This window comes from Salvelinus alpinus, chromosome 11 (genome assembly GCF_045679555.1).
Source record: "Salvelinus alpinus chromosome 11, SLU_Salpinus.1, whole genome shotgun sequence".
Taxonomy (NCBI): domain Eukaryota; kingdom Metazoa; phylum Chordata; class Actinopteri; order Salmoniformes; family Salmonidae; genus Salvelinus; species Salvelinus alpinus.
The window spans coordinates 36,169,001-36,241,089 of NC_092096.1; the positions used below are offsets into that span (position 1 = coordinate 36,169,001).

The 72,089-nt window shown below is 43.3% G+C and overlaps 3 protein-coding genes across 3 annotated transcripts in view; 1 reads left to right on the forward strand and 2 right to left on the reverse strand.

Moving 5' to 3' along the window:
- Nucleotides 1-8,906: 8,906 nt before the first annotated feature.
- Nucleotides 8,907-22,687, reverse strand: LOC139534083 (patatin-like phospholipase domain-containing protein 2). Its single transcript, XM_071332811.1, has 10 exons — nucleotides 22,587-22,687; nucleotides 21,838-22,051; nucleotides 20,220-20,452; nucleotides 19,896-19,961; nucleotides 14,742-14,951; nucleotides 13,313-13,373; nucleotides 12,921-13,109; nucleotides 12,586-12,718; nucleotides 12,027-12,146; nucleotides 8,907-11,903 (listed from the first exon to the last, which is right to left on the reverse strand). Exons 1-10 carry the CDS (start codon nucleotides 22,623-22,625, stop codon nucleotides 11,672-11,674), a joined length of 1,497 nt encoding a protein of 498 aa, XP_071188912.1. The 5' UTR covers nucleotides 22,626-22,687; the 3' UTR covers nucleotides 8,907-11,671.
- Nucleotides 22,688-30,206: 7,519 nt separating this feature from the next.
- LOC139534084 (patatin-like phospholipase domain-containing protein 2) lies at nucleotides 30,207-53,256 on the reverse strand. Its single transcript, XM_071332812.1, has 9 exons — nucleotides 52,826-53,256; nucleotides 47,686-47,918; nucleotides 47,319-47,384; nucleotides 42,313-42,522; nucleotides 38,634-38,694; nucleotides 37,828-38,010; nucleotides 35,969-36,101; nucleotides 32,840-32,959; nucleotides 30,207-32,711 (listed from the first exon to the last, which is right to left on the reverse strand). Exons 1-9 carry the CDS (start codon nucleotides 53,010-53,012, stop codon nucleotides 32,483-32,485), a joined length of 1,422 nt encoding a protein of 473 aa, XP_071188913.1. The 5' UTR covers nucleotides 53,013-53,256; the 3' UTR covers nucleotides 30,207-32,482.
- A 5,399-nt stretch (nucleotides 53,257-58,655) lies between these two features.
- The window catches only part of LOC139534085 (sulfotransferase 4A1-like), a 23,549-nt gene continuing 10,115 nt past the window's right edge, over nucleotides 58,656-72,089 (forward strand). The window contains exons 1-5 of the mRNA XM_071332813.1: nucleotides 58,656-59,445; nucleotides 67,999-68,129; nucleotides 69,903-69,983; nucleotides 70,081-70,207; nucleotides 70,482-70,576. Coding sequence (XP_071188914.1) covers nucleotides 59,277-59,445; nucleotides 67,999-68,129; nucleotides 69,903-69,983; nucleotides 70,081-70,207; nucleotides 70,482-70,576 — 603 coding nt within the window. The 5' untranslated portion in view covers nucleotides 58,656-59,276. The remainder of the gene's footprint in view (nucleotides 59,446-67,998; nucleotides 68,130-69,902; nucleotides 69,984-70,080; nucleotides 70,208-70,481; nucleotides 70,577-72,089) is intronic.

Here is a 72,089-nt window from a genome sequence, read left to right on the forward strand (position 1 = left end):
TCTTTGATGTCGATGTGCAGTTTCTGTAGAGATAAATCAGATGAAGCCTGAAATGTGCGATGTAACAGGGAGTTGTCCATTCCAACACACCAATCTTTTACATAGTTTAGCACAGAAAACGTGGGAATTAACTACAATGACGAATAATCCCGTGCGCGCCCACTTAAACTTGTCCGTCTGTATGGAACAGCATTCAACCCACATAATGCATAGTTCAAAATAAAACTTGAAATTGAAAAACAGTGATTATTCTTTAAATAATCGAACCGAAACCAAACTGACCTCAAAAAGCACTAATCACCCAGCACTAGTTTCCGTTGCAATACGTAATGAATACACCCCTGGAGTTCTCCTCTCGCCTTCTTATAGGTGAATTTGTTATTTAACTTCAGGATCGGTGTCGTCGTCCCCCGTCCCCTCCGGCGGGACGGTTGATCTAATGTAGGCTAATGTGATTAGAATGAGGTTGTAAGTAACAAAAACATTTCCCAGGACATAGACATATCTGATATGGGCAGAAATATTACATTCTTGTTAATCTAACTGCACTGTCAAATTTACAGTAGCTATTACGGTGAAAGAATACCATGCTATTGTTTGAGGAGAGTGCACAATTATGAACTTGAAAATGTATTCATAAACCAATTAGGCACATTTGGGCAGTCTTGATACAACATTTTGAACAGATATGGATGGATCAGTTTAAAACTTTGCACATACACTTGCACATACACAAAATCTAAATTTCGCCTGAACTGGAATAATACATTATGACATTTCTCTTGCATTTCAAAGATGATGGTACAATCTTTTACCAGATCTAATGTGTTATATTCTCCAACATTAATTTCACATTTCCACAAACTTCAAAGTGTTTCCTTTCAAATGGTATCAAGAATATGCATATACAGTGGGGCAAAAAAGTATTTAGTCAGCCACCAATTGTGCAAGTTCTCCCACTTAAAAAGATGAGAGGCCTGAGAAAATGAGAAAAAAAAATTCCAGAAAATCACATTGTAGGATTTTTAATGAATTTATTTGCAAATTATGGTGGAAAATAAGTATTTGGTCAATAACAAAAGTTTATCTCAATACTTTGTTATATACCCTTTGTTGGCAATGACAGAGGTCAAACGTTTTCTGTAAGTCTTCACAAGGTTTTCACACACTGTTGCTGGTATTTTGGCCCATTCCTCCATGCAGATCTCCTCTAGAGCAGTGATGTTTTGGGGCTGTTGCTGGGCAACACGGACTTTCAACTCCCTCCAAAGATTTTCTATGGGGTTGAGACCTGGAGAGTGGGTTATGCCACTCCAGAACCTTGAAATGCTTCTTACGAAGCCACTCCTTCGTTGCCCGGGCGGTGTGTTTGGGATCATTGTCATGCTGAAAGACCCTAATGGGGATCCATGATAAATACAAATACCCTTGGCTCAGATGTTCGTCCGCCTCTGTCAGCATACCTGGAGAAGAGCCCGGGCGGCGCTTCTCAAGACCAACTCCAGGTATCGTCGACAAGCGGACTGCCGCCGGACTCCAGCTCCTCGCTATCTCATTGGGCAGAGGGTATGGCTATCCACACGGGACATGCCTCTTCGGGTGGAGTCCCACAAACTTTCCCCCCATTTCATTGGCCCTTTCCCCATCTCTAGAGTCCTTATTTCCACTTCTGTTCATCTTTTGTTACCCCGTACCCTCTGTATTCACCCTACGTTCCATGTGTCTAGGATTAAGCTCATGTCTCACAGCCCTTTGTCTTCTGTTTCCGGGCCACGCCTCCGCCCCATGTCATCGATGGCCACCCGGCATACACGGTGAGATGCCTCCCGAGTGTTCGACCGTGGGGCAGGGGTTTCCAATACCTGGTTGACTGGGAGGGTTATGGCCCGGAGGAGAGGTGCTGGGTCCCCGCTAGAGATCCTGGACCCAGCCCTCATCGTCGACTTCCACCGCCGGCACCCCGGTCAACCAGGTATGCACCCAGGTAGGACGCCAGGTGGCGCCCCTAGAGGGGGGGGGGGGGGTACTGTCACACCCTGATCTGTTTCACCTGTCCTTGTGCTTGTCTCCACCCCCCTCCAGGTGTCGCCCATCTTCCCTACTTATCCCCTGGGTATTTATACCTGTGTAATCTGTCTGTCTGTGCCAGTTGGTCTTGTTTGCCAAGTCAACCAGCGTTTTTCTCTCAGCTCCTGTTTTCCCCAGTCTCTCTTTTTCTCGTCCTCCTTATTTTGACCCTTGCCTGTCCTGACTCTGAGCCCGCCTGCCTGCCCCTGACCTCGAGGGGTACCATTATGAACGCTTGCCTGTCCCCGACCTGCCTTTTGTCTATACCTTGGATTATAATAAATACCAGAGCTCAAACCATCTGCCTGCTGTGTCTGCATCTGGGTCTCGCCTTGTGTTGTGATAACATTATAGATGTCTATGTTTGGGCCACATTAGAATGTCACATTAGTATGTCAAATTTGTCATTTGACATAGCTTGATTAGACTATAATTTCATGAAAACATAGATTATATAAACTCAATCATGATTGGCTTGATTAAATGACCAATTTTAGATGTGGACACTCTATTAAGACACGTTTTTATTAATGGATTACATTAATTGGAAATGAAAGTAAGTAAAGCAACACAAGCTTTACGTTCATAACATGTGTAGAGTAAACTGCCACAGGATATTCTGTGTTAAACGAGGAAATACCTCATTTCAATTTGTTAGGTTCTTATTTTCTCAGAGTAAATAACTCACGGACACTAGAGAAGCTTAACCAAGTTTAATTCTTCCCAGAGGTTCGTTGCGGCTGTAAATCAGACAAACACATTTTCTCACCATCACAAGTATATATACCCCACTTCGGACACTCCTTCTCTCCAATCTGTACATTTTATGGTTCGACAGGAAGAGGATACTAGATACTAGCTTCCCTATAGCAATCCTGTGATCTCCTCCCGTCCACCCAACATATTCCAAGGCCATCTGTCTTTCTACAGAAAACCATTAACTTCTGACATAAAACCCAGTCTCTTTCACTCCTTATATTCTAGGCTTCTGATCTATCATGTATTTAATATCTCAATGTTCAAAGTTTAGCCCGAATCCAACAAATTCTACGGAAAGATTTTAAAATGGTTAAATCTGTGCTTAGTCTGCTCAATTATAAGGTTAAATTTATACCAAAGATAATACTCACCAGAGGGCCAAATAGTCTTTAAAAATGTTGTCAGCAAAAAGGAGTTGAAGTAAACACAGCTTAGGGAGTGGTAGTATGGTGGCCAATAGTGGTTGTAATTAAGATCAGTGTGGGGGTGATCTTAGTGCATATTGATGGTTTAACGAGAGATCACCTCATGTTGAGACGGTGCTCAATGTTGGTTGCAATTGACCCAATGTTTTCAGTTTTCACTTCTACAGAGAGAGTACAACAATATACAGTACATACTGTGGCAACACTGAAAACACTTATTATACACAGTGTGGCAGACGCAGGGGAAGGTGAGGGGAGTGGTTATTGAAGGGAGATATCTGGCAGCTCGCTGGTTCCACCCCCGAGCATTATATGGACTTCCTGCCCCAACGAGGCGAAGCTGTAGGTCGTTAAGCCAGGGAGTGCATGGGGATAAAGGAGGGAGCAGCCGGCACAATGGGGCAGAGGAGGAGTGAATCAATAGAGTTATGAAGAGCGAGAGCTGCAGCGAGATTACCCATTGTGACCTGGACGGTCGGACTACCCCCCTTGTGTACCGGACTGGATTGGCTGAGGACCCGAGTGTGAGGATTACCCCTGGAAAACGGAACGGACAACGAGAACGGCTTGTAGACTGTGAGGTGATTGGTGCATTTCCCCCTCTTCCCCAGTGTACCAAAACCCTTAATAAACTTCCCATTTGCGTTCTATTTGTGCTACTGGTGCCTGTTTTCTTATTGAACTTGGTGACGTGGAAACCCCACACCATTGAGCCTGCTACAACAGTTTCCATAATGAGGAGGCATCACAATAGGATTTTAACAGTTACAGTGTATCTAAACACAGAAGGTCACTGTTATGCTGATGAATGAGGACCCAAAAGCGACGTAATAGTAACAGAGTCTTTATTCCAGTATTAAACAAATAATGATTCTCCTGGATATTATCAATGGTCAATCCAAAACAGGAACTGAAATCCTCTCGTCAATAGAGAGGAACGACTGGAGACGCGACCACAGACTGCAGGTCGCTTCAGGAAGGCACTGGCCATAGCTGACATAGACACCTGCTCACACGCAGCATCTGAAGAAGGCAAAGAACACGACAGGGCGGAACAAGGACACAGGAACAGCAAACATCAAACAAGAATCCGACCAGGCAGAAGCGGAAAACAGAGGGAGAAATAGGGACTCTAATCAGAGGGCAAAATAGGGGACAGGTGTGAAAGAGTAAATGAGGTCGTTAGGAGAATGAGAAACAGCTGGGAGCAGGAACGGAACGATAGAGAGAGAGAGCGGGAGAGGGAGAGAGGGAGGAGGAGAGAGAGAGAGAGAAAGAGGGAAAGAACCTAATAAGACCAGCAGAGGGAAGCACAGGGACAAGACATGAAGATCAAAGACAAAACATGACAGTACCCCCCCACTCACCGAGCGCCTCCTGGCGCACTCGAGGAGGAACCCTGGCGGCAACGAAGGAAATCATCAATCAACGAACGGTCCAGCACGTCCCGAGATGGAACCCAACTCCTCTCCTCAGTACCGTAACCCTCCCAATCCACTAAGTACTGGTGACCACGTCCCCGAGAACGCATGTCCATGATCTTTCGTACCTTGTAAATAGGAGCGCCCTCGACAAGGACGGGGGGGGGGGGAGGGAAGACGAACGGGGGCGCGAAGAAAAGGCTTGACACAAGAGACATGGAAGACAGGGTGGACGCGACGAAGATGTCGCGGAAGAAGCAGTCGCACAGCGACAGGATTGACGACCTGAGAGACACGGAACGGACCAATGAACCGCGGAGTCAACTTGCGAGAAGCTGTCGTAAGGGGAAGGTTACGAGTGGAAAGCCACACTCTCTGACCGCGACAATACCTAGGACTCCTAATCCTACGTTTATTGGCGGCTCTCACAGTCTGCGCCCTGTAACGGCAAAGTGCAGACCTGACCCTCCTCCAGGTGCGCTCACAACGTTGGACAAAAGCCTGAGCGGAGGGAACGCTGGACTCGGCGAGCTGGGACGAGAACAGAGGAGGCTGGTACCCAAGACTACTCTGAAACGGAGATAGCCCGGTAGCAGACGAAGGAAGCGAGTTGTGAGCGTACTCAGCCCAGGGGAGCTGTTCTGCCCAAGACGCAGGGTTTCGAAACGAAAGGCTGCGTAATATGCGACCAATCGACTGATTGGCCCTTTCTGCTTGACCGTTAGACTGGGGATGAAACCCGGAAGAGAGACTGACAGAAGCACCAATCAAACGACAGAACTCCCTCCAAAACTGTGACGTGAATTGCGGACCTCTGTCTGAAACGGCGTCTAACGGGAGGCCATGAATTCTGAACACATTCTCAATGATGATTTGTGCCGTCTCCTTAGCGGAAGGAAGCTTAGCGAGGGGAATGAAATGTGCCGCCTTAGAGAACCTATCGATAACCGTAAGAATCACAGTCTTCCCCGCAGACGAAGGCAGACCGGTAATAAAGTCTAAGGCGATGTGAGACCATGGTCGAGAAGGAATGGGAAGCGGTCTGAGACGACCGGCAGGAGGAGAGTTACCTGACTTAGTCTGCGCGCAGTCCGAACAAGCAGCCACGAAACGGCGCGTGTCCCGCTCCTGAGTAGGCCACCAAAACCGCTGGCGAATAGAAGCAAGCGTACCCCGAACGCCGGGATGGCCAGCTAACTTGGCAGAGTGAGCCCACTGAAGAACAGCCAGACGAGTAGAGACAGGAACGAACAGAAGGTTACTAGGACAAGCGCGCGGCGACGCAGTGTGAGTGAGTGCTTGCTTTACCTGTCTCTCAATTCCCCAGACAGTCAACCCGACAACACGCCCTTCAGGGAGAATCCCCTCGGGGTCGGTAGAAGCCACAGAAGAACTAAAGAGACGGGATAAGGCATCAGGCTTGGTGTTCTTATTTCCCGGACGATAGGAAATCACGAACTCGAAACGAGCGAAAAACAACGCCCAACGAGCCTGACGTGCATTAAGTCGTTTGGCAGAACGGATGTACTCAAGGTTCTTATGGTCAGTCCAAACGACAAAAGGAACGGTCGCCCCCTCCAACCACTGTCGCCATTCGCCTATGGCTAAGCGGATGGCGAGCAGTTCGCGGTTACCCACATCATAGTTGCGTTCCGATGGCGACAGGCGATGAGAAAAGTAAGCGCAAGGATGGACCTTATCGTCAGACTGGAAGCGCTGAGACAGAATGGCTCCCACGCCCACCTCTGAAGCGTCAACCTCGACAATGAATTGTTTAGTGACGTCAGGAGTAACAAGGATAGGGGCGGATGTAAAACGCTTCTTGAGGAGATCAAAAGCTCCCTGGGCGGAACCGGACCACTTAAAGCAAGTCTTGACAGAAGTCAGAGCTGTGAGAGGGGCAGCCACTTGACCGAAATTACGAATGAAACGCCGATAGAAATTAGCGAAACCGAGAAAGCGCTGCAACTCGACACGTGACTTAGGAACGGGCCAATCGCTGACAGCCTGGACCTTAGCGGGATCCATCTGAATGCCTTCAGCGGAAATAACAGAACCGAGAAATGTGACAGAGGAGACATGAAAGGCGCACTTCTCAGCCTTCACGTAGAGACAATTCTCTAAAAGGCGCTGGAGTACACGTCGAACGTGCTGAACATGAATCTCGAGTGACGGTGAAAAAATCAGGATATCGTCAAGGTAAACGAAAACAAAAATGTTCAGCATGTCTCTCAGTACATCATTAACTAATGCCTGAAAGACAGCTGGAGCATTAGCGAGACCGAACGGCAGAACCCGGTATTCAAAATGCCCTAACGGAGTGTTAAACGCCGTTTTCCACTCGTCCCCCTCTCTGATGCGTACGAGATGGTAAGCGTTACGAAGGTCCAACTTAGTAAAGAACCTGGCTCCCTGCAAAATCTCGAAGGCTGACGACATAAGGGGAAGTGGATAACGATTCTTAACCGTTATGTCATTCAGCCCTCGATAATCCACGCAGGGGCGCAGAGTACCGTCCTTCTTCTTAACAAAGAAAAATCCCGCTCCGGCGGGAGAGGAAGAAGGCACCACGGTACCGGCGTTGAGAGAAACAGACAGATAATCCTCGAGAGCCTTACGTTCGGGAGCCGACAGAGAGTATAGTCTACCCCGAGGGGGAGTGGTCCCCGGAAGGAGATCAATACAACAATCATACGACCGGTGAGGAGGAAGGGAGCTGGCTCTGGACCGACTGAAGACCGTGCGCAGATCATGATATTCCTCCGGCACTCCTGTCAAATCACCAGGTTCCTCCTGAGTAGAGGGGACAGAAGACACAGGAGGGATAGCAGACATTAAACACTTCACATGACAAGAAACGTTCCAGGATAGGATAGAATTACTAGACCAATCAATAGAAGGATTATGACATACTAGCCAGGGATGACCCAAAACAACAGGTGTAAAAGGTGAACGAAAAATCAAAAAGGAAATGGTCTCACTGTGGTTACCAGATACTGTGAGGGTTAAAGGTAGTGTCTCACATCTGATACTGGGGAGAAGACTACCATCTAAGGCGAACATGGGCGTGGGCTTCCCTAACTGTCTGAGAGGAATGTCATGTTTCCGAGCCCATGCTTCGTCCATAAAACAACCCTCAGCCCCAGAGTCTATCAAGGCACTGCAGGAAGCAGCTGAACCGGTCCAGCGTAGATGGACCGACAAGGTAGTACAGGATCTTGATGGAGAGACCTGAGTAGTAGCGCTCACCAGTAGCCCTCCGCTTACTGATGAGCTCTGGCTTTTACTGGACATGACATGACAAAATGTCCAGCAGAACCGCAATAGAGGCAAAGGCGGTTGGTGATTCTCCGTTCCCTCTCCTTAGTCGAGATGCGAATACCTCCCAGCTGCATGGGCTCAGTCTCTGAGCCGGTGGGAGGAGATGGTTGAGATGCGGAGAGGGGAAACACCGTTAACGCGAGCTCTCTTCCACGAGCTCGGTGACGAAGATCTACCCGTCGTTCTATGCGGATGGCGAGTGCAATCAAAGAGTCCACGCTGGAAGGAACCTCCCGGGAGAGAATCTCATCCTTAACCTCAGCGTGAAGTCCCTCCAGAAAACGAGCGAGCAACGCCGGCTCGTTCCAGTCACTGGAGGCAGCAAGAGTGCGAAACTCTATAGAGTAATCCGTTATGGATCGATCACCTTGACATAGGGAAGCCAGGGCCCTGGAAGCCTCCTTCCCAAAAACTGAACGATCAAAAACCCGTATCATCTCCTCTTTAAAGTTCTGATAATCGTTAGAACACTCAGCCCTTGCCTCCCAGATAGCTGTGCCCCACTCCCGAGCCCGACCAGTAAGGAGTGATATGACGTAAGCGATCCGAGCTCTCTCTCTTGAGTACGTGTTGGGCTGGAGAGAGAACACAATATCACACTGGGTGAGAAAGGAGCGACACTCAGTGGGCTGCCCAGAGTAACATGGTGGGTTATTAACCCTAGGTTCCGGAGACTCGGAAGACCAGGAAGTAGCTGGTGGCACGAGATGAAGACTCTGAAACTGTCCAGAGAGATCGGAGACCTGAGCGGCCAGGGTCTCAACGGCATGACGAGCAGCAAACAATTCCTGCTCGTGTCTGCCGAGCATTGCTCCCTGGAACTCGACGGCAGTGTTGAGAGAATCCATAGTCGCTGGGTCCATCTTGGTCGGATTCTTCTGTTATGCTGATGAATGAGGACCCAAAAGCGACGTAATAGTAACAGAGTCTTTATTCCAGTATTAAACAAATAATGATTCTCCTGGATATTATCAATGGTCAATCCAAAACAGGAACTGAAATCCTCTCGTCAATAGAGAGGAACGACTGGAGACGCGACCACAGACTGCAGGTCGCTTCAGGAAGGCACTGGCCATAGCTGACATAGACACCTGCTCACACGCAGCATCTGAAGAAGGCAAAGAACACGACAGGGCGGAACAAGGACACAGGAACAGCAAACATCAAACAAGAATCCGACCAGGCAGAAGCGGAAAACAGAGGGAGAAATAGGGACTCTAATCAGAGGGCAAAATAGGGGACAGGTGTGAAAGAGTAAATGAGGTCGTTAGGAGAATGAGAAACAGCTGGGAGCAGGAACGGAACGATAGAGAGAGAGAGCGGGAGAGGGAGAGAGGGAGGAGGAGAGAGAGAGAGAGAAAGAGGGAAAGAACCTAATAAGACCAGCAGAGGGAAGCACAGGGACAAGACATGAAGATCAAAGACAAAACATGACAGTCACATCATAAAAACCATTGTTGTGCTTTGTTATTAAAACAAGGACCAACTGAGCAGTAACAACAGTAAAGGAACAAGTAGTCTGAGGTTTTCAGTATTACACATATAGTACCAGTCAAAAGTTTGGACACACCTACTTATTCAGGGTTTTTTCTTTATTTTTACTCTTTTCTACATTGTAGAATAATAGTGAAGACATCAAAACTATGAAATAACACATGGAATCATGTAGTAAGCAAAAAAAAGTGTTAAACAAATCTAAATATTTTAGATTCTTCAAAGTAGCCAACCTTTGCCTTGACAGCTTTGCAAACTCTTGGCATTCTCTCAACCAGCTTCATGAGGTAGTCACCTGGAATGCTTTTCCAACAGTCTTGAAGGAGTTCCCACATATGCTGAGCACTTGGCTGCTTTTCCTTCAATCTGCGGTCCATCTCATCCCAAACTATCTCAATTGAGTTGAGGTCGTGTGATTGTGGAGGCCAGGTCATCTGATGCAGCACTCCATCCCTATCCTTCCTGGTCAAATAGCCCTTACACAGCCTGGAGGTGTGTTTTGGGTCATTGTCCTGTTGAAAAACAAATGATAGTCCCACTAAGCGCAAACCAGATGGGATGGCATATCACTGCTGAATGCTGTGGTAGCAATGCTGGTTAAGTGTGCCTTGAATTCTAAATAAAACACTGACAGTGTCACCAGCAAAGCACCATCACACCTCCTCCTCCATGCTTCATGGTGGGAACCACATATGCAGAGATTATCTGTTCACCTACTCTGCGTCTCACAAAGACACAGCGGTTGGAACCAAAAATCTCAAATTTGGACTCATCCGATCAAAGGACAGGTTTCCACCAGTCTAATGTCCATTGCTCGTGTTTCTTGGCCCAAGCAAGTTTCTTCTTATTGGTGTCCTTTAGTAGTGGTTTCTTTCCCGCAATTCGACCATGAAGGCCTGACTCATGCAGTCTCCTCTGAACAGTTGATGTTGAGATGTGTCTGTCACTTGAATTATAAATAGTATAGTTTAATGTAAACCTCAACTAGTATACAACTTTTATGATGTATGGACAAACTACAGCAACATATTTTGTGTTTTATTTATAAAAATCAGTTTTTCTAAAGATTTTTTTTTTTTAAATGACCCGAGAATTTAATCCGAATGGATTTTCGTAAAGAGAATTTGCTCTAAAAATTTACAAAATTCTGGCAAAAATGTCAAATGTATTTAAAATAAGACACTTCCCCAAAAACTAGACATCTTAGACCTCAGAATGATTTTTGCAGATGCATCATGGTTTTGTAACTCAATTTTCTTGACAGAACAGCTCATCAAAATAGTTCATAGTTAGTTCAAGGGCCCTGTCTAATAGTAGTCAGGAAAACACACAGCTCATAGTCAAGGAAGTCAACGTCAACTCAAGTCAACAGTCCGTTAGGAATGAGGAATGAATTCTACATTTAACTGAACATAGGTAGGTAGGTACTGTAGCAAAGGAGGCTGCTGAGGGAAGGACAGCTCATAATAATGGAACGGCACCAAATACATGGAAACCATGTGTTTGATGTATTTCATACCATTCCACTAATTCCGCTCCAGCCATTACCACGAGCCCGTCCCCCCAATTAAGGTGCCACCAACCTCCTGTGTGCTGTCGGTAGGTAGGTAGCAAAGGAGGCTGGTGGGAGGAGCTATATGACGACAGGCTCATTATATTGGCTGGAATGGAAGTAATGGAACGAAATCAACCATGGTTTCCATATGTTTGATGTGTTTGATATCGTTCCATACATTCTATTACAGCCATTACAATGAGCCGGTCATCCTATAGCTCCTCCCACCAGCCTCCTCTGGTAGGTAGGAAGGTAGGTAGAGTTGTAGTGACAACAAGTTATCTGGAAAAACTAGACATAGTTAGTTATAAAATGTGTAAATCCAAAAAAAGAATGAACTTGCAGAGGTCTTTGGTGGTGAGCTGGTAAATTGTTTCCCAATGTGTACAATAGAATAAAATATGATTGGTGGAGTGATCAAAAGACATGATTGAGTCATTAGTGTGTCGATAGAAACAGTTCTGGATCTTAAAGCTATTCGATCACATTACCATCTTTTGTCCATCCCAAACCACCCTTCACAGTTCCTTTAGCCTATAGACAGGCCCTGTGGGAGGGATCTTGAGCTGGACTGTCCTATCATCTTTTAAAACAAAGTCACAGTGTCCTCTCATTGGTGGATGGGACTGTCAGTCAGTCTCGTCCTGCGAGCCAACAAAGAAGCAGATCTGTTGTGGGGAGGGGCTGGGCATGTGGGGGCTGGTGGGGCGGCGGGAAGAGGGGACGGTGGGGATGTTCCAGTATTGGCTTTGGAGGTCAAGAGCAGAGCGAGCGAACCCGGCGAGGTGACCGTTTCTCTCCCTGTGTCTGTCACTATCTAGGGGTGGGGGCAGGCTCAGGCAATTCCTCAGGGAACCATCACTGCAAAAATAAAAACACACAGGGCCATTAGACTTTATTCATACTGTATGACAGACCCAAATCTACAAGTAGACTCCATCCATCCATAATATAACCCAGTAGTAGTAACTCCATGTCTCTCACCTGGTTATGTCTGCTGGTGCTCCTCTCCAGGTCTGTCTGTACACGCTCCCAGCCACATCCCCAGCCACCCCAGCTAGCCAACGCATGTCTGCAGGCACCTCTGGGATCCACTCCACAAACCTGGAGTACAGGAGAGGGACAACAGAGAGTCAATGTACTGTGATGTACCAGTTCTCAAGCATTCCTGTGGTGGATTGACTTGTCCACTAGGTGGCGTGTGCAGCACATTCAAATTGATTGTGTTTAGTAGGAAACCTGTTTTGTATTCCTAGTTTGTTTGCGTTCACAGTGTTATTTTTGGTAATGTGGTGGGCTAAATACTGCTTTAAAGACTACTCTGTTGTCAGTGGTTGCTGTCAGGGCTAGTTTGAAGGTATTGGCTGCTGTATGTTAAAGGCTAGTTATGCTAAGGGCTAGTTCAGGGTTTAGTAGCTGATTTGTTTGCATTAGTGTTGTCATCCTTGGTTGCTGTTTGAGCTACTGTGACCATATTGAGTTCATTGAGGGCTTGTTAGTTTGTGGTAGGTAGCACTAGTAGTGGTATACGATGTAGTCTTACCTCTTGCCCACTGAGTAGGCTGACACCACAGGTAGTGTGCAGGGCAGGAGCATGTAGGAGGCCACTCTGACCGGTAGCATATCGGACACCTTAGCATACAGACCAGGCTTCTGTTGGCACGCCTCACAGAACACTACAGTCATAGAGACACAATATGTCACACTTTGCTGATACAGGCACAGCCTCAGAAGACTTTCAGAGACACACAACAACCACACATCACTGACAACAGCGCAGCGACAACACAACATTAATGTCAGTGTTATAACTAGATAACAACAGTTTCTAACAGCTTTGAGCGAAAAGATCCGAGTCTAGGTTAACCTCCTATCTACCTTTTTTGATTTGGGTAGGCAGGTTGTCAACAATCTGCTCGTCCAGCCACCAGTGCCGCTTCCTCAGGAGGCGGAGCCGCCGGAGCATCCAGTCCGTAGTGGTTTCCATGGCGATGGGCTTGCAGCAGCAGGTGTGTATGGCTTCTGATGGGTTGGGGCCGGCAGTCGGACACTCCAGCTTCAGCAGATCTGACATCATGAACAATACATTCATCATCTTTGCAACACAACATATAAAAACATTACCCCATAAATAAATGCAGGTTTACTCCATACTTCATGTTGAACCCTGTACACCAGTGATGCTCACTGCATGTACTGTGTATATCACAGTAGCTTATGATCTTAGCACAGCCCACTATTACTGTCAAAGGCAACACAGTAATACTCACGGTTCTCCTCAAGAAAGCGAAGGGCGTCCTTGTAGCCACTCTGACATATCTCTGCCATGACCTGTCAAAGAAAACACAGATCATACCTATTGAGGTAAGGGATCATATGCAAGAGATAGATTGAATAAATATAAGACATACTCATAATCAAATCACAGGATCATTGGGACTCAGATATACCCACCCACACACGATACAGAGCATGATCTCACATTATGTAATTAGTTATAACTATCACTACCACTGACTGATTAGCAATCATGTTATCGCTGACAGTTAACAACCGTATTACACAAGTACAGCTGTATATAACCACATAAAACAGAGGGGAATGACTTATATCAGCCAGAACCCTCCTGTGCAACAGGCTCCTGTATTTGTGAATGGACAACAATCCAGGAAGTGTTTGACTAGGGGTTAAAGGTCAATGTGGCAGAGTTCTCTCTGTTCTCTGGCTACTCCTTATTCTGTGTTCCTACAACAAGAAAGCAACAGGGAGAGCGGTATCTGGACAGCTAACGTCACAGTGGCACGACCTACAGTATGTGTGAATTTAGTCAGGGTAGGTTAAACACTACTACACGTGAGGGAAAAGGTAGGGTGGAGTGTTCTATGTGTGTGTCTGTGCATGTCATGTGTAAACACTCTGTCAAAGGTGGCAGAGTCAAGAGAAACACACACTTGCTTTTCTAAGTAGGGCCTCTGCACATGGCTCTGTCAGTGGGATTTGGCATAATCCCCAAATTCCAGAAAACACAACATTCCAGACACACATGGAGGGAAAAGACAGTGTCAGATCTTGGATTGCAGCAACAATAATAACACAGCGAAAACTGAACCAAGAGGCACAGATTAACCTCAAAGAGGGCAAAGTTCACCTTACGCTAAAAGTTGACTCCCATGTTATTATCCAGATAGTGAAGAGGAATGTGCAATACAGGAAATGCAATTCAACAAGGACAAAAGCCAATAATGTCCTGCCAGTATTGATCACTGTGGAGTTAGGGAGGGACAGGGGAGGGCAAAGTTCAGATAGGAAGTATGGGGGGTAAGGGTAGGAGGCAGAGTCCACAGAGGAGACAGGGTAGGGGGTGAAATGGGGAAGTTGGGGTTCCCTATACATAGGGAATAGGATAGTGGGAAGTCAGGGGTCCAGTCTCCCATACCAAACTACTACGCTCTCCTACAAAAATGTATAGAATGTTTCAAGGGTACCTAAATATGGATTTCATAACACATAACCCATACATAACCCATACATAAGGCATTTATTTACAAGTAGTCATAAACAACCCATCTGATGAATGGGACTAAAGGGCATCCTGATCCTCCATCCTACCTTCGGGGACAGGGCCTACATAAAGGACTTCAAACGTCTTCCCGGGGCTATGCATAACGCATTGGTAAGCAGTCATAGCGGTCGTCCTACCTTGGGTTCTGGGGGAAACAGGGCTGTGCTGAGGCGGTACATATTGCCCAGGTTAATCTGGATGGAGGTGTTGGTGAAACGAAGCTCGTGGAAGTTGAAGGAGGTGTCGCGGGGACAGATGTCGCTTTCGCCTGAGAACGGAGAGATGCTGATGGTGTTCTTCAGCTCTGACTGAGGAAGGTTGTCACTGATCCCCCCATCCACATAACGCTGGAGAGAGAAGAGGGGGGAGAGAGGGAGGAGGGAGAGAGGAAGTGAGAATACTTGGGTGTTTTTGGACCTATGCACATCTATAAACAACCCGTATCTGTTTGACTATTTACAGGACCACAGCCTCTCCACAGAACAACACCCCAGGCATACTGTAGTCCTGACGTCTCAGGGCTGACAGCGATGACTGTTCTAAATCTCTATTTATATATTTAAAATGTTTGCTGTTGACTTCCTCCGCTTATCTTCTGCTAAAAAATATGTCACTTATAACCCAACTCGGTTATCACTGAAATCTAATATGATACGATACGACATATTCAAGGAAACATTCCCCTCTTGAGGGCATATTAGACATGTCAGTACAAGATTTCCCCTTAGCCAGCTCCTCCACAATGCCAACTCCTGACCAAACAATCTGACATCACTATTTGGAGAATTAATACATCTTATGTAATTACCCAATGCAGCTCCATTTCAAGTTCAGATGCTACCCTCTAACATTTCAAAATGAATTCATAGTTTTCCAGTGTAAAAGGCTTAGAACATCTGAGGGGGAAAAGGATATCAGTGCCAGTTCCTAAGCCAGAATAAGACTCAATTTGGCAGAAAGGTTGGCAAAGAGAGTTCAGGGCTGAGGGCAAAGAATGTACTATATTTCCTTTATCAGAGTGTAAAAACCAACTGTTACGAGAATGTAGTCCAGTGATGAAATCTAGTTTAAATGAAACCGCATCACCTTCACAAGAAACTTTTAATGAAATAGTATGTACAGTATTCTGAAAAGTACATGCTCAGTCAACTGGCAGAAAGTTCAACTTCATGCACTCAGATATGCTTTTCAAAATTCATTCATGACTGAAAGACAATGTCCCATTCATGACTGTTCATGACATATTTGTCACAATAGGCCTAGTATAGGGCATACATCTATATAGAGAGATAGGACATACATCTATATAGAGAGATGGGACATACATCTATATAGAGAGATGGGGCATACATCTATATAGAGAGATGGGGCATACATCTATATAGAGAGATGGGGCATACATCTATATAGAGAGATGGGGCATACATCTATATAGAGAGATGGGGCATACATCTATATAGAGAGATGGGACATACATCTATATAGAGAGATGGGACATACAGTACATCTATATAGAGAGATGGGACATACATCTATATAGAGAGATGGGACATACATCTATATAGAGAGATGGGGCATACATCTATATAGAGAGATGGGGCATACATCTATATAGAGAGATGGGGCATACATCTATATAGAGAGATGGGGCATACATCTATATAGAGAGATGGGGCATACATCTATATAGAGAGATGGGACATACATCTATATAGAGAGATGGGACATACAGTACATCTATATAGAGAGATGGGACATACATCTATATAGAGAGATGGGACATACATCTATATAGAGAGACGGGACATACATCTATATAGAGAGATGGGGCATACATCTATATAGAGAGACGGGACATACATCTATATAGAGAGATGGGACATACATCTATATAGAGAGACGGGACATACATCTATATAGAGAGATGGGGCATACATCTATATAGAGAGATGGGGCATACATCTATATAGAGAGATGGGGCATATATCTATATAGAGAGATGGGGCATACATCTATATAGAGAGACGGGACATATATCTATATAGAGAGATGGGGCATACATCTATATAGAGAGACGGGACATACATCTATATAGAGAGATGGGGCATACATCTATATAGAGAGATGGGGCATACATCTATATAGAGAGATGGGGCATATATCTATATAGAGAGATGGGGCATACATCTATATAGAGAGATGGGGCATACATCTATATAGAGAGATGGGACATATATCTATATAGAGAGATGGGGCATACATCTATATAGAGAGATGGGGCATACATCTATATAGAGAGATGGGGCATATATCTATATAGAGAGATGGGGCATACATCTATATAGAGAGATGGGGCATACATCTATATAGAGAGATGGGGCATATATCTATATAGAGAGATGGGGCATACATCTATATAGAGAGATGGGGCATATATCTATATAGAGAGAGATGGGACATACATCTATATAGAGAGACGGGACATATATCTATATAGAGAGATGGGACATACATCTATATAGAGAGATGGGGCATACATCTATATAGAGAGATGGGGCATACATCTATATAGAGAGATGGGGCATACATCTATATAGAGAGATGGGGCATACATCTATATAGAGAGATGGGGCATACATCTATATAGAGAGATGGGGCATACATCTATATAGAGAGATGGGGCATATATCTATATAGAGAGATGGGACATACATCTATATAGAGAGATGGGGCATACATCTATATAGAGAGATGGGGCATACATCTATATAGAGAGATGGGGCATACATCTATATAGAGAGATGGGGCATATATCTATATAGAGAGAGATGGGACATACATCTATGTAGAGAGATGGGGCATACATCTATATAGAGAGATGGAGCATACATCTATATAGAGAGATGGGGCATACATCTATATAGAGAGATGGGGCAAATATCTATATAGAGAGATGGGGCATATATCTATATAGAGAGATGGGACATACATCTATATAGAGAAATGGGACATACATCTATGTAGAGAGATGGGGCATACGACAGGTATGAGTGTTAACATCTTACGGCTGAGATCCCGTTAACGGGATCGACTTGACAACAGCCAGTGAAAGTGCAGGGCGCCAAATTCAAACAACAACATTCAAACAACATAATTAAAATTCCTCAAACATACAAGTATTTCACACCATTTTAAAGATAAACTTGTTGTTAATCCCACCACAGTGTCCGATTTCAAAAAGGCTTTACGACGAAAGCATACAAAACGATTATGTAAGGTCAGTACCTAGTCACAGAAAAACACAGCCATTTTTCCAGCCAAAGAGAGGAGTCACAAAAAGTAGAAATAGAGATAAAATGAATCACTAACCTTTGATGATCTTCATCAGATGACACTCATAGGACTTCATGTTACACAATACATGTATGTTTTGTTCGGTAAAGTTCATATTTATATCCAAAAACCTTAGTTTATATTGGCGCGTTATGTTCAGTAATGTTTTGCCTCCAAAACATCCGGTGATTTTGCAGAGAGCCACATCAATTTACAGAAATACTCATAATAAACATTGATAAAAGATAGAAGTATTATACATGGAACTTTAGATAAACTTCTCCTTAATGCAACCGCTGTGTCAGATTTAAAAAAAAACTTACGGAAAAAGCACACCATGCAATAATCTGAGTACAGCGCTCAGAGACCAAAACAAGCCATACAGGTACCCGCCATGTTGTGGAGTCAACAGAAGTCAGAAATAGCGTTATAAATATTCACTTACCTTTGATGATCTTCATCAGAATGCACTCCCAGGAATCCCTGTTCCACAATAAATGTTTGTTTTGTTCGATAAAGTCCATAATTTATGTCCAAATACCTCCTTTTTGTTGGCGCGTTTAGTTCAAAAATCCAAATTCATGACGTGCAGGCCAGACGAAAAGTCAAAAAATTCCATTACAGTTCGTAGAAACATGTCAAACGATGTATAGAATCAATCTTTAGGATGTTTTTAACATAAATCTTCAATAATGTTTCAACCGGAGAATTCCTTTGTCTTTATAAACGAAAAGGAACGCAGCTACTTCTCACTGGGGAACGCCTGAGTGAGCTCGTGGCACTCCGCCAGACCCCTGACTCAATCAGCTCTCATTCCCTCATCCTTCACAGTAGAAGCATTAAACAAGGTTCTAAAGACTGCTGACATCTAGTGGAAGCCTGGTGGCTTCTAGTGGAAGCCTATGACCTCATTTACACTGTATATTGGATAGGCAAACCTACAAACCTCAGATTTCCCACTTCCTGGTTGGATTTTTTCTCAGGTTCTTGCCTGCCATATGAGTTCTGTTATACTCACAGACATCATTCAAACAGTTTTAGAAACTTCAGAGTGTTTTCTATCCAAATCTACTACTAATATGCATATCTTAGCATCTGGGACTGAGTAGCAGGCAGTTTACTCTGGGCACCTTATTCATCCAAGCTACTCAATACTGCCCCCAGCCATAAGAAGTTTTAATGTGTTAAGTCACAATGTAAACTTGGCTCTGAGCCCGTTCTTCCCCCGAGACAGAATGGTACACAATGTACAGCAGACAACCAAAGAGAGAGATAGAGAGACTGGACGGGGGTGGAGGATTTAAACAGGATATCTAAATAGCTTTCTGTGAATCTGACTCACCCGACTATAGGACACACTAACTATAGCCTATATTTATTGTACAATCTAGTGTGTTCTGCCTATGTTCTATGGATGTATACTTTGGCACTGAGCCAGGGACATGCCCAGATAGCAGCTATATGCCCTCAAGAATAACAAGAGCAGATAGCAGTGAAATATGCTAGAGAAAAAGCTGCATAAATAGGTCAGTGCTATATGGTAGTTGATGTTTTGGAGGACTGTGTTCCTATGTCCTAGTGACTCAGTTTAGAATGGAGCCACCCTGGACACTGGTCCCAATCTGCTGAGGCCAGAAGCCAGTCTGGAAGTATATAATACACCACTGGCCTGCCAAGGAAAATGGTTCTCGGGCTGATTAGCTACTAGGGTAAGGTAGATTGACAAATAAAAAAGTACCAGAGTGTATGCACAGACAGACATACACACGAACAGAAACATTATGCAACACTTGAACCTATAGCCTCCTTATGACTATGACCTGAGCAATAAAGGCATCTTAAAAACGAGACCATAATAAACTCAGTCCAACATTTGCTGATTTTTCTTAGAAAATAAGGAAACCGTGTTCAAGGAAACGTAAGAAAGCAGTTGAGGCATTAGGGCCTTGGGCACTTACCACTCCTTGGAAGGATGGGGGGATCAGGCCACAGTATATGGGGATGAAACAGCTACACACCAGTGCCTGTAGACACATCAGAGAGAGAGATGTTACACAGAGAGATGTTACACAGTCCAACCCAGTTTACACTTCATACAACTAATATGGGATAAATGTGGGATATGGAAAAACTCCCATCAGGCCCATATTCACAATGTGTTTCATTGTAGGAGTACTGATCTAGGATCAGTCTCCACCCTCTTATCCATTATGATTTAAGTGGCAAAACTGATCCTAGATCTGTACTCCTACTCGGATATGTTTTGTGAGGAAGACACTGACCTGGATGAGCTCCTCCTTGGACTTGAACTCGGACACAATGACGTTTTGTCCATCAGACACGCGAGTGAGTGACACACACAGCCTCCCGGAGGCGAGTGTGTGAGCGTTGGCGGGCAGGTCGCGCTCCAGGCCCGACCTGATGACCTTGACCAGGTTGAAGGAGGGGTGGAGGGGACCCAGGTTACGCTTCCGGGCCTCCTTGGCCGTCTCGATCACATCCTCACAGCACTTAGCTAGAGGAGGGGAGGGACGGAGAGACAGTCTGTTAGTTGTGTTAGGGCCTTCCATTGGGAGGAATTGGATAATTGTTTTATTCAAAGGAAGATTGATTCTCAACGGAACTAAACAGTGATCCGTAGCTCACAACAACAAATATCCACTGGTTTCCCTTATTTAGTGCCCTGCAACTGTACTGAGCTAGGTATGTGTGTTCATCTTATCTACACTTGGATGGAATGGATCTAAAGTGTTTTATGCTCACAGACAGAGTTCTAGTAAAGAACATCAGGTGATTAGAAAAATACCGAGGTTATCTTATCAGTGGAACATGTGGGAGTCACTGAGTGACAGTGAAAAACGTAACCCTATAAAAACTGAGGTCATGGCAATTTTCACAACAATCCAGTACTTTCCTTCGACTCTTAATGACCCCTTTATTGACTGTTCACTCAGTAAGTCTCCCTCTATTACTCTCTCTCTCTCTGTCTCGCTCTCTCTCTCTCTCTGTCTCGCTCTCTCTCTCTCTCTCTCTCTCTCTCTCTGTCTCTCTCTTTCTCTCTCTCTCTCTCTCTCTCTCTCTCTCTCTCTCTCTCTCTCTCTCTCTCTCTCTCTCTCTCTCTCTCTCTCTCATTTAGACAGGACACAATTGGAACACTTACTAAGTTCCCCAGTCCTTTCTCTCTTCACTATAAGGTTATCATGTATAAAAGAAAGTGAAAGAGGCATGGTATCACACAGAGACTCAGCTAAGAGCTTTCTATGTCACGTTCTATGTCACACAGTGGCATATTTGCCCTTAATCGTAATTGGGTTTTCCCTTAGTCAGCGAGATCAATCAGTACCATTGGGAGGCCTCTGATCCAGAAGGCCAAAAGTCCTATAACTGACTCAGATGGCATATATCAATGGTAGGCTACCATATTTATACACAGGCAGGCATTTGTCTCTGACCATGTAATTATGCATAATTTGTAGTTTATTACATGAAAATAAAATGTGCCATTTAGCAGATGCTTTTATCAAAAGAGACTTAGAGTCATGTGTGAATACATTTTATGTCTGTGTTGACCCGGGAATTGAACCCACTACCCTGGCATTACAAGCGCCATGCTCTACAGTGTAGAGTCTACACTGAGCTACAAAGGAGCCCCAGTATAACCACCTATCTATTACATAAGAGCAAAGTTTTAAGCATTGTTTAAATATTTTTACCCCATGTATCAAGGCCACAAGTGATTGTTATTTAAAGGTAATTTAGTTGCTAATCTAAAGTTGCCTAAACACATGAAAGAGAGGCCTAGGCTACTAGCCCTTTTGCGTGAAAGTCCCCATCCAGGCATTCCACTGATGACAGGGTGTGGTGAACTCAAGGGGCCAGTGTAGGGAATTGGATGCCTACCTATGGATGCCTGGCTGGCGAGCACCGAGGCGGTTAGGGCACCGGCGGAAGCCCCGTAAATCTTGGCGGCTCCTTTGATAAGGTAAGGCGCTTGTTCCAACAGGCAGCTGGCCACTCCGATGTGATAGATCCCCAGGAACCCGCAGCCGGCAAACGACAGATTCCATTCCTTCGTTAGGTCGAACATCCCGAGTGGACAGTCCTTGGCGAGGATCTAGAAGTTTGGGTAATGCGCTTATAATAATCACTCCAAAATGTTTACCCTTGGAGTCATTGACAAGTTCCATTCATTACTGAATGTCAACAACAGTTTCCCGAAAGAGGACGGCTCAAACTAGTACACACTACTCAGTCTACTCCTCTTGTGTAACGTACAAAGAGACAGTTATCTATTGAGAATCGCCGGAGCGCTGACTTGCCATAATCTTCCCCATACTAGAACAGCGCAGGTCTGGCCAATCCGCATAAAGAGGCTGAGCCTTATTTTAGGTGGAGGCACGCCCCCACATTCTGCATCGGTAGCACATGAGAGCGATGCATTCTATTCATGTCTATTCTATTCTAATATATTCTATTCAGATCTATATTTGTTTCACCTGCCTGCTATTACTGTGACAAGTCGAACGTCATTATTAACAGATTTGAGCCTATAGGCTAACACCCGGAGCATTCCATAGGCTCATGATACCATTCACGTATATTGAAAAACCTAATCTGTTGATTTGATCTTCCAAGAACAACAGGCCTACCTGCATCATCTTGAATGCTTCATGTATGCTTGAAGGCATTCCTCTTCCGGCTACAGAGACTAGTGAGGACGCGCATACCCCGCCACAGCGAACTGGTGCTGATGCTGATGCTGAGGAGGGGACGCGCGCATCACATGAGCGCATCCAATTACATCAATTTGCAACGATGTGATTGGCTGAAGCCTGGAGGTCAAGGCGTTCTTCGCACGTGCACTATCACGTCCAAGCCATACATCCCGACTCAAGAGGAGACATATTATCGCTCTCAAAACACATCTAATTATAACCTTTGAATTGATTTCAAATACATTTTCGTTTGGTGCCCGTTTTGAGGATGGCCGAGAGCGAGGCAGACATGCAAAGCACCCCGATAGAGTTTGTGACCAAATAGGCCTACTTCGTGTTTGTTGGAGTGTGGTTCCCACCCTTCTGCAGAGGAAAGATGGAGCAGATCACCAACTTCTCCCTCAGAGGTAGCGACATATGGATTGTCACATATCCCAAGTCAGGTTTACAATATTGGCATGTGTTGATGCTATGCAATATATTAGTGCAGTACCCACACTAGATGCAGCATGCTGTAGGCTTGAGAATGCAGGGTCTTAGGTGTATCAGTGGAGGCTCCTCAGAGGAGGGAGGAGAGGACCATCATACTCAGTCAATTTCATAAAAAATAAGAATAGTTAACAATTAAAAAGTTATCCTTTTTAGATAAAACTATACTAAAAATAATGAAGTCACCAAATAACTGATTAAAACACACTGTTTTGCAATGGTCAGTAGCCTCAACAGCACTCTCTGGGGTAGCACCATGGTGTAGCCGGAGAACAGCTATTTTCCATCCTCCTCTGGGTACATTGACTTCCATGCAAAACCTAGTAGGCTCATGGTTCTCATCCCCTTCCATAAACTTACACAATAATTTTGACAACTTCCGGGAGGACGTCCGCTCTTGCAGCATGAACTGACATGTTGTCCACCCAATCAAAGGATCAGAGAATGAATCTAGTATTGAAAGCTTAATCAAGCTAGCTAGCACTGCAGTGCATAAAATGTGGTGAGTAGTTGGCTCAAAGAGAGAGAAAGACAATAGTTGAACAGTTTTGAACAGACAGAAGCAGCAGAGAGAGAGAGCTACAGTGCATTGCTTTGTCATTATGGGGTATTGTGTGTAGATTGATGAGGATTTTTAAAATCCATTTTAGAATAAGGCTGTAACGTAACAAAATGTGGAAAAATTCAAGGGGTCTGAATACTTTCCGAAGGCACCGTAGCTATATTTTGTTGTATATTTTTCACTTACTTAGCTTACTTAGCTAATGCAGATGGCTGATTTAGCCTACTCAAATACCCGGCTCAAACAGAGAGGAATGCTATTCATGCAAAGTAGTTGGCTAAGGCTATCCAACACTGGAACTCTTCCAAGTTAAGCTTTCGGTTTTATTAATTTATTGCCATCGGGTCCTGCCGGTGTAACTGCTTAACTGCTTGCTGTACACTGTACTGCGTGATTGTTGCAGGTTTACAAACGTGTTAGTTCTAGTAGCTATGTTAACAATGACGTTAGCTAATATGGTGACAATGATGTAGGCTGTGTGTAACGGTTAGCGGTTATGGTATGAAGGTTTGGCTTGGAAAGGTTTTTTGGCTTGGCCACAGACAGCTGTTGTGTTGTGCACTGAACTCTACGAGCGAAGGGAAAAGGTGAGAAGAGGAGAGCGCATAGATGCGAGAAGGAATTATACAACGAGCAAAGTGATGATGCTGTTCCTGTGTGGCTACTATGTGTGTGCGGGTGATCAGGGGTGTATTCACTCGGCCGATTCTGTTGAAAAAGGTTTCTTAAATGGAAGCAAATGGAATGAAACGGTGATAATAATCTACATGAATTTGTCCAATAGAAACTCTCGCTTGCAACTGTTTGGCCTAATGATTACACCGTAGATCAGCTACAGTAGATGCAGGCAAGAGTGTGCAAGGCGGTATTCAATGTGTTACTGTCTGTCACCTTGATTACTCCAATTTGTCTCTCGACGTGTGCACTTACGCTATAAACTTTCATTCGTAGGCTAGGTTGTAGGAACCTCATGATGGGTATAGGGGAAATTAGAGTAGTAGCCTAAACCTATCGATGTTACATTGAGCTGGTTGAATTGAATATGAATGACTGTCCTCCCTAATCTTAAACAGCACCGACCGCCACTGGTGTAGGTCTATAGTTGCTTTAGAAAGACAATGTCCCATGGCAGCTGCTCGGGTTGATGTTATTTTGATCTTTACCTGAAGACAACTAATAGAAAGGCTTCAGAATGGCCAGTGAAATATGTGAAACATGTTTGGTGGCCAAAAAGGACTAGTCTGGCATTGGAGAGTATTTGCATATTTCCCAGCGATCTTTGCCCAAACATAAAAAATACATTGTAACTGTTCAGTGAGGTTTGTTATGTGAACACTACAAAAATGCTGACACAATGGCAGAGTTGAACTGCCAAGCCTGACTCTTTTCTCTGTAAGTGTGCCTTAATGGTCCACTGTGTAGTTTTTGTATGACCTGACCCATTTCAGATAGGTCGGGGAAGAAGGCTCTCCTCAACACTCCTATCAATGCCAACTAACAGACACATGGGGGGATGATTTGGAATTGAGATTGGTTAAGGTTTAGGAGTTGGGTCTTGTAATACTGTGTTCGTAACCAAGTGGGAGGTTGGAATTTACCAGTTATGAAATGAAATCGTAAATACCAGTTGGATTTATTCAAGTGCTTTGAACTCGTTGAAAAATGCTGATTGGCTAAAGCCATAAACTAAAAATACAGCAATCATGCTTGTAAAGAAATGATAGTGTTCAAAAACCATATTAATAGATTGCTTTTTATAAATAATGTTTTGTTGTTGCATGTAGCCCTTTACACTCATACCTGTATACGGGTTGAAAATGGCTGATTTGGGCACTGATAAACGCCTAAATTGGAGCATTGTGGCTGTATAGTAACATGCTGTACAGGATGTCAGACCTCAGGCTCTGCACTTCACAGCGCTGTATGGGTTTTGACTGACAGCGATTCTGAACTGGAGCACCTAGTGCGACAAGAAGTTGCCCCCATCCCTCCTGCTAATTGGGCAACTTTTGCAAATATTTTGTTGCATGAGTGAGGGAAATGCTGTAAATTAAGAGGACTCACTGTATTTTGAACGTCATCTAGGCCAACGTTTATGATCACTATGTTTGATGTACAGTTACAAGATGACACGGCATTATACTCTGTGTTATTCTGAACAGAATGAGCCTGTGTTTGCCTACTGTGAAGAAAATTTGCTGTGGCACACGCCTCTTAATGCACTCATGACTCCTATCCATGCGCACCAGAATGACTGTTTCCCTGAATTGCGTTGTGAAAGCCTAACACTGTAATATCGTATTGGCAATAGAACAGGCTTTCAAATTATGTCCACCTGACCCAGATTGCGATTTATAATGGACCGCTTTTGGATTGTGTAAACAACAACAGTAATTGTGTGATGGAGGGGATGCAGGGTTGTGTTCCAAACAAAACAACTACAAGTGTACTTGGTCTAGTTCCTCGACGGCACAGCTAGGAGGTAAAAAAAAAGCACCTTATAGTTCAAGACTCTTTGAGTCATGAAGTCGCTTTGAAATGACTTAGGAAATGTGCACACTTTGGAGAAGTGTGTGGTTACTTGGATACACCAGTCTTCTCTCTCAAACCCGTGTCGTGTTTTTGTCTTATGTTGCAGCTACACCACATTTTCCAGGAATATTCTTATCGTGCCACTGAATGTATACGGAGTATAACATTTCATCATCAAGACATGCGGCGTAAAGTACAGTAAATGTAGAATGCACATAAAATCAACAGTTTGGAGGAAGAAAATTGTTTCCAATGACATCAGTGTGCATTGTGTGATTTTTAACCAATTATGAGTAGGCGTTGGTTATCTTCCGCTATCATTTTTACTACAAAACATAGAAACGTGCCATTTTCATGTTGATGTTGGGGTGGTGCTAGAGATAATGCAGTTATTTTTTTTATTTATCTTTAAAACGGTGTAAGGTAAATATATTTTGCATTTGTACAATTATTTTTGATGTGATATGAAAGTAGAAGGCTTTATGATTTTAGACCTTCTACTAGGGGTGGTGCTGGAGATGACGAATACAAAGTAGACATTGTTTTATTTATTTCCCTTTAACACAGTTGCAGCCAACAGTTCTTCTCAGTTACAACAATGTTCTGCCGTCCATCTGTTTCACACAGTTATACAAACCAGTGACCTTTCAGTTACTGTCCCAACACTCTTAACTGCTAGGCTACCGCAAGAAACATAACATTTGAAAAATATTGTGATATGACATTTTGACTATATCACCCTACACACAACTCATTTGGGTTTTATATAGCTTTTTTCATGGACCCAAATATGATCTTATTAGACTCTATATTGTAAGTTTTGTACATATTGTCCCCAGTAAAAACTCAAAACATGATGTCTCTAAAACCAGTATTAGACATGGTTATGGTAGACAGGCATTCATTTTGCGGGACATCATGTGGCCTGTCATTACTTCACAAGCCTCACATGAAGCCAATACCAGTGAAGCAAACTGCTGGAATACCTTGAAATTCCTATTTTATTTGAATGTGGTCAGTGCCACTGGGCTCTGTTCTGAGAGTTGGTTTCCAGTAAGACATCATGTGTTAGATGCATGGATTCTGTGGGACTTGCTGATTCTGTGGGATTTTAATGTGGTGTGTCATTGCCTCTGGAGCTTATACGCACAATGATGGGTAACCAGGTTGTCTAGAATCTGATCTCTACTTCACGGAAAGAGTGTTTGTTCCCCTGTAAGAGAGTGTACATGGAAGCCAACTAGATAATTTGGGGTGTGAGGTTGGCATAGCTGTGAAATCTCTTGTCCTAGGCTACTGTAGGGCAAGTCTCTGTCAAAGACAGTAGGAGACGCTAAAAGAAAGACATTGAGAAATACAAGATTTGGAAAGGGATATACAGTTTGGTAAATGTCTGCTAAATATAGCACTATACTGGTTTAGTTTGGGCTGTAAATATTTCCCTCATTGGTGTCATTTTACCTGTTGATTAAATGACTAACCATTTACCCTTTCCTCTTGATTCTCTCTACCTCCTCTCCCCCTCCCTCCTCTCACCATCTCTACCCCCACTCTCTTCCCCCCCTCTCTCAGGTATCAGTCTTCTTCAGGAGGCGGTGTATCTGGTGAGTCAGGGGGCGGAACCAGATGAGATTGGTCTGATGAACATCGATGAGCAGCTTCCTGTTCTGGAGTACCCTCAGCCTGGCCTAGACATCATACAGGTAGGCCTACAGCACTGAGTATTATTACTGTTCTGGAGTACCCTCAGCCTGGCCTAGACATCATACAGGTAGGTCTACAGCACTGAATATTACTACTGTCCTGGACATCATACAGGTAGGCCTACAGTACTGAGTATTACTACTGTTCTGGAGTACCCTCAGCCTGGCCTAGACATCATACAGGTAGTCCTACAGTACTGAGTATTACTACTGTTCTGGAGTACCCTCAGCCTGGCCTAGACATCATACAGGTAGGCCTACAGTACTGAGTATTATTACTGTTCTGGAGTACCCTCAGCCTGGCCTAGACATCATACAGGTAGTCCTACAGTACTGAGTATTACTACTGTTCTGGAGTACCCTCAGCCTGGCCTAGACATCATACAGGTAGGCCTAGAGTACTGAGTATTACTACTGTTCTGGAGTACCCTCAGCCTGGCCTAGACATCATACAGGTAGGCCTACAGTACTGAGTATTACTACTGTTCTGGAGTACCCTCAGCCTGGCCTAGACATCATACAGGTAGGCCAACAGTACTGAGTATTACTACTGTTCTGGAGTACCCTCAGTCTGGCCTAGACATCATACAGGTAGGCCAACAGCACTGAGTATTATTACTGTTCTGGAGTACCCTTTGTCTGGCCTAGACATCATACAGGTAGGCCTACAGTACTGAGTATTACTACTGTTCTGGAGTACCATCAGCCTGGCCTAGACATCATACAGGTAGGCCTACAGCACTGAGTATTACTACTGTTCTGGAGAACCCTCAGCCTGGCCTAGACATCATACAGGTAGGCATACAGCACTGAGTATTACTACTGTTTTGGAGTACCCTCAGCCTGGCCTAGACATCATATAGGTAGGCATAGTATGCCTTTTGCGACTGCACTTTCAAAGTTCTTGACAACAAAATGTTGACTCAAGTTTGCTAAAAAGCACCTGGAAGCGCCTGGATGATCATCAAGACTCTTGGAAGAATGTTCTATGGACAGATGATTCAAAAGTCTAACTTTTTGGACGACATGGGTCCCATTATACCTGGCAAAACACTGAGGGGAGAGGGGTAAGTTGAGACATTTTTTACATTCAGCATCACTGTATTTCTTCTAACAATGATATCTACATATATGGTCCCGTGTGGCTCAGTTGGTAGAGCATGGCGCTTGCAACGCCAGGGTTGTGGGTTCATTCCCCACGGGGGGACCAGGATGAATATGTATGAACTTTCCAATTTGTAAGTCGCTCTGGGTAAGAGCGTCTGCTAAATGACGTAAATGTAAATATATTTCAGGATGTTTTGTATCCCTGGAAATAATCCAAATTCATGTAAACATTAAAGTTTTTAAAATATAGCTTGTCTAAAAAAGTGGTCTCTTTGCACAACTTACCCTGGGTATGGGGTAAGTTAAGCCACCTACACATTTCTGTACTGAATTAAATATTACCACTACCTTTTTAAAACCATGTCTATCTTTATTTCCCAAACACAATTCAGTACAATCACATCTTTTTTTAATCATTTAAACATCTTTTAACACAGACTTAACGCCTAACAAACACGTTGTACTTTGTTAAACACTTTTAACGTAGGCCAGGCCCTGTTGTTACCTCATATCCCAGCAATAATGCCTAGCATTTAAGCCTGGGAAGAAAACACTTACATTTGCTCAACTTGCCATTGGCTCAACTTACCCCATGGTCATTGGCTCAACTTACCCCATGGTCATTGGCTCAACTTACCCCATGGTCATTGGCTCAACTTACCCCAAGGCAAACATCTTCACTATAATAGCCCACACAGCTACAAGGATGCACTTTCATGCTAGGTTTAGGATCTCATTGAAGGTTATTGAGACCCCAACTGACGTATAGAACAATCTTAAAATGATCTACGTTTGTTGGTTTAGATACAAGCATCATGAAACCTCGAACACAAATTAATTTGATTTGGTGAAAATCATATATTTTTTACCTAACTAGCTTACCACTTTTTCCATGTGGTTACTTCCTTCAGACTCCATGAAATGGTGGCCTCTACTGAAATATTTTGTCAAATTATTAATTTTGTGTATAAACAAAGATCAATTTACTGCTTTGGCTCAACTTATCCCACTCTCCCCTACTTATTATACAGTTTCCATAATGAGGAGGCACCACAATAGGATTTTAATAGTTCCAGTATATTTAAACACAGGTCACATCATAAAAACCATTGTTGTGTTTTATGTTATTAAGATAAGGGCCTTAATGAAATAACAACAAAGTATATTTAAAAAATGTTTTATTGTCACATACACCATATAGGTGCAGTGAAATGTGTTGTTTTACATGGTTAGCCATAGTAGTATGGCACCTCTAGAGCAAATTAGGATTAAGTGCCTTGCTCAAGGGCACATTAACAGGTTTTTCACTTTGTTAGTTCAGGTATTTCAACCAGCAACCTTTCCTTTATTGGTCCAATGCTCTAACCACTAGGCTACCTGCCATCCAATGACAAGTAGGCAGAGGTTTTCACAGTGTTACACACGTTACAAAAATAAGTACAGTATGTAGCCTACTATAAATGGGGCAGTGTGATAACTTAAATTTGACATTTGATTATGCCATTACAATTGTGAATCCTATGCACCTAAAGTTATTGTGCAAAAGCAAATGTCAACATTAAGAGAAGTTCTGAAGGGAACTTTCAAGAATATTGTGATTTCAAATTTCTTGACATCACAGCTCATCACAGTAGTTCATAGTTTAGTGCAAGGGTCCTGTCTAATACAAAATAAATAACACAGCAGAGCTCATATTTAAGAAGTCAACGTCAAGTCATATCAACAGTCCGTCTGGAATGAGGATTGAATGCTACATTTGACTGAACACAGGTAGGTAGGTACTGTACTTAGGTAGTGACAACACGTTATCTGGTAAAACTAGACAAAGTGATTTATAAAATGTGTAAATCCCCAAAAAGAATTCACTTGCAGAGGTCTTTGGTGGTGAGCTGGTAAATTGTTTCCCAATGTGTACAATAGAATAAAATATGATTGGTGGAGTGATCAAAAGACATGATTGAGTCATTAGTGTGTCTATAGCAACAGTTCTGGATTCCAAAGCTATTCGATCACATGACCAACTTGCCCATCCTAAACCACCTTTCAGTTCCTATACACTATAGACAGGCCCCGTGGGAGGGAACTTGAGCTGGCACATGTGGTTTCCATGTGTTTGATATGTTCCATTAACTCCATTCCAGACATGACAAAAAGGCCCGTCCTCCTATAGCTCCTCCCGCCACCAGTCTCCTCTGACGCTCAGATAGGCTAATAACCGATTGATAATTCTAGCTTGTAGTTTGCTGCAACCTACAGTATCAGACCACTACTTATGACACAACTTTGATTACAATATAGCTACAGTATTTCAAGGGTCAAGGCTCTAGACTGCAACCCTTTGACTTGGTGTGCTACTTAAATCTGTAATTGGTGGCGTGCGAGCTGAACATTCGTTACATGGTCACCTCACTCCAAAATTTAAAAACGTCCTATTTTTTGAGTGGCTAAAACCGTTGATTTGGTCAAACAGTAAAGTGCATTGTCCTCATGATTTCTGTAATGGAAGTGTCTGCCCAGCCCCTTGACCTGTTCCGCTGGAGCCTGCTGCTGTGATGAGCAAGCCACGATGTGCACTCTGGGAGTGAGAAAAAATTATTCTTGATTTAGAAGCAAATGTTGTTCTCAGCTTTCTGTGGGTTTACTTTATATTTGTCATCTCTTAATATTGAGCTCAATAGCAACTATTTTACAATCAAAATATTAGACATGGCTTTCAGAATCGAAGCCCACGAAATGCGCTATAGCGCATTGACCCATTGTATGTGTATAGGTTAGCAGTGCTACAACTGTAAAAAAAAAAAAAAAAATGAAGACATTTCGTTTACTTTTAGATTAATACATGACTACTAGCAGTGGGTATTATATTTAGTGTTAGTGATCTAGCTAATGTGTTTGAGTTTTCACTGTATCATGTGGTGTATAAGCCCCAAAATAATTTAGCCTTTGATATTAGTGCACATAAAGATTTAGGCAAATTCATCCCTATTGAAAAAAAAAGAACATTCTGGAACCCTATTTTAACAGTAAAATATAACAACAATACCCTATCGTCAACTCACAATTCATGACAATCGCTGGATTCGGTTGCACATCAAAATACTGTATTTGGAATCATGCAGTCCTGCTTGGACATGTTGGATAGAACCATTTATTTCTTGAATAGCCTACCATCTCAGTAGTTATGGTCCATCTTGGGTTAGTTATACAAATCTTTGATATGACTACTCCCATAAAACTCTGGATGGAAACGTGGTTTGTGGCTAATGAGGCAATACAAATGTGATGTGGACTAAAATATAACTAAAATGAAATGGCATTTAGTTGACTAAAACGGCTCTCTTTTCGTCATTTTAACAATGACTAAATCATTATTCAAATCACAAAAATGTGACTAAGATTTAATGATATTTTAGTCAAAATGACAGACTAGAATGGATCTAAAAAAGAGTGCCAAAATGTACACTGAAGCAGATCTGTCGAGGGGAGGGGCTGGGCGAGTGGGGGCTGGTGGGGCAGTGGGAAGAAGGGGCGGTGGGGATGTTCCAGTATTGGCTTTGGAAGTTGAGAGCAGAGCGAGCGAACCCGGCGAGGTGACAGTCTCTCTCCCTTTGTCCGTCACTTTCCAGGGGTGGGGGCAGGCTCATGCAATTCCTCAGGAAACCATCACTGCAAAAAATAAAAACACACAGGGCCATTAGACTTTATTCATACTGTATGACAGACCCAAATCTACAAGTAGACTCCATCCATCCATACATAATATAACCCAGTAGTAGTAAGTTCATGTCTCTCACCTGGTTATGTCTGCTGGTGCTCCTCTCCAGGCCTGTCTGTACACGCTCCCAGCCACATCCCCAGCCACCCCAGCTAGCCAACGCATGTCTGCAGGCACCTCTGGGATCCACTCCACAAACCTGGAGTACAGGAGAGGGACAACAGAGAGTCAAAGTACTGTGATGTAACAGTAGGGTTGGCAGTTCTCAACAATTCTCGTGGTGGATTGACTTGCCTATTTTGTGACAATGTCCACTAGGTGGCGGCCCTGTGCAGTGCATTCAAATTGATTGGGTTTAGAAAGAAACCTCAACCTATTTAATTGTATTTGTCACATGCTTCCAACAATGCAGAGATAAAAAAAGACAAATAATATAAAAATAACAACAACATTTCGCTACACTCGCATTAACATCTGCAAACCATGTGTATGTGACCCCCCCAAAAAATTGATTTCAAATACACAATGAGTAACGACAACTTGGCTATATACACTATATACACAGGGTACCAGTACCAAGTTGATGTGCAGGGGTACAAGGTAATTGCGGTAGATATGTACATATAGGTAGGGATAAAATGACTAGACAATGGGATAGATAATAAACGGTAACAGCAGCATATGTGATAAGTCAAAAGGGATTCGTACGAAAAGGGTCAATGCAGATATTCCAGGTAGCTGTTGGTTAACTATAAAACGAACTATTTAGCAGTCTTATAGCTTAGGGGTAGAAGCTGTCCAGGGTCCTTTTGGTCCAGACATGGTGCATCGGTACCACCATTTTTAGGGCCTTCCTCTGACACTGCCTTGGATAGAGGTCCTGGATGGCAGGAAGCTTGGCTCCAGTGGTGTACTGGGACGTACGCACTACCCTCTGTAACACCTTGCGGTCGGATGCGAAGCAGCTGCCACACCAACAGTGATGCAACCAGTCAAGTTGCTCTCAAAGGTGCAGCTTTATCATTTTTTGAGGATCTGAGTGCCCATGACAAATCTTTTCAGCCTCCTGAGGGGGAAAAGGCATTGTCGTGTCCTCTTCACGACTCTGTTGGTGTGATGTGGACCATGATAATTCCTTAGTGATGTGGACACTGTGGCACTTGAAGCTCTCGACCTGCTCCACTACAGCCTCATTGATGTTGATGGGGACGTGCTCGGCCCTCCCCTTCCTGTAGTCCACAATAAGTTGTTTTGTCTTGCTGACATTGAGGGAGAGGTTGTTGTCCTGGCACCACACTGTCAGGTCTCTGACCTCCTCCCTATAGGCTGTCACATCATCATCGGTGATCAGGTCTACTACCACCGTTGTATCGTCGACAAACTTAATGATGGTGTTGGAGTCGTGCGCTGTACAGGAAGGGACTAAGCACGCACCCCTCAGGGGCCCCCGTGTTGAGGTCCAGCATGGCGGACGTGTTGTTGCCTAACCTCACCACCTGGGAATGACCTGGAAGGAAGTCCATGATCCAGTAGCAGAAGGAGGTGTTTAGTCCCAGGGTCCTTAGTTTAGTGATGAGCTTGGAGGGCACTATGGTGTTGAACACTGAGCTGTAGTCAATGAACAGCATTCTCACGTAGGTGTTCCTTTTGTCCAGGTGGGAAAGGGCAGTGTGGATTGCGATAGAGATTGCGTAATCTGTGGATCATTTGGGGCGTTATGCGAATTGGAGTTGGTCTAGGGTGTCTGGGATGATGGTGTTTATGTAAACCATGACTTTCAAAGCATTTTATGGCTATAAATATGAGTGCTGCGATAGTCATTTAGACAGGTTACCTTGGCGTTCTTTGGCACAGAACTATGGTGATCTGCTTGAAACATATAGGCATTACAGACTGGATCAGGGAGAGGTTGAATATGTCAGTGAAGACACTTGCCAGCTGGTCAGCGTATGCTCTTAGTACGCATCCTGGTAATCCGTCTGGCCTTGTGAATGTTAACCGGTTTATAGGTTTTACTCACATCGGCAACGGAGAGCGTGATCTCACATTCATCTGGAACAGCTGGTACTCTCATGCATGTGTTGCTAGCCTCAAAGTGAGCATAAAAGGTTTAAGCTCATCTGGTAGGCTCGCGTCACTGGACAGTTTGCGGAAGGGTTTCCCTTTGTAATCCGTGATTGTTTGCAAGCCCTGCCACATCCGACGAGCGTCAGAGCCAGTGTAGTAGGATTCGATTTTGGTCCTGTATTGAGGCTTTGCCTGTTTGATGGTTCGTCGGAGGTAGTATCGGGATTTCTTATAAGCATCCACATTAGTGTCCTGCACCTCTAAAGCGCCAGCTCTAGCCTTTAGGTCATTGCGGATGTTGCCCATAAGCCATGGCAACAATAAATATGTACGTACGGTCAATGTGGGGACGACGTCGTCAATGCACACATTATTGAAGTCGGTGACTGTGGTAAACTCCTCAATGCCATCGGATGAGTCTGTGCTAGCGAACATATTCCAGTCTGTGCTAGCGAAACAGTGCTGTAGCTTAGCATCCGCTTCATCGGACCACTTCCATATTTTGCGCTTCACTGGTACTTCCTGTTTGAGGAGAGTTACCTCTGGGTGAGCATTTTCTTGTTTGCTTATGGCCCTCTACAGCTCGTTGAGTGCGGTCTTAGTGTCGCATCGGTAGTATGGTCTACAGCTTACCATGAGGTATTCCTACTCAGGCAAGCAGAACCTAGAGACTTTCTTAATATTAGAGATCGCACACCAGCTGTTGTTAACAAAGATACACACACACCCTCCCCTGAGCGTCTCCGATGCCACCGTTCTGTCCAGCTAGATTTCATTTACCATGACCTTGTTTGGCCACAACTGAGAAATATAGGATATTACAGTTCTTCAGATCACGTTGATAGGATAGTCTCGAACAGAGCTCATTCAGTTTATTTTCCAGTGATTGCACGTTCGCCAATAGAACAGAGGGTAGTTATATAGTTGTTGTGGTGGGCTAATGAGGCTGCTGTATGCTAAAGGCTAGTTATGCTAAAGGATAGTTATGCTAAAGGCTATTTCTGGGCTTTTTAGAAGATGATTTGTTTGCATTACTGTTGTTATTGGTTGCTGTTTGAGCTACTGTGACCGCATTGAGCTCATTGGGCGCTTGTTAGTTTGTGGTAGGTAGCACTAGTAGTGGTATACGATGTAGTCTTACCTCTTGCCCACTGAGTAGGCTGATACCACAGGTAGTGTGCAGGGCAGGAGCATGTAGGAGGCCACTCTGACCAGCAGCATCTCAGACACCTGAGCATACAGACCAGGCTTCTGTTGGCACGCCTCACAGAACACTACAGTCATAGAGACACAATATGTCACACTTTGCTGATACAGGCACAGCCTCAGATGACTTTCAGTGACACATAATCAATCACACGTCACTGACAATAGCATAGTGACAACACAATGTTATAACTAGATAACAACAGCTTTTAACAGCTTTGAGCAGAAAAGATTGGAAAGTCTTGGTCAGGGATGGGCAACTTTGATGGGGTGGGGCCGTGGTGGCCACAAAAAATCTGAACTCGCAGGTCTGCATACATACATGCATGTCCACACATGCAGTCAGAGCCAGCCCTAGCCTTTGGGTGGCCGTAAGTAAAAACATTCTACACATTTTGCCATGGGGCGTAGAGAAAATGTTGCAGTTTTAAACCACGTTTGCTACAATTCTACACATTTTGCCATTGGGCGGAGAGAAGATTTTGCAGTTTTTTAAGTTTTTATATCTGAGTGACTAATAAAATCAATGGGGGCTCCCTGATCGGTAATTCGACGATGATCATGATTACTGCAAGTTTAGATAGCTGGCTAAACTAGAATGTATCAATCCCCCCAATAATTGCTGACATGGGCTAATTGAGTGACTGTCAGTAGCTAAGTTTCCATCCAATTTGCGACAGATTTTCATGTGAATATTCTAAAATCTGCATAAAACAATATGCGCATTTTCCCACCAGAGATGTGTTTCCATCAAACTGACTTTTTGCGGCTAAAAGACTAGTCATGATGACGTGGCGCACACCATGTCTGCATTTATAAAATTGTACTGCCATTTCATGTTTCCATCAGCCTGGTGGTGACTTTTCATGCGTCAGGTAATTCATCCGATAGGAATTAAATAGTACCTGCAAAACACCAGTCTCAAAGTCAACAGTGAAGAGGCGACTCCGGGATGCTGGCCTTCTAGGCAGAGTTGCAAAGAAAAAGCCATTTCTCAGACTGGCCAATAAAAAGAAAATATTAAGATGGGCAAAAGTACACAGACACTGGACAGAAGAATCCCAGAGTCGCCTCTTCACTGTTGACGTTGAGACTGGTGTTTTGCGGGTACTATTTAATGAAGCTGCCAGATGTGGACTTGTGAGGCGTCTGTTTCTCAAACTAGACACTAATGTACTTGTCCTCTTGCTCAGTTGTGCACCGGGGCCTCCCACTCCTCTTTCTATTCTGGTTAGAGCCAGTTTGCGCTGTTCTGTGAAGGGAGTAGTACACAGCGTTGTACGAGATCTTCAGTTTCTTGGCAATTTCTCGCATGGAATAGCCTTCATTTCTCAGAACAAGAATAGACTAAAGAGTTTCAGAAGAAAGTTCTTTGTTTCTGGCTATTTTAAGCCTGTAATTGAACCCACAAATGCTGATGATCCAGATACTGAACTAGTCTAAAGAAGGCCAGTTTTATTGCTTCTTTAATCAAGACAACAGTTTTCAGCTGTGCTAACATTTTCTAATGATCAATTAGCCTTTCAAAATGATAAACTTGGATTAGCTAACACAACGTGCCATTGGAACACAGGAGTGATGGTTGCTGATAATGGGCTTCTGTACGCCTATGTAGATATTCCATTAAAAACAAAAATAGTTTATTTTCTTTCAAAAACAAGGACATTTCTAAGTGACCCCAAACTTTTGAACGGTAGTGTATATATACAAAAAAGTGGAAATTGATACGTAGGCCTACAAAATGGCGCGGAACGCCAGTTGCCCATCCCCGGTCTAGGATGACCTCCTATCTACCTTTCTTGATTTGGGTTGGCAGGTTGTCAACAATCTGCTCATCCAACCACCAGTGTTGCTTCCTCAGGAGGCGGAGACGCCAGAACATCCAGTTCTTAGTGGTTTCCATGGCGATGGGCTTGCAGCAGCAGGTGGCTTCTGATAGGTAGGGGCCGGCAGTCGGACACTCCAGCTTTAGCAGATCTGACATCATAAACGATACATTAATAATCTTTGTAATACAGCATAGACTAGTTGTTTGTTTAGCACAAAAAACGGTGCGTGGCCACTATGGAGCAAAACAGACAGAGTTGGCTTAGATTGTTTTTGTCTCAATGTTTATTGAAACCATAAATACATTTGCACAATGAGCATTTGTTGTCTCTCAAATACATTGTTACAGTTGTTGGTTAGCTAGCTAGCCATGTTAGCATTGACATGAAATCAGTTAAAACACCTCAAAACAAGACATGGTAATCAAGATAAAACTAGATGAAACAAGCCACCTACGAGTCCCCACACGAGAGCTTCTTGTCATTGTTGCTAGCTATCTGACTGTTCAGAATCATAACAAAGCACGGCTTCTCGCGCCATCGATGCGCGCACATTTTCCTGATGTTGTCAGCCAATCTGTCTACACAAATATTACACCATAAATAAGTGTTGGTTTACCATAATGGACATGGAAATAAGTGCTGGTTTACTCCACACTTAATTTTGAACCCTGTACAATTGACATCATTGATGCTCACTGCGTATATGTCACAGTAGCTTATGATCTTAGTACAGCCCACTATTACTGTCAAAGGCAACATAGTAATACTCACGGTTCTCCTCAAGAAAGCGAAGGGCGTCCTTGTAGCCACTCTGACATATCTCTGCCATGACCTGTCAAAGAAAACACATAGATCATACCTATTGAGGTAGGGGATCATATGCAAGAGGTAAATTGAATAAATATACTGCTCATATATAAGAGACAGAGAATACCCATAAGACAGAGACTTTGTTAATCATATAACAACCGATATATAACCACACAAAATACAGGGCAACGGCTCAGACACATTCATCATGTCATGTGTTATAACTATTACAATTTGACTTACCGATTAGCAATCATGTTATTGCTGATAATGAACTATTACATAAGCAGTTTTTTTTAACCACATAAAACAGTGGAAATGATGTACAGTTGAAGTCAGACGTTTACATACACTTAGGTTGGAGTCATTAAAACTCGTTTTTCAACCACTCCACAAATTTCTTGTTAACAAACCATAGCTTTGGCAAGTCGGTTAGGACATCTACCTTGTGCATGACACAAGTAATTTTTCCAACAATTGTTTACAGACAGATTATTTCACTTGATATCATGGGAAAATCAAAAGAAATCAGCCAAGACCTCAGAAAAAAAACTGTAGACCTCCACAAGTCTGGTTCATCCTTGGGAGCAATTTCCAAACGCCTGAAGGTACCACGTTCATCTGTACAAACAATAGTACGCAAGTATAAACACCATGGGACCACGCAGCCGTCATACCACTCAGGAAGGAGACGCGTTCTGTCTCCTAGAGATGAACGTAATTTGGTGCGAAAAGTGCAAATCAATCCCAGAACAACAGCAAAAGACCTTGTGAAGATGCTGGAGGAAACAGGTACAAACGTATCTATATCCACAGTAAAACAAGTCCTATATCGACATAACCTGAAAGGCCGCTCAGCAAGGAAGAAGCCACTTCTCAAAAACCGCCATAAAAAAGCCAGACTTCGGTTTGCAACTGCACATGGGGACAAAGATCGTACTTTTTGAAGAAATGTCCTCTGGTCTGATGAAACAAAAATAGAACTGTTTGGCCATAATGACCATCGTTATGTTTGGAGGAAAAAGGGGGAGGCTTGCAAGCCGAAGAACACCATCCCAACCGTGAAGCACGAGGGTGGCAGCATCATGTTGTGGGGGTGCTTTGCTGCAGGAGGGACTGGTGTAATTCACAAAATAGATGGCATCATGAGAAAGGAAAATTCTGTGGATATATTGAAGCAACATCTCAAGACATCAATCAGGAAGTTAAAGCTTGGTCGCAAATGGGTCTTCCAAATGGACAATGACCCCAAGCATACTTCCAAAGTTGTGGGAAAATGGCTTAAGGAAACAAAGTCAAGGTATTGGAGTGGCCATCACAAAGCCCTGACCTCAATCCTATAGACAATTTGTGGGAAGAACTGAAAAGGCGTGTGCGAGCAAGGAGGCCTACAAACCTGACTCAGTTGCACCTGCTCTGTCAGGAGGAATGGGCCAAAATTCACCCAACTTACTGTGGGAAGCTTGTGGAAGGCTACTCAAAACGCTTGACCCAAGTTAAACAATTTAAAAGCAATGCTACCAAATACTAATTGAGCGTATGTAAACTTCTGACCCACTGGGAATGTGATGAAAGAAATAAAAGCTGAAATAAATCATTCTCTCTACTATTATTCTGACATTTCACATTCTTAAAATAAAGTGGTAATCCTAACTGACCTAAAACAGAGATTTTTACTAGGATTAAATGTCAGGAATTGTGAAAAACTGGGTTTAAATGTATTTGGCTAAGGTGTATGTAAACATCCGACTTCAACTGCATACCATCCTGACCCGTACAACAGGCTCCTCCTGTCCTGTGTTTGTGAATGGATAACAGTCCAGGAAGTGTTTGACTAGGGGTTATAAGTCAACGTGTCTGAGGCTACTGAGGCACTGTTCTCTGGCTACTCTAGATTTTGTGTTACTACAACAACAAAGCCACAGGGAAAGAGGTATCTAGCCAGAAACTGTGGTCATGTCTGAATACCCATACTAGCGTACTACATACTTAAACTGCACACTATGTACTCATCGTCGCATACTGTTTAGCACATACCGTTTAGTAAAAAGTGTGCAGTATATGCCACCGCCGCAACGTAGCGCTGATCGATTTCTCCAAATTAAACAGACATGCATTGCATTAACCAGCCTGATAACTAATTTCCAATTCTATACATTTTTTACAATTCTGAATAGAATAGGAATGGCGTTATAGGCCTACTCTGGCTGGTTATAGGCAGACTATCACATTCGATCTATACCGTAGCCCATATAGGCCATCTATCCTATTAAAAATAATTGAAGACAGAAACATTTGGTTCCATTTCAACATATTCATTTGTGAAACAAAAGTTTTGTAACTTATGTATTATGTTGCTGTGCTGTCTAGCGGTTTTGAATTTGCGATGCACCCGACAGCATTTGAAAAGTTTTAATATGTGTACTAGGCTATTTGATATAATTTATATAATATAATAAAGCACTAATCATTGTAAATGAGATCAGAATGACTGCTAAAGCTTGAAATGAGTATAACATCCAGAATTTTAACAAAGAAAATTTGAGATCAAAGCTAACTAAATTCTATCAGCATATTGATTGCAGCACCCGTGCGGGCAATACACTGGACCATTGCTACTCTAATTTCCATGATGCATACAAGGCCCTCCCCCGCCTTCCCTTTGGCAAATCCGACCACGACTCCATCTTGCTTCTACCGTCCTATAGGCAGAAACTCAAACAGGATGTACCCGTGACTAGATCTATTCAACGCTGGTCTGACCAATCAGATTCTATGCTTCAAGATTGTTTTGATCAAGCGGACTGGGAAATGTTCCGGGCAGCCTCAGAGAATAACATTGATCTATACGTTGACTCAGTGAGTGAGTTTATAAGGAAGTGCATTGGAGATGTTGTACCCACTGTGACTATCAAAACCTACCCTAACCAAAAAACATGGATGGATGGCGGCATTCGCGCAAACTGAAAGCGCAAACCACCGCATTTAACCATGGAAAGAGGACTGGGAATATGGCCGAATATAAACAGTGTAGTTATTCCCTCCGCAAGGCAATCAAACAAGTGAAATGTCAGTATAGGGACAAAGTGGAGTCGCATTTCATAACACATTCATAACCCATACATAAGGCATTTACAAGCAGTCATAAACAACCCATCTAATGAATGGGACTAAGGAGCATCCTGATATTCCATCCTACCTTTGGCAACAGGGCCTACATAAGGACTTCATAACACATTCATAACACATAAATAACACATTGGTAAGCACTCATAGCGGGCGTCCTACACTCTTAGAAAAATGGGTTGCAAAAGGGTTTTTCGGCTGTCCTTTCCACAGTTCTACACGGAACTAAAAAGGTTTCTTCAAAGAGTACAATGCTTTTTTAACCTTTATTTAACTAGGCAAGTCAGTTAAGAAAAAATTCTTATTTTCAATGATGGCCTAGGAACAGTGGGTTAACTGCCTTGTTCAGGGGCAGAACAACCGATTTTTACCTTGTCAGCTCGGGGATTCGATCTTGCAACCTGTCGGTTACTAGTCCAACGCGCTAACCACTAAGCTACCTGCCACCCCATAATGTGGACAGCCGAAGAACCCTTTTAGGTTCTAGATAGGAAAAAAGGTGCTAAGTGTGTACCTTGGGTTCTGGGGGGAACAGGGCCTTGCTGAGGCGGTACATGTTGCTCAGGTTCAACCGGATGGAGGTGTTGGTGAAACGAAGCTCGTGGAAGTTGAAGGAGGTGTCGCGGGGACAGATGTCGCTTTCGCCTGAGAACGGAGAGATGCTGATGGTGTTCTTCAGCTCTGACTGAGGAAGGTTGTCACTGATCCCCCCATCCACATAACGCTGGAGAGAGAAGAGGGGGGAGAGAGGGAGGAGGGAGAGAGGGAGGAGGGAGAGAGAAGAGGGGGGAGAGAGGGAGGAGGGAGAGAGAAAGTGAGAATACTTGGGTGTTTTTGGAACCATGCACAACTTACATCAGGACCACAGCCTCTCCACAGAACAAGACCCCAGGCATACTGTGGTCAAGATGTCTCAGGGCTGACAGATATGACTGTTCTACATCTCTTATACAGTATAAAGGCTATCAACTTAGAATGAATGGCAGATAAATCTTCTCTAAGAGGCAAGACACATCAATATAGCTGTTACAGAATCCCCCTGCCAAGGGCGCTATATCACTGTTTGTGTAAGCATTTGTTTATTTGCTTTCTGGAGCCGCGCTGTCTGAATTTCACCCATCCTCACCCTTCGTCCCCCTCGCCTGAGATATCAATATCTCCTCCAGTTCATGGCTTCAGCCAATCAGACAATAGCCATGTGTCTCAAATCTGTGCACGCTCTAGCCCTGCAGTCTTTCCAGGCCCTGATTGGCTAGCCAGCCTGACCCACGCTCTCCAAGGGAGGAAATATTCCCCGCACCTAAACTGTGTTATTCCAGTCTGTGAGTGTGGGTGAACATATGTGCATACGATTTGTGACTACAAAGTAAGTTGATGTCGCTGTTATCATTGTAGTATGTGCTAGAGTAGCAGTATTCCATGTAGTTCTCATTCCTGTTATTATTATGTTACTACTGATATTGTATGCAATGATGAGTCCTTGCTCTTGTGTGTTGCTGTGCAATAGCATACTATTTGTATAATATACAGTCCTTGTCATTAGTCTTACTGTGCTATTGCCACGCTAGTCATTCATCTGGTGTTACTATGTAATACATGGTTATTAGGTCATTGTTAGGTACAGTCCTTGTTGTTTAATCCCATACCCCACTATATCGTACTCTGAAAATATCTATTCAGGACAGTATATTTATCTCCTGTATAGCATATGTACTACCTCCCTATTTCTGTCCATTACAGAACCATACACATGTACATCTTCTCCTGTGTATGTTTAAAGTTTCTGTGTGTGTTAACTCTGGGCTGTTTTATTCCCCTCTAACCGGGGGCGGTGTTAGTGAGTCGCAAACCAGTAAAATATGTAGAGCCGGGTCACTCTCTTTCAATTGCCCTGTGCTCGATACAGAAATGGATAAAGCTCATTGTCACGACTTCCACCGAAGTTGGTCCCTTTCCTTGTTCGGGCGGTGTTCGGCGGTCGACGTCACCGACCTTCTAGCCATCGCTGATCCATTTTTTATTTTCCATTGGTTTTGTCTTGTCTTCCGTCACACCTGGTTCCAATCCCATCAATTACATGTTGTGTATTTAACCCTCTGTTCCCCCTCATGTGCTTGTCGGTGATTGTTTATTGTAAGTATTGTGTACGTCTGTACTGGTGTGCGCCGGGTTATGTTACCCATTGATTTTTATTATTCTGTTTTCCGGTGGGTTTTGTTAATAAACTGCGCCGTTGGAAACACAGTTATTTCTCTCCTGCGTCTGACTTCTCTGCCGCCAGTTCACACCCTTACACTCATAGGCCATTAAAGCACTGACAGAGACCCCTAGGTATTTTGAGGAGAGAGTAAGTAAATAATAGTATTTGGAAAATATATTATAAATACTTGTTGACTGCCTCCGCGCCTATCTTCGGCTAAAAAAACGTGTCACTTAACCCAACTCGGTTATCACTGAAATCGAATGTATACGATACAACATATTCAAGGAAACATTTTCCTTGAGGGCATATTAGGTGTGGCGTGTCAGCAGAAGATTTCCCCTAAACCAGCTTCTCCACACTGTCAAATCATGACCAAACAGACCGACAGTACTATTAGGAGAATTAATCCATTTTGCCAGTCTTATGTAATTGCACAATGCAGCTCCATTTCAAGTTCAGATGCTACCCTCTAACATTTCAAAATGAATTCATAGTTTTCCAGTGTAAAACACTTAGAACATCTGAGGGGGAAAAAAGGATATCAGTGCCAGTTCCTAAGCCAGATTAAGACTCAATTTGGCAGAAAGGTTGGCAAAGACATTGGGTTGTTAGTTTACCTGAAATGCACATAGATCATTTTTTCTGGATCTTTGTAGAATTTTGACCCATTTTGAGTCCCACATAATCGTGTGTTCTCTACTCCCACCATTAATCCACAGGTAAAAGGGAAGACCTAGTTAGTTTCTAGTAATCTCTCCTCCTTCAGTCTTCTTCGGTGGGCTTTACATGGCGGTTGGTAACCAACCTGGCTACGCAGACGCTCATTGACGCGTGCGAGCAGTTTCGATGAAATTATTGAATAACATGCATGTGTACATTTACTTTGCAGCACATGCAACGCGGGCGGTGTGGTCAGCATATTAGACAGGTCTGTGTGTTAATATGTTCAGTCACAGTGTAGACTTGGCTCTGAGCCAGTTCTTCACTGAGCCAGAATGGTACGAGAGAGAGAGAGAGAGAGAATACCTAAATAGATCATTGATATATGGTAGTTGATGTTTTGAAGGACTGCGCTCCTATGTCCTAGTGACTCAGTTTAGAATGGAGCTACCCTGGACTTTCTGGTCCCAATCTGCTGAAGCCAGAAGCCAGTCTGGAAGTACACTATATATACAAAAGTATGTGGACACTCATTAAAATGAGTGGATTTGGCTATTTCAGCTACACCTGTTGGTGACAAGTGTATAAAATCGAGCACACCGCCATGCAATCTCCATAGACAAACATTGGAATTAGAATGGCCTTACTGAAGAGCTCAGTGGCTTTCAATATGGCACCATCATAGGACACCACCTTTCCAACAAGTCAGTTTGTCAAATTTCTGCCCTGCTAGAGCTGACCGGTCAACTGTATGAATGAATTAATGAAATTTTATTTTTGTGTCAAATCGCCAATTGGCAACCCATCCCTTATGGGATTAATTGACACATAAACAAACATTACAAAAATTCACTATGGTAATTAAATGATACTTCTTCTTCCTATGTTCTCTGCATTGAGTATCGCATAAAGAGTGAAAAAGAAAAGTACGGTAAAAATCAAAACATAATAGTAAATAAGGTTATCCAAGCAATAATTACATCCCTAGAGCAGTAAAATAATATACATACATACATACATACACACTGTACATATACACATACATACATACATACATACATACATACATACATACATACATACATACATACATACATACATACATACATACAAACAAACATATGCAGATAAATAAATACAGAAAAAAACAAAGAAAAAAAACAGAAGTAATTTCAACCCAGTCTAGCACAAAGAGAATATTCATATGGGAGACAAGCCTACACACAATCTATAAACACACATGCCATTTACCACATAGAAGCAACATATTTTTACAATATAATTATAGGTAGGCCTTTTTTGTTTATTCCAGGCTTTATCTAAATATTCCTCAAACGGAAATACACTGTATGTGCTGTTATTGTGAAGTGGAACATTCTAGGAGCAACCAACGTCTCAGCCGCGAAGTGGTAGGCCACACAAGCTCACAGAACGGGACCGCCGAGTGCTGAAGCACGTAGTGCATAAAAATCATCTGTCCTCGGTTGCAACACTCACTACCGAGTTCCAAACTGCCTCTGGAAGCAAAGTCGGCACAAAAACTGTTCATCTGGAGCTTCATGAAAATGGGTTTCCATGGCCGAGCATCCGCACACAAGCCTAAGTTCACCATACGCAACGCCAAGCGTTGGCTGGAGTGGTGTAAAGCTCACCGCCATTGGATTCTGGAGCAGTGGAAACACTTTCTATGGAGTGATTAATCACGCTTCACCATCTGGCAGTCCGACGGACGAATCTGGCTTTGGCAGATGCCAGGAGTCACTACCTGCCTCAATGTATAGTGCCAACTGTAAAGTTTGGTGGAGGAGGAATAATGGTCTACGGCTGTTTTTTATGGTTTGGGCTAGGCACCTTAGTTCCAGTGAAGGGAAATATTAATGCTATACCATACAATTACTTTCTAGAGGATTTTGTGCTTCCAACTTTGATGCAACAGCTTGGGGTAGGCCCTTTCCTGTTACAGCATGACAATGCCCCCGTTTACAAAGCGAGGTCCATAGAGAAATGGTTTGTCGAGATCGGTGTGGAAGAACTTGACTTGCCTGCACAGAGCCCTGACCTCAACCCCATTGAACACCTTTGGGATGAATTGGAACGCCGACTGCGAGCCAGGCCTAACCGCCCAACATCAGTGCCCGACCTCACTAATGCGCTTGTGGCTGAATGGAAGCAAGTCCCCTCAGCAATGTTCCAACATCGGTTGAAAGCCTTCCCAGAAAAGTGGAGGCTGGTATAGCAGCAAAGGGGAGGGGGGGGGGGGGGGGGTTACTCCAAATTAAAGCCCATGACGAGCAGGTGTCCACATACTTTTGGGCATGTAGTGTGTATATATACGGTATATATATATATATATAAAATACACCACTGACCTACCAAGGGAAATGGTTCTCGGGCTGATTAGCTACTAGGGTAAGGTAGATTGACAAATGGACAAGTACCAGAGTGTATGCACAGACAGACATACATACGAACAGAAACATTATGCAACACTTGAACCTATAGCCTCCTTATGACTATGACCTGAGCAATAAAGGCATCTTAAAGACGAGACCATAATAAACTCAGTCCAACATTTGCTGATTTTCTTAGAAAATAAGGAAACAGTGTTCAAGGAAACGTAAGAAAGCAGTTGAGGCATTAGGGCCTTGGGCACTTACCACTCCTTGGAAGGATGGGGGGATCAGACCACAGTATATGGGGATGAAACAGCTACACAGCAGCGCCTGTAGACACATCAGAGAGAGAGATGTTACACAGTCCAACCCAGTTTACACTTCATACAACTAATGTAAACAGTCAATGGCAAGGCCAGTAGCTGAAAGGACAAATATTTCTGGGATATGTATGGGATATGGAAAAACTCTCAAGTGCTCAGGGGTGTTCAGGGCCCATATTCACAATGTTTCATAGTAGGAGTGCTGATCTACGATCAGGTCCCAACTCCAATCCATTATGATTTAAGTGGCAAAACTGATCCTAGATCAGTACTCCTACTCGGATATGTTTTGTGAGGAAGACACTGACCTGGATGAGCTCCTCCTTGGACTTGAACTCGGACACAATGACGTTTTGTCCATCAGACACGCGAGTGAGTGACACACACAGCCTCCCGGAGGCGAGTGTGTGAGCGTTGGCGGGCAGGTCGCGCTCCAGGCCCGACCTGATGACCTTGACCGGGTTGAAGGAGGGGTGGAGGGGGCCCAGGATACGCTTCCGGGCCTCCATGACCGTCTCGATCACATCCTCACAGCACTTAGCTAGAGGAGGGGAGGGACGGAGAGACAGTCTGTTAGTTGTGTTAGGGCCTTCCATTGGGAGGAATTGGATAATTGTTTTATTCAAAGGAAAATTGATTTTCAAGGGCACTAGACAGTGATCTGTAGCTCACAAAAAAAACATTTCTCCACCGGTTTCACTTATTTAGTGCCCTGCACCTGTACTGAGCTAGTTATGTGTGTTCATCTTATCTACACTTGAATGGAATGGATCTAAAGACTTTTATGCTCACAGACAGAGTTCTTGTAAATAAAATCTATTAGTGATAAGAAAATACCTAAGTAGTGTAATAGTTCATCAAATGGCTACCCAGACTATTTGCAGTGACCCCCTTCTTTGCACTGACTCTCTTGCAGTGGCTCTATGCACACTCACTGGACTCACCCACACACTCACACATACTACAGTGACACACACACAAACACACACACACACACACACAAACACACTACATACGCTCTAACACTCACACATAGACACACTTTCACACGCTGCTACACTGTTTATTATCTATTCTGATTGCCTAGTCACTTTTACCCCTACCTACATGTACATATTACCTAAATCACCTCAACTACCTCCTACCCCAGCACATTGATTCGGTACCGGTACTCCTTTTACAGTTGAAGTAGGAAGTTTACATACACCTTAGCCAAATACATTTAAACTCAGTTTTTCACAATTCCTGACATTTAATCCTAGTAAACATTCCCTGTCTTAGGTCAGTTAGGATCACCACTTTATTTTAAGAATGTGAAATGCCAAAATAATAGTAGAGAGAATTATTTATTTCTGATTGTCTTTCATCACATTCCCAGTGAAGTTTACATACACTCAATTAGTATTTGGTAGCATTGCCTTTAAATTGTTTAACTTGGGTCAAATGTTTCGGGTAGCCTTCCACAAGCTTCCCATAATAAGTTGGGTGAATTTTGGCCCATTCCTCCTGACAGAGTTGGTATAACTGATTCAGGTTTGTAGGCCTCCTTGCTCGCACATGCTTTTCAGTTCTGCCCACAAATCTTCTATTGCTTTGTGATGGCCACTCCAGTTTTGCGCAAATGCTGCCATCTATCCACGGTTTTTGGTTTGGGTAGGTTTTAATAAGTGGGAACAACATCTCCTATAGACTTCCTGATGAACTCAGTCACTGTGTCCATTGATAAGTCAATGTAATTCTCAGAGGCAACCCGAACATATCCCAGTTTTCGTGATCAAAACAATCTTGAAGCATGGATTCCGATTGGTCAGACCAGCGTTGAATAGACCTTAGCACGGGTACTTCCTGTTTGAGTTTCTGCCTATACGAAGGGAGGAGCAGAATGGATCTGATTTGCCGAACAGAGGGCCGGGGAGGGCCTTATAGCCATCCCAGAAGGGAGAGTAACAATAGTTGAGAGTTTTTTAAGCGCACTTACTACATGCAATGTGTTGATAGAACTTCGGTAGCGTTTTCTTCAAAGTTGCATTGTAAAAATCCCCAGCTACAATAAATGCGGCCTCAATATCTGTAGTTCCTCGTGGTATCGGCTTGAGGGGAAATATACACGGCTATGACTATAACTGAAGAGAATTCTCTTTGGAGGTAATACGGTTTACATTTGATTGTGAGGTATTCTAGTTCGGGTGAACAACAAGACTTGAGTTCCTGTACGTTATCACAATCACAACATCCGTAGTTAATCATAAAACATACACCACCGCCTTTCTTTCTCCCAGAGAGTTCTTTATTCCTGTCTGTGCGATGTACTGAGAACCCAGCTGGCTGTATGGACGGGGACAGTATATCCAGAGAGAGCCATAATTGCATGAAACAGAGTATGTTGCAGTCCCTGATGTCTCTCTTGAAGGAGATCCTCACCCTGAGCTCGTGTACTTTATTGTCCAGGGATTGAACATTAGCGAGTAATATACTCGGAAGCGGTGGATGGTGTGCATGCCTCCTGAGTCAAACTAGAAATACACTCCTCTTCTCCGCCGGCGGAGTCTTAGAGCAGCCTCTGGAATAAGTTCAATTGCCCTGGGTGGTACGAACAAAGGATCCAATTTAGGAAAGTCGTATTTTGGGAAAGTCGTATTTTAGGAAAGTCGTACCCCTACCTACATGTACAAATTACCTCGACTAACCTGTACCCCCGCACATTGCTGTACCCCCACACATTGACTCTGTACCGGAACCCCCTGTATATAGCCTCGGAATTGTTATTTTATTGTGTTACTTTTTATAAAAAATGTTACTTTAGTTTATTTAATAAATATTTTCTTAACTCTATTTCTTGAAGTGCATTGTTGGTTAAGGGCTTGTAAAGTAAGCATTTCACGGTAAGGTCTACCTACACCTGTTGTATTCGGCACATGTGTCAAATAACATTTGATTTGATTTGATTTCTGGTCGTTACCGCCGCTCTGATATCCAAAAGTTATTTTCGGCTGTATGTATTGTAATAACACAAAAAATGTTCTGGGCTAATAATTTAAGAAATAACACGCAAAAAAACAAAATACTGCAAAGTTGCTTAGGACCTAGAAGCAGAGCTGTCAGCGCCATCTATTTTACTTCAGGAATGATGTTCAAACCCCTGCTCATATGAAACCTCTCGCCTGGATGAATGAATTGATCCACACCAGTCACTCTCCTCCATCCTCACCTACCACAGGTACTTTTGGCTGGCTGAGTTAGCGCTTTATAGTCTATGCAAGCACTATTTTGAATATCTAGTTTATTCAATTGTTATAACCTACTGACTCGCTTTATAAATAAATCCTGAATATGCTGCCAAGCAATTGTGGTCCCAACAAGGACCCCTGTTTATAGTGTCTTTAGGCTATCCAGGGCTTTTTAAAATCCAAGACCAAAAATACTATACATGTACACAATTGTATTTCACCTTTCAGGAATCTCTGTGATTCAACCTCTCCCCGAATTACACAAAAAATAAGTACTACTACTCACTGCAGCTGAGTCCCTGACCAGAGCTCCCCTTTGCATGAACATAACAACATCTATACGTAGGTATCTGTACATCTCCTTTACTGTGAGATGAACGCAGGTTACCTTTATTTCCTTTGCCTGCCCTTTGCTCTGTATTTGTAGTGCCTGTATAACATTGACATTGAGTAAAGCTGAAACAGTTCAAATGGGCTGTGGGCCTGTGTTCGGTACAGCTACATGTTCAACACAGCTTAACTGTCATGACCTGTGCAATTAACCCCTCCCTACTACATGGGGTGATGTACTTGTTGTCGGTGATATAAAAGATGGTGTTGATGGGGTCACAATAGTGCATTGCCTGTCAAGTCTCCTCACTGCTGATTGGTCAGTTCAGTGGAGCCACATCCTTATCTGGTCGTAACTGGAAAAGGGGAGGTGTAGTTGAGTGAGCTTGAGGCTTTTATGGTCTGTGCCTGTCAGCTTGTAACATGATGAGAGAGAGTGAGAAAGGGCCTGGAAGATATCTGTAAGATATTTGATCTAAAACCGTAAATGTATTTGGAGAGTTTTTTGGCCACCGGGCCTAAACACAAACATTCATGAACACATGAAAAAAGTATTGTCTACATCAAAGAATGTCATTTTTCTCCATAAAATTGCTGCAGAAAGATTTTACACAATTTTACATTTTGGAGAGGTTTTTGACGCCTTGGTATGGACAAAAGCACATACAGTCAGATTGGTATCAGATATCTGTATAATGTTTCCCGGCACATGTTGACAAGATGTTGTAGAATCACTGGAAGGAGATATTGACCAGCTGAGCATCTTTGAATAGTCACCTCAGTATACAGCTCAATGAACAAACCAGGCGTTTTGTTATATTTCAGTCTTCTGTGATATACTGTATATAAACTCAATGCAAGCTCAAAATGGAATACATATAAACTCTATATCATACATGGTACAGGTGTATTCTTCAATGTAAGCCCATAACCATGTGTGAGGTGTATACTCTTGTCTCAAAGTAGATTTGTTTAAGACTACCAAGAAACGCTCTGTGCGGACCCCTGTTGAAGCACACTGCGGTAAAAGGTTCATGACTCCTATATTGTCTGTTCACTCTATAAGTCAAATGCATCATTATTTTTTCATTGGTTCATTTTTTATACACGTGTTTAGCAGATGTTATTGCAGGTGTAGCGAAATGTCTCCCTCTATTACTCTTTCACACTTTCTTTCAATCTCTCACCCTCTTTAACCCTCTCTCTCATTTAAACATGATACAACTGGGACAGGTATGGACTGATTCCCAGAAACCTTGCAGGAGGCTACTCCTTCGTCTCTTTGACTATAAGGTTATGGGGTTCAAAATTAAGAGAAAGTGAAAAAGGCCAGGTTTCGCACAGACACTCAGCTAAGAACTACTCTCTAAGTCAGTTCTATGTGACGCAAGGTTATATTTACTCTTAATCGTGATTGTGTGTGTGCCCCTAGTCAGCGAGATCCATCACTACCATTGGAAGGCCTCTGATCCAGAGGACCAATAGGTCAATAGTCCTTTAACTGACCATTTATCAGTGGTGATATGATCAATGAGTGGTAGACTACCATATTTCTACACAGGCAGGTATTTTGGCTCGATTATAAATAATTTGCAGTTTATAACATGAGAAGAATGTAGCCTATTTTAAAATTCAAAATTCAACCTATAACACCAGTATAATCACCTATCTATTACATAGGAGCAACGTTTCCAGCATTGTTAGTCATTTCACCCCATGTGTCAAGACCATAAGTTATTATTCTTGAAAATGAATTTGACTGCTAATCTGAAGTTGCCCTAAACACATGAAAGGGAGGACTACTCCTTGTGCGTAAAAGTCCCCATCCAGGCAATCAACTGATGACAGGAACTGGTTAAATCAAGGGCCAGTGTAGGGTACTGTAGCCTACCTATGGATGCCTGGCTGGCGAGCATCGAGGCAGAGAGGGAACCAGCTGAAGCCCCGTAGATCTTGGTGGCACCTTTGATAAGGTAAGGCGCTTGTTCTGACAGACAGCTGGCCACTCCGATGTGATAGATCCCCAGGAACCCGCAGCCGGCGAATGACAGGTTCCATTCCTTCGTTAGGTCGAACATCCCTGGTGGACAGTCTTTAACGAGGACCTACACGTTTGGGTAAATGCGCTCCTTATGATCACTCCAAAATGTTAACTTTTTGGACAAGTCCCCTTCACTGTTGAATGTCAACAACAGTTCCGAAAGATATTGGAATAAAGGACGGCTCAAACTAGCGCACACTAGCCAGTCTACTCTTCTTGTGCAATGTACGAAGAGACGGACAGTCATCTATTGAGAATCGCCGGAGCGCTGAACTACCCGGTTCAAGAACAGGGCAGGTCTGGCCAATCTTTATAAAGAGGCAGAGTCTTATTTTAGGTGGAGCCACGCCCCACACTCTGAATTGGAAATAAATGAGAGAGAGATGCAGTCTATTAATGTATATTATATTCTAATCTGTATATTTGTTTAACCTGCCTGCTATTAGTGTGACATGTCGAACCTTATTAACCGATTTGAGTAGCCTATATCATCCCATGCGCTCAATTGAGCCGAGACTCGCAAAACCCAGTCAAGCCACCCGCGCTTCAGGTTCCTCCCGAATTTTGTGCGTGAATACACAACACTTTACGGTATCGCGTGTTTTCAGGTAGGGAAATTAATCCGGGCAAGATCAGGTCGGACCATTCTTGCTAATGAGAGAGCAGATACACGTGTGAACAACAGGCACAACTCCGATATAAAGTATTTTTCCGCAAAATTGCCGGGATGTTACGTAGCCTATTTATATCAGTATACTCGTAACAACCTAATCATTACGAAACTCATATTCGATCAGACAAGTAGTGATGGTACCTTTGATACAGGAGCCCCAAGGCATGCCTCGAAATCGTTAAGCATCTAACACCTCAATCACAACTACAGTGCCAGGCGCAAAATGGTTCACAGCATCATATGGATATGTGTGCAACAAAAGTTCAACATTCACCTTCTGCTACCATTTCTGTCAAGCCGTCTACACATACCTTTTGATGCATGCATTCGATAAATCCAACATATGCACCACACAGAACGCTGTAACGCAATGCTGCAAGGCAAACACAGCTTCCATTGGAAATAAATGTACATCTATATATATACATATACACACATATGTGTATGTGGACACCCCTTCAAATGTGTGGATTTGGCTATTTCAGCGACACCTGTGGATGACAGGTGTATAAAATCGAGCACACATCCATGCAATCTCCATAGACAGACATTGGAAGTAGAATGGCCTTACTGAAGAGCTCAGTGACTTTCACTCTTCAAAAACACCTACAGCGTCCTTGTGCAAAATACGATTCCAGATTCCAATGGCGGTGAGCTTTACACTACTCCAGCCAATGCTTGGCGTTGCGCATGGTGATCTTAGGCTTGTGTGCGACTGCTCGGCCATGGAAACCCATTAAATGAAGCTCCCGACGAACAGTTATTGTGCTGATGTTGCTTCCAGAGGCAGTTTGGAACTAGGTAGTGAGAGTTGCAACCGAGGACAGACGGTTTTTAAATGCTACTTGCTTCAGCACTCAGCGGTCCAGTTCTGTGAGCTTGTGTGGCTTACCACTTTGCGGCTGAGCCATTGTTGCGCTTAGAAGTTTCCACTTCACAATAACAGCACTTACAGTTGACCGGGGCAGCTCTAGCAGGGCAGAAATTTGACTAACAGACTTCTTGGAAAGGTGGCATCCTATGACAGTGCCACGTTGACGCTTCGAACACACCGACAGCATCATAGCATTTTGGTACACCAGGATTACATTCATTTCCAAGGGAACACTGCGTTTGCCTTGCAGCATTGCGTTGCAGAGGCAGTTGCAGTCCGTTTGGTGTGTATGCGTAGACAGTTTGACAGAAATGGTAGCAGAAGGTGAATGTTGAACTTTTGTTGCACACATATCCAGATGATGCTGCGTACAATTTTGCGCGTCTAAGAAAGCCTCTGTTTTCCATCACTACAAATAAGCCTCACACAGAAAATAATCTGTAATTTTTGGTTGTTGACCAAATGCAATGCTCTCATTGACCTCCATGCAAAACTCCTCGCTTGGTGAGCGAAAAAAATGTATACAAAGATTTGGGGCCTAGTAATCAAATCAAATGTTATTTGTCACACGCACTGAATACAACATATATATAGATTTTGCCATGAAATGCTTACTTACGAGCCCTTTCCCAACAATGCAGAGTTAAAAAGTAAGACAAATTTGCTAAATAAAAAAAGGAAATAGTGTACACAATAAAATAAAAATAATGAGGCAATATACAAGGAGTACCAACTGGTAGCGAGCCAATGTGCAGGTTATGAGGTAGTTGAGGTAAGAGGTAATACGTACATGTAAGTAGGGGTAAAAGTGACCAGGCAATCGGGATAGATAATAAACAGAGTAGCAGCAGCGTATGTGAAAAGTGTGAAAGAGTGTGAACGTGTGTCTATGTGTGAGTGTGTGTGGAGTCAATATGAATGTGTTTGTTTTGTGTGTATGTGTGTGTGTGAGTATGTGTGTGTTGGAGTGTCAGTGTAGTGTGTGTGTGTCTGGGTAGAGTCCAGTGAGTGTGCATAGAGCCAGTGCAAGAAAACATTTTTAAAGGGGGGGGTCAATGCAAATCGCTCTTGCTTCGCCTCTTCCTCTCTGGTCCGATCATATTTTTCGAATGATTTATTATTGAAATATTGAAATAGCATGGGCAACAGAGAAAAACAAATTGGTTGTTCGTATGTGTATGTTTCTATCTGAAAAATATATATACGTTTACATATGTTTTTGCCGCATTTCTTTTATTACAGACACCTTAATGCATACTTTAAAATTATATTATGTGAGCTAAACATACACAAATATTTACTGAAAAGAAATATATACGCAACATGCAACAATTTCTGTTTCTGTTGATTTTACTGAGTAACAGTTCATATAAGGAAATCCGTCAATTGAAATAAATAAATTAGGCCCACAGCCAGTTGTGAGGCTGGTTGGAACCTACTGCCAAATTCTCTAAAACGATGTTGGAGGTGGCTTATGGTAGAGAGATGAACATTCATTATCTGCCAACAGCTCTGGTGGACTTTCCCGCAGTACCAATTGCACACTCCCTCAACACTTGAGATATCTGTGGCATTATGTTGTTTGACAAATCTTCACATTTTAGTGTGGCCTTTTATTGTCACCAGCACAAGGTGCACCTGTGTTACGAGCATGCTGTTTAATCAGCTTCTTGATATGCAACACCTGTCAGGTGGATGGATTATCTTGGCAAAGGAGAAATGCTCACCAACAGTTATTGAAACACAAAAAAATGGCAAATTAGTGAAATGAGTTGTAACATGTAACATTATGTAACGGATGTAACATTTCTGGGATCTTTTATTTCAGTTCATGAAACATGGGACCAACACTTTACATGTTGGGTTTATATTTTTGTTTAGTATATAGTACCAGTCAAAAGTTTGGACACAACTACTCCTTCAAGGGTCTTTCTTTATTTTGACTATTTTCGTTTTGTAGAATAATAGTGAAGATATCAGAACTTTGAAATAAGACATGGAATCATGTAGTAACCAAAAAACTGTTGAACAAATAAAAATCTATTTTATATTTGAGATTCTTCAAAGTAGCCTCCCTTTGCCTTGATGACAGCTTTGCACACTCTGGGCATTCTCTCAACCAGCTTCATGAGGTCGGTGTGCCTTGTTCTTAATGTTTTTGAGCCAATCAGTTGTGTTGTGACAAGGTAGGGGTGGTATACAGAAGATAGCACTATTTGGTAAAAGACCGAGTCCATATTTTGGCAAGAATAGTTCAAAGAAGCAAAGAGAAACAACAGTCCATCATTACTTTAAGACATGACGGTCAGCCAATGCGGAAAATTTCAAGAACTTTAAAAGTTTCTTCAAGTGCAGTCGCAAAAACCATCAAGCTCTATGATGAAACTGGCTGTCATGAGGACCGCCACAGGAAAGGAAGACCCAGAGTTACCTCTGCTGCAGAGGAAAAAGTTAATTAGAGTTACCAGCCTCAGAAATGGCAGCCCAAATAAATGCTTCACAGAGTTCAAATAACAGACACATCTCAACATCAACTTTTCAGAGGAGACTGCGTGAATTAGGCCGTCATGGTCGAATTGCTGCAAAGAAACCACTACTAAAGGACACCAATAATAATAAGAGACTTGCTTGGCCCAAGAAACACAAGCAATGGACATTAGACCGGTGGAAATCTGTCCTTTGGTCAGATGAGTCCAAATTTGAGATTTTTGCTTCCAACCGCCATGTCTTTGTGAGACGCAGAGTAGGTGAACGGATGATCTCCGCATGTGTGGTTCCCACCGTGAAGCATGGAGAAGGACGTGTGATGGTGTGGGGGTGCTTTGCTTGTGACACTGTCTGTGTTCACCATCCCATCTGGTTTGCGCTTAGTGGGACTATCATTTCTTTTTCAACATTTCTCAACAACAGGACAATGACCCAACACACATCCAGGCTGTGTAAGGGCTAATTGACCAAGAAGGAGAGTGATGGAGTGCTTTATTTTTCGAATGAATACAGACGCACGCAAACGTAATGTTTAGAAAATTCATATTTTACTGTCCCCACTCAACAACAAATTACTTAAATACATGCAATGTCGTCCTTGAAACATTTAATTGAAATAACTGTAGAATTCCATTAATTCATAGGAGGACTGGTCCTTTTGAGGAGTTCCAATATGGTCGACCGTTAACATCAAAGCCATCTTGCTTTCTGATATGAGAATGAAGTTCTCCTGTTCATTAACCAATTCAATTTAATGACTCAGTCTGCGCTATCAGGATTTGCATGATACTGATAGAAATAAAACAGACAGAGGCCCAGTCTACAATAGTTAAACGTTTATTCACGGAACGTTCTGCCGTGCACAGTACAAAGACCTTCAATTTATAGCGACACACATACTTCCACACAAACCATCAAATCCGCCCGCCAATAGGGATTAGGGGAGTCCGTGAGAATAGCGTCTTCCTGCCCTCCCCTAAAATAGGGAGAGACCTGGGACTGGGAAGTTCTCAGTGTCCCAGCCAAGGTCGGCCCCGAATCTGGCTCAGACAGACAGTCTGTTATCAAAATACTAGACACATTGTCCCCAAAACATTGATTCTGACTAAGAACTACACTCCAGGATATATTATTATTCCCCTGACTAAAACCATCACACAGTATTATAATAATCGAATGATTCTAACATTTACATAAATGCATTATAATAATCTAATGATTCAAATCAATTTCATACAATCATATGGCTAATCAATTTCATACAATCATATGGCTAATACATTTCATACAATCACATGGTTTCAGACTTATGGTTTCAGGAGTGTAATATTCTAATCATTTATTAAAACACATTTCCTTATCACATTCACAATTTACCATTTGGTAAACAGTATCCCCTGTAGGCTACTCCAGCCTATGCAGCCTCAATCTACTCGTGCTAGGCACGAAAATGAAACAAACGATTTGGCAAACTTTTTTTGTGGAAGATTGAATAAGTTTGCTTCAAACTGTTTGCTTGGTATGATTTGTAACTATTGTCTCTATCTGTGCATCCCGACTCAGCTTTTCTACCCGAAAACTCGCGATACCGTAAAGTGTTGTGTATTCACGCAGAAAAATTCAGGAGACTGATGCGCGGATGGTTTGGCAGCGTTTTGCGGGCGTCGGCTCACTTGACAGCAGTCTACTCGGATTAAACATGAACCATTCTATAGGCGAATAAATAATGCCATTCACAAAGAATTGGAAAACCTAATCTGTTGATTTTTAATTCCAAGAACAACAGCAGGCCTATCTGCATCATCTTCAATGCTTCATGTAGCCTATGCTTGAAAGCATTCCTCTTCCGGCTACAGAGGCTAGTGAGCACGCGCGTGCTGCGCAAGAGCGAACTGGTGCTGATGCTGAAGAGGAATTGGAAAACCGAATCTGTTGATTTTAATTCCAAGAACAACAGCAGGCCTATCTGCATCATCTTCAATGCTTCATGTAGACTATGCTTGAAAGCACTCCTCTTCCGGCTACAGAGACTGGTGAGCACGCGCGTGCTCCGCAAGAGCGAACTGGTGCTGATGCTGAAGAGGAGGCGCGCGCCTCACATGAGCGCATCGCATTACATCACTTTGCTACGACGTGATTGGCTGAAGGTCAATGCGTACTTCGCTCGCGGACTATCACGTCCTAGCCTAACCATATATCTCGATTCGAGATATTATCGCTCTCAAAATTGATTGCAAATATATTTTCGTTTAGTGCCCGTTTTGAGGATGGCCGAGAGCGAGGCAGACACGCCAAGCACCCCGATAGAGTTTGAGAGCAAATACTTCGAGTTTGATGGAGTACGACTCCCACCCTTCTGCAGAGGAAAGATGGAGGAGATCGCCAACTTCTCCCTCAGAAGTAGCGACATATGGATTGTCACGTATCCCAAGTCAGGTAAACAATATTGGCATGTGTTGATGCTATGCAATATATTAGTGCAGTACCCACACTATTGAGAATGCAGGGTCTTAGGTGTAGGTCTATAGTTCCTTTACATTTCTTTCGTCTTATTGTGTCGTGTGTAATAAACGCAAATGTCTCCAGTTGAGTCCTTGTGAGTTTATTATTGCATTGTGTGCTGAGTTTCACTGGCCTATTAGGGAAGGGCGTAAATGTTTACCTCTCTCCAAACATAGCCTGCAGCAGGCTAAATAACTTATCATGGGAACCTTCGAGTTACGTTAAACTTCTGCGCACTTCGCATCCATTCGCTGTCGACGTCTGTTATCGGAAGATACACAGACAATGTATTGCATTTTCAGGCCTCGGGTTACTGTTTACATCCGTCTCTTTCTGTCTCAACCAGCTTGCTTTGCGCAGTGCTGTGCTGGTGCGGACCGGTCTACGCGGTGCTTGAGTGTGACGCACTTGTGTGTTGACAACCTGTCATGGAGCAGAACTCGCGGCGCGGGTGGGTCCTCCTGGTCACGTGACTAGGTGGACGTAAATATCCGTCTTCCCTCAAGTTCATTTTGGGAGTCAAATCTTTCAGAGACATATAGAGCAATTATTCCTTTAATGTCTCTTCTCTGTCCACACTGGATTCCAGCAGTGCCTATATCCGCGTCTGCACGAGTAAATTACAATTGCAGGAGAGAGAAGGAGAGAAGAAGAGAGGTGGGAGCAGTCTGGGTTGCTATGCTCCCTGGGCCTAGAAACAGATGCAGGCTGTCAGTCAGTGATCAGTGATGTTGTTCCCTACAATATTAGCACTGTAAGGGAGTGAATGTTATTTATAATAAGGGTTACATGGATAGAATCAGACCTCTGAAACGCAAATGGCTGGCCCTCCCTCCAGCTAAATATATGACCTAAACCCTCCCTGATCGCTTGGGGGGAAAAACTGACCCTCCCCTGTACCCAAAATAAGAATTAAAACAAAGTGGATAGCAGAGAACATGTCTACCGTTTACCCTCACTTCTTGGACAGACCAGGGTCTTGGATATGCAGTTTTAGAAACTGTTCTTCGTCTTGTAAGCATTACATGGCAACACAGGAATGTTGATAGCGCACAGGGCTGCAGGCCAGAAGGTTGTGGGTTCTCAGACCAAGGTGGACAAGAGTAGGGGTGGAAAGATCTCCTTCAGAGTAAAAGCATTGCATGAATCTTTCATTGCATAAAAATAACCTTTTATAAACATTTCATGCAATTCTACGCCATTTTACATATACTGCAGGCCCAAAAGTATGTGAACACCTGCTTATCGACCATCTCATTCCAAAATCATGGGCATTAATATGGAGTTGGTCCCCCCTTTGCTGCTATAACAGTCTCCATTCTTCTGGGAAGGAGGCGGTTTGGAAATCGGTAGTGAGTGTCGCAACCGAGTACAGACGAGTTTTACACGCTACGCGCTTCAGCACTCGGTGGTCCCGTTCTGTGAACTTGTGTGGCCTACCACTTCGCGGCTGAGCCGTTGTTGCTCCTAGACATTTCCATTTCACAATAGCAGCACTTACAGTTGACCAGGGCAGGTCTGGCAGGGCAGAAATTTGATGAACTGACTTGTTGGAAAGGTGGCATCCTATGGTGCCGCGTTGAAAGTCACTGAGCTCTTCAGTAAGGCCATTCTACTGCCAAGGTTTGTCTATGGAGATTGCATGGCTGTTTGCTCAGTTTTATATACCTGTCAGCAACGGTTGTGGCTGAAATAGCCGAATCCACTAATTTGAAGGGGTGTCCACATACTTTTGAATATATAGTGTATCTTAGAAATATAACTATGCTCTGTGCTTCTCAGAGCATGCACTTCATAGCCTATAGGCCATTCAACAGAAAATAGCTTAATTTTCATCAGATGACTGCAGAAGTGCGCCACTATTTGGCTGGCAGCCACACAAGTAAATGAGTTTACAATCAAAAAGCAAGGTATTTTTTTGCAAAAACGATGTATGACCATCATTTCTAATGTTTATCATAGATATAATGTAGCCATCTACACTTCCTAATGTTTTGATTAAAGTTCGTCTTGAATTTTACCTGAGAAAAGTGCAGAAAAAAAGTACCTGAGAAAAAGCTACACCTCAGTCAGAGCGATGTCTATTGATAGAAACTGTCTGCTGATAGAAACTGTCTACTGATAGAAACTGTCTACTGATAGAATCTGTCTACTGATAGAAACTGTCTACTGATAGAAACTGTCTGCTGATAGAAACTGTCTGCTGATAGAAACTGTCTGCTGATAGAAACTGTCTGCTGATAGAAACTGTCTGCTGATAGAAACTGTCTGCTGATAGAAACTGTCTACTGATAGAAACTGTCTACTGATAGAAACTGTCTGCTGATAGAAACTGTCTGCTGATAGAAACTGTCTGCTGATAGAAACTGTCTGCTGATAGAAACTGTCTACTGATAGAAACTGTCTACTGATAGAAACTGTCTACTGATAGAAACTGTCTGCTGATAGAAACTGTCTACTGATATAATGCCCATTTATGAATTCTCATCCTAGTGGAGAAGTGTAACTGAAGCACAACATTTGTCTGACGCCGAGCAGAAATTACAAAGAGAAGCATTTTAGATTTGTGAATATATAAAACATTCTCAGTGGGTCAAAAGTTTACATACATTCAATTAGTATTTGGTAGCATTGCCTTTAAATTGTTTAACTTGGGTCAAACGTTTTGGGTAGCCTTCCACAAGCTACCCACAATAAGTTGGGTTAATTTTGGCCCATTCCTCCTGACAGAGCAGGTGTAACTGAGTCGGGTTTGTAGGCCTCCTTGCTCGCACACGCTTTTTCAATTCTGCCCACACATTTTCTATAGCATTGAGGTCAGGGCGTTGTGATGGCCACTCCAATACCTTGACTTTGTTATCCTTAAGCCGTATGCTTGGGGTCATTGTCCATTTGGAAGACCCATTTGCGACCAAGCTTTAACTTCCCGACTGATGTCTTGAGATGTTGCTTCAACATATCCGTATAATTTTCCTACCTCAAGATGCCATCTATTTACTAACCTCCGTGCTGTTACGTTTTTGCTGGATGACGTACGTCCGTAACCCAGCTGGCTTAGTATGGAGCGTGAGGAGTGTCACCCCTTCTCTATTGGTGCTGTGATTTTGTCGCCTGTCAATCTGGAGAGGTCACTTTATCGTAACAATCCTATTATACATAGCACAGTCCGAATCTGGAAGCAAATTAAAATCAACTTTGAGTTCCTGTTGCCAGGAACCCCTCCTTTGCCCCCTCTAACCTTGATAACACCTTTGAGCAATGGGGAGAGTTGGGGATAAGTACCATAGGGGATTTATATATAGAAGGGACCTTTGCTTCCTTTGAGTTGCTGAGGGAAACATATAATCTTCCCAGAAGTAACTTTTTCAGATACCTACAAATCAGAGACTATGTTAGAAAACACCTCCCAACATTTGGGAACGCTAAGCCTTCCATGTTTGACGGATGCATAAAAACATCCCCCACCTCAGACAAACTGATATCTCGTCTATATGATGCTTTTCGATCTGTTAGCACACCTTCTACAGATGCCATTAAGGCAAAATGGGAGGAAGAACTAGGGACTGACATTTCGGTGGCAGACTGGGAAGATAGCTTGGAGTATATCCACACCTGCTCCATTAACTCCAGACATCGTCTCATACACTATTCCAAAACCAAACTGCATAGGATATTTCCTGATACATCCCCTATGTGTGATAAATGTCAGGCTGCACAGGGTACACTACTCCACTGCTTTGCCCTATGCTCTAGCTTGTATGGGTACTGGAGTGGAATTTTTAGGATCCTCTCTGAAGTTCTGGAGACTTCAATTGACCCAGACCCGCTTCTGATAATCCTGGGAGTGTCGGATTCCCTAAACGGATTAACCAACCCTCAAAAACAACTCATCTCTTACAGTCTCATTTCGGCAAAAAAATGTATCTTGTTGTTTTGGAAAAGGAGGGATGCGCCCACTACCAAAATATGGCTCAGCGAATTGGCAAACACTGTACACTTAGAAAGAATTAGATATATACTGAACAATAAATTATCAACATTTGATCAAATCTGGCAACCTTTCCTCTCTTACTTGGCCCATTCGGCGCTGTGAATTTGTACTTTTTAACGCCCTCTCAATTGTAATATTTTAATCCACCTTTGGGCAGCATGTGCTGGCACCGCCACCCGAGCAGTCGGGAGGGGAATAAGGGGAAGGGATAAAGGGGGGGAAGAAGTGGGGGAGGGATAAAGGGGGGGAATAAAGGGGGAGACATCTACCCTCTTTCTTTCTACCTGTCCTTGTTCTGTATGTCTTGTTTTGTAATATTTGTTTTGTACCCAGAACTCTGGGTCTTTTTGTTTCTGTCTGCTCTTTTATGTTTAGATATGAATTGTATACCTGTCTTTTATACCTATACACCATTCTTGTGTGTGTTTAAGAGCAGTTGGAGGCAACGGAAGGAGAGTTGTATGTCATTGAAGCTCGTCTGGATGTTAGTTAACACAGTGTCCAAAGTAGGGCCATAAGTATACAGAATGGTGTCGTCTGCGTAGAGGTGGATCAGAGAATCACCAGCAGCAAGAGCAACATCATTGTTGTATACAGAGAAGAGAGTCGGCCCAAGAATTGAACCCTGTGGCACCCCCATAGAGACTGCCAGAGGTCCAGACAACAGGCCCTTTGATTTAACACACTGAACTCTATTAGAGAAGTAGTAAGTCGATGAATACGGCTGCACAGTAATGTTTCTTATCAATGGCGGTTATGATATTGTTTAGGACCTTGAGCGTGGCTGAGGTGCACCCATGACTAGTTTTGAAACCAGATTGCATAGCGGAGAAGGTACGGTGGGATTCGAAATGGTCGGTAATCTGTTTGTTAACTTAGCTTTCGAAGACCTTAGAAAGGCAGGGTAGGATATATATAGGTCTGTAGCAGTTTGGGTCTAGAGTGTCTCCCCCTTTGAAGAGGGGGATGATCGCGACAGCTTTCCAATCTTTGGGAATCTCAGACGATACGAAAGAGAGGTTTAACAGGCTAGTAATAGTGGTTGCAACAATTTTGGCAGATCATTTTAGAAAGAGGGGTCCAGATTGTCTAGCCCGGCTGATTTGTAGGGGTCCAGATTTTGCAGCTCTTTCAGAACATCAGTTATCTGAATTTGGGTGAAGGAGAAATGGGGGAGGCTTGGGCAAGTTGCTGTGGGGGGTGCCGGGCAGTTGACCGGGGTAGGGGTAGCCAGGTGGAAAGCATGGCCAGCCGTAGAAAAATGCTTATAGCACTACCCAAGTGGACAGTCAATACTCACTGTTCGCCTGTCCGACAGCCAAAGGCGTAACTTTGTGTTGTTGGGGGGGAGGGGAGAGATCAGATGATTTTGGCTATTCTTAAAATTATGTAATTTCTCATGAAGTTAAGAATATCATTCTGTATCTTAGGGCTAGTGTAATCATGGTTGCGCCTCTTTAACCAGCTCTGAAGGACTTTGTCGTCTTCTGCCTTTTAAAAGTTCCTAAAGATTTTCATGTTCTTCCTCGTGACCTCTTAAGGCTCCACCCTGTCTTGCGAAGAACGTCACTGAACCTACAATTTTCAGTAGACAATGTCTTGCTTCCTCTTCTTGTCTGGCTAAAGCAGTAGATAACTCTGAGTCCACGGGTTTGATTTTTGTGAACTCTTTTAGCATGAGCTGAACACTTCTCAATAGTCGTCTTCCAATTTCTAAAGCCTGGTGCGAGCTAAGGTTAGCTAAAATTGCCAAACTAGCATTGCAGCATTCAGTGTAAAACTATACTGCACAAAAATATAAACGCAACATGTTAAGTGTTGCTCCCATGTTTCATGAGCTGAAATAAAAGATCCCAGAAATGTTCCATGTGCACAAAAAGCATATTTCTATCGAATTTCGTGCTCCAATTTGTTTACATCCCTGTTAGTGAGCATTTCTTCTTTGCCAAGATAATCCATCCGCCTGACATGTGTGGCATATCAAGAAGCTGATTAAACAGCATAATCATTACACAGGTGCACCTTGTGCTGGGGACAATAAAAGGCAGGGTCTGAGTTTTTGCCAAAGCATGACCTCTTATTCAGAAAAACTTTGGAAAACCCCCTTTAAAGAGCCACTGTAATGCAGCCAGGGGGAATCTTGAAACCACTTCGCTTGAAATGACAAAACTCTGTCAGCTCACTTCTGGATTACAATAAACTTGGGATGTGGTTGGTTTGGCTTTGTGCTGGTGCTGATGTCGACAACTTCTATTTGTTCGGTGGATCTGCCCCTGTCATCTGTGCTTAACTGGTCCCTGACATGTGGCTAAGTCCCCTTTAACAAACATGACAAACAGTGTCTTACTTTCTATTGCCAAAATAGATGGGCCTTTCTATTGCCGACAAATTAATAAACTTAAACAATAATACATCTACAAAGCATGTCTTATAGGACTACATTTAAATATTTAATTTGTGTGTTCACCATTGTTTCTTCACAACTACATTCCAAATTCTCACCTGATGACCTATTCGTCCTCTCCCTGCCTCAACATGGGCAATGCTCTCTCTCTCTCACTCTCTCCACTGACTGTCTCTGTCCCCTGCCATGACAACAGTATGAAATCAGAATCTAGGCAACAACTGTTTTGTTTTAGCACTTGGACTTAGTCAGCAAAGATGAGGAGTTGAACTGATAGTTCCAATCTGTGCGCAATGTAAATTGCTGGTCAAAGTGCTTTACCAGACTGCCTTATAACACAAATTCCGAGTACTCACCTGATGACCTGTTCATCCTCTCCCTGCCTCAACATGGGTGGTGCTCTCTCTCTCACTCTCTATTGCCTGTCTTTGAACCGTGCCATAATAATTTGACCAAATACCATTATATGACAAAAATGGCTGACCTGAACAATGATGGTGATAACTTATTAACATTAATTAGATTCTGATTTATTAGCTAAATAATTTATTTACTGTCTGGCAAAATATGTATAGCTAGCTAGCTGCCTACATATTACCAGTCCATTATGAATTGTAGTGTAGTGAGCTAGCTAGCTTGTAGCCATTCATTCTTTTACAATTCTCTGCCCCAAAAAATTGTCCTTTTCTCCTCTTTGGCATTGGTACTTCCATAAGGAGCACTAGCTACTTTTTCACAAGGTTTAACACGGACTCACTGAGTGCTGCTCATCTGAAACTGCAGTGGAAAAGGAAAAGGGGAAGATCCAGATACTGTGCTAGCTTTGGTGCTAGGTTAGCTACCTACCTAGCTAAGGTTAGCTAGCTAAAATAGCCAAACTAGCATTGCAGCATTCGATATAAAACTATACTGCACAAAAATATAAACGCAACATGTTCAGTGTTGGTCCCATGTTTCATGAGCTGAAATAAAAGATCCCAGAAATGTTCCATACACACAAAAAGCACATTTCTCTCAAAGTTTGTGCAGCAATTTGTTTACATCCCTATAGTGAGCATTTCTCCTTTGCCAAGATAATCCATCCACCTGACAGGTGTGGCATATCAATAAGCTGATTAAACAGCATGATCATTATACAGGAGCACCAAAAGGCCACTCAAAAATGCAGTTTTGTCACACAGCACAATGCGACAGATGTCTCAAGTTTTGAGGGAGCGTGCAATTGGCATGCTGACTGCAGGAATGTCCACCAGAGCTGTTGCCACTGAATTTAATGTTAATTTCTCTACCATAAGCTGCCTACAACGTAGTTTTAGAGAATTTGGCAGTACGTCAAACCGGCCTCACAACCGCAGACCAGCGTCGTGTGGGCGAGAGGTTTGCTGATTGTGAACAGAGTGCCCCATGGTGTCGGTGGGGTTGTGCCATTCATCCGTCCCCATCACCTCATGTTCCAGCATGATAATGCACAGCCCATGTCGCAAGGATATGTACACAATTCCTGGAAGCTGTAAATGTCCCAGTTCGTCAATGGCCTGCATACTCACCAGACATGCAACTTTGCATTGCCATTGAAGAGGAGTGGGACAACATTCCACAGGCCACAATCAACAGCCTGATCAACTCTATGGGATGGAGATGTGTTGCGCTGTATGAGGTAAATGGTGATCTCACAAGATACTGACTGGTTTTCTGATCCACGCCCCTACCTTTTTAGAAGGTTTCTGTGACCAACAGATGCATATCTGTATTCCCGGTCATGTGAAATAAATAGATTATGGCCTTTATTTCAATTGACAAATGTCCTTATATGAACTGTAGCTCAGTAAAATCTTTGAAATTGTTGCATGTTGCGTTTATATTTTTGTTCAGTGTAGATCATTTGGAGTGTGAGGTTGGTAAATGTTTGCTAAACATAGCACTATAATGGTGTGTTTTGGGCTGTGAATTTTTCCCTCATTGGTGTAATTTTACATTTAGACAAACAACTACCCATTTACTTATTCCTCTTGATTCTCTCTTTCTCCTCTACCTTTTTCTCACCATCTCCCCCCCCCCCCCCACCCCCTCCCACCCTCTCTCCCTCTCCCAGGTACCAGTCTCCTTCAGGAAGTGGTGTATCTGGTGAGTCAGGGGGCGGAACCAGATGAGATTGGTCTGATGAACATCGATGAGCAGCTTCCTGTTCTGGAGTACCCTCAGCCTGGCCTAGACATCATACAGGTAGGCCTACAGTACTGAGTATTACTACTGTTCTGGAGTACCCTCAGCCTGGCCTAGACATCATACAGGTAGGCCTACAGTACTGAGTATTACTACTGTTCTGGAGTACCCTCAGCCTGGCCTAGACATCATACAGGTAGGCCTACAGCACTGAGTATTACTACTGTTCTGGAGTACCCTCAGCCTGGCCTAGACATCATACAGGTAGGCCTACAGCACTGAGTATTACTACTGTTCTGGAGTACCCTCAGCCTGGCCTAGACATCATACAGGTAGGCCTACAGTACTGAGTATTACTACTGTTCTGGAGTACCCTCAGCCTGGCCTAGACATCATACAGGTAGGCCTACAGCACTGAGTATACTACTGTTCTGGAGTACCATCAGCCTGGCCTAGACATCATACAGGTAGGCCAACAGTACTGAGTATTACCACTGTTCTGGAGTACCCTTAGCCTGGCCTAGACATCATACAGGTAGGCCAACAGTACTGAGTATTACCACTGTTCTGGAGGACCCTCAGCCTGGCCTAGACATCATACAGGTAGGCTAACAGTACTGAGTATTACCACTGTTCTGGAGTACCCTCAGCCTGGCCTAGACATCATACAGGTAGGCCTACAGCACTGAGTATTACTACTGTACTGGAGTACCCTCAGTCTGGCCTAGACATCATACAGGTAGGCCTACAGCACTGAGTATTACTACTGTTCTGGAGTACCCTCAGCCTGGCCTAGACATCATACAGGTAGGCCTACAGCACTGAGTATTACTACTGTCCTGGAGTACCCTCAGCCTGGCCTAGACATTATACAGGTAGGCCTAGAGCACTGAATATTATGACTGTTCTGGAGTACCCTCAGCCTGGCCTAGACATCATACAGGTAGGCCTACAGTACTGAGTATTACTACTGTTCTGGAGTACCCTCAGCCTGGCCTAGACATCATACAGGTAGGCCTACAGCACTGACTATACTACTGTTCTGGAGTACCATCAGCCTGGCCTAGACATCATACAGGTAGGCCAACAGTACTGAGTATTACCACTGTTCTGGAGTACCCTTAGCCTGGCCTAGACATCATACAGGTAGGCCAACAGTACTGAGTATTACCACTGTTCTGGAGTACCCTCAGCCTGGCCTAGACATCATACAGGTAGGCTAACAGTACTGAGTATTACCACTGTTCTGGAGTACCCTCAGCCTGGCCTAGACATCATACAGGTAGGCCTACAGCACTGAGTATTACTACTGTACTGGAGTACCCTCAGTCTGGCCTAGACATCATACAGGTAGGCCTACAGCACTGAGTATTACTACTGTTCTGGAGTACCCTCAGCCTGGCCTAGACATCATACAGGTAGGCCTACAGCACTGAGTATTACTACTGTCCTGGAGTACCCTCAGCCTGGCCTAGACATTATACAGGTAGGCCTAGAGCACTGAATATTATGACTGTTCTGGAGTACCCTCAGCCTGGCCTAGACATCATACAGGTAGGCCTACAGCACTGAGTATTACTACTGTCCTGGAGTACCCTCAGCCTGGCCTAGACATCATACAGGTAGGCCTACAGCACTGAGTATTATTACTTCCTGATCCTGAATCACTTTCTTGTAAAACAGACAGGTACAGTTAACCAAAACACTCAGCCCACCACATGCGGCACCATATTTCAATGCAAAGCAAGAAATGGATTAGGTGTTTTTCTGCTCCTTGTTTTATACCGTCTCTGTTCCCAATGTTATGATGACGTTTCCTCTATGTTTTCCCAGGAATTGACGTCTCCTCGTCTGATCAAAAGCCACCTGCCCTACCGCTTCCTGCCTACAGCCATGCACAATGGAGAGTCCAAGGTCAGAGTACACTTCAATTGGTTTGTATAATGTTTGTATAATGTTTCCATGTATTCAACCCTAATTGTCTATGTGGTTCTATGTGGTTCTCCTGTAGGTGATCTACATGGCGAGGAACCCTAAAGATCTTGTGGTGTCTTACTACCAGTTCCACCGCTCCCTCAGAACCATGAGCTACCGCGGAACCTTCCAGGAGTTCTGCAGACGCTTCATGAACGACAAGCGTGAGTGTCAGAGTTCAGGGTTCACCCGCCCAGGTGTGCAGGGGGTGTCACTATTCATCATGTGTCCTCTGTCTACACTGGACTACTTTTCTTAATTGAGACTAAGAGGAATGGGTGGCTATCAGGGAGACCTGGCATTATTTAGGCAATAAGTAACTGATCAGGCCAGGTTGTGTGAAGAGGGAAGAGAAAGCCTAGTCACCTGGGGTAACTCACAAACTCTCTCCACCTATATATCTCTCTCTCTCCCTTTCTTTTTCTCTCTGTCTCATAGTGGGATATGGTTCCTGGTTTGAGCATGTGCAGGAGTTCTGGGAGCATCGCATGGACTCAAACGTAATTTTCCTGAAATATGAAGACATGTACAAGGTATAAAAAAAAAACGCTTTCCTCCCTAGCTCTCGCTCTCTCCCTCCATCACTAGTCTAAATCTACTGTCTAGAAGAAAAAGAAACGCACACCTATTTAGGCGAGGTGCTGGCTAGCGGAGTAGAAAACTTGAAAATAAAGGAGAGCCGCACACTCTAGGAGCTCAGATGCAAAAAATATTTAATTTACCAACGTTTCGACAGGCAAGCTGTCTTCATCAGGGTACAATCACAGACACTGCGGGATGACTCGTTTATATAGTGTCAAGACACACAGGTGTCTATAATCATGGCCAAGAGTGGCCTAATATCATTGGTTAATTTCTCAAATATTAAAATGGCATAGAAAGAGCAGCATACAATAAATACAAATGGATAGCATACGATCATAGACTCACTTATGACCACACAAGCCTACAAACAACCACAATGGCAAAGTCAAAGGACATACATAAATCTACTGTCTACCATATATCTAACAAACACCAAACCTTACCAGAACCTCCTAGAGGTACAGTGAGTAGTCAGCCGCTAAAACCCACCATAAGATCATTCTGGAAGCCTCTAGCAGGCCAAGTTTGGCCCTGCTTTGGGTGGTCATGCTCTATCCTATCCCAAACCAATGTCACTCTACCATACCACCTAACCCTATGATAATCGTACCACCCTCAGAGCTACGTGGCAACCAGAGTTCCGGTCTATGGAACATAACTGTAACTGTACTCTCACTGGGGCAGAATGGGGCCAAATCAATAGTGTTGTTTGCCGTTCCAAAGGTCCCTGCAGGGCTGCATTGCACAGAAACACACACACACGCATGCATGCATGCTCTTATGCTCACACACACACACACACACACACACACACACACACACACACACACACACACACACACACACACTCACACTCACACTCACACTCACACACAACACCTGCCCAGAAACACAGCGTGTTCTTATTAGGAATAATTTGCAAACACAAACATTTGTGATCTTATTCACTATCACTCAAAGTGACTATCACTGTTACAACATAGTTACAGCATCGACACTGTTGGGGGCAAGTAGCTCATGTAGCCTACCTTTCTTAGAAAGCAAACAGGTTACAGTTTTTCTCAATCGCGTACAAGCATTTTTTTTGGAACAATGTTGTTGACTTCCAAAACAGAGTTCAAAAGAGAGAGAACTCTGTGGCCTTTTGCAAAAGAGTGAATGCGTTTTAGGAAATGTAGTTGCCAACTCTGTCACGCCCTGAACATAGTAAGCTGTTTTTTCTCTGTGTTGGTTGGGGCGTGATGGTGACTTGGGTGGGTTATCTTGGTGAATTTGTATGTCTATGGTGGCCTGATATGGTTCCCAATCAGAGGCAGCTGTTTGTCGTTGTCTCTGATTGGGGATCACATTTCCCTTTTGTGTTTGTGGGATCTTGTCTATGTTTAGTTGCCTGTCTGCACTAATTGTATAGCTTCACGTTTTGTTGTTTTTGTTCAGTGTTTTCATTCATTGAAAGAGAAT

Bases quoted from the DNA above. Each gene is read 5' to 3' on its own strand.
- LOC139534083 (XM_071332811.1), bottom strand. From the start codon at position 22,625: ATGCCTTCAAGCATACATGAAGCATTCAAGATGATGCAG. The intron at 13,110-13,312 runs GTGAGTATTACT...TCATGATGTCAG, and splicing joins TCGCTTTCTTGAGGAGAACC to ATCTGCTGAAGCTGGAGTGT. The intron at 11,904-12,026 runs GTGAGAGACATG...TTATTTTTGCAG, and splicing joins GCACCAGCAGACATAACCAG to TGATGGTTCCCTGAGGAATT.
- LOC139534084 (XM_071332812.1), bottom strand. From the start codon at position 53,012: ATGTTCGACCTAACGAAGGAATGGAACCTGTCATTCGCCGGCTGCGGG. The intron at 38,695-42,312 runs GTACACACTTAG...TTTCTTTGACAG, and splicing joins TGTTCCCCCCAGAACCCAAG to GTCATGGCAGAGATATGTCA. The intron at 32,712-32,839 runs GTGAGAGACATG...TATTTTTTGCAG, and splicing joins GCACCAGCAGACATAACCAG to TGATGGTTTCCTGAGGAATT.